The sequence below is a fragment of the Schistocerca piceifrons genome, chromosome X (genome assembly GCF_021461385.2).
Source record: "Schistocerca piceifrons isolate TAMUIC-IGC-003096 chromosome X, iqSchPice1.1, whole genome shotgun sequence".
NCBI classification, from domain to species: Eukaryota; Metazoa; Arthropoda; class Insecta; order Orthoptera; family Acrididae; genus Schistocerca; species Schistocerca piceifrons.
In genome coordinates this window covers 940729336-940801424 of record NC_060149.1, presented here as the reverse complement: position 1 = coordinate 940801424, position 72089 = coordinate 940729336, and positions in this window count along the sequence as shown.

Sequence of the window (72089 nt, the reverse complement as noted above, 5' to 3'; positions counted from 1 at the left end):
AGCTTGCACCATCTTATTGACGATGAAACACAGAAATTGAATCGGAATTTAATACAAATGGCACAATGCCGACTTCACTAAAAGAGGACTGAGACTCTAACTTTCTATAATTTGAAACTCTCCTGTGAGTCCAGTTTTAGATTCAGATGCATCACTTCCGGTTTACTGTATCCCTTAAACCTTCTTATTGTCGATGAAACACAGAATTTGCATCCGAATTTAATACAAAAGGCACAAAGCCGGCTTAAGTAAAAGAGGACTGACACTCTACCATTCTATGATTTGAACCGCTCCTGTGAGTCCAGTTTTAGATTCCGTTGCTTGACTTCAGGTTTACTGTTTACCTTGCACCATCTTATTGACGATGAAACACAGAAATTGCATGGGAATTTAATACAAATGGCACAATGCCGACTTAAGTAAAAGAGGACTGACACTCTAACATTCTATGATTGGAACTTCTCCTGTGAGTCCAGTTTTAGATTCTGATGCTTCACTTCAGGTTAACTGTACCCCTTGGACCTTCTTATTGACGATGAAACACAGAAATTGTATCCGAGTTTAATACAAATGGAACATTGCCGACTTAAGTACAAGAGGACTGACACTCTCTCTTTCTATGAGTTGAACCTCTCCTGTGAGTCCAGTTTTAGATTCCGATGCTTCACGTCAGGTTTACTGTATACCTTGAACCATCTTATTGACGATGAAACACAGAGATTGAATCGGAATTTAATACAAATGGCACAATGCCGACTTAACTAAAAGAGGACTGACACTCTAATTTTCTATGATTTGAACCTCTCCTGTGAGTCCAGTTTTAGATTCAGATGCTTCACTTCCGGTTTACTGTATCCCTTGGATCTTCTTATTGACGATGAAACACAGAAATTGCATCCGAATAATTCAAAAGGCACAATGCCGACTTAAGTAAAAGTGGACTGACACTCTAACATTCTATGATTTGAACCTCTCCTGTGAGTCCAGTTTTAGATTCGGATGCTTCATTCAGGTTTACTGTATCCCTTGGACCTTGTTATTGACGATGAAACACAGAAATTGCTTCCGAATCTAATACAAAAGGCACAGTACTGACTTAAGTACAAGAGGAGTGGCACTCTAACTTTCTATGATTTGAACCTCTCCTGTGAGTCCAGTTTTAGATTCCGATGCTTCACTTCAGGTTTACTGTATACCTTGGACCTTCTTATTGACGATCAAACACAGAAATTGCATCCGAATTTAATACAAAAGGCACAATGCCGACTTAAGTAAAAGAGGACTGACACTCTAACTTTCTATTATTTGAACCCCTCCTGTGATTCCAGTTTTAGAATCCGATGCTTCACTTCAGGTTTACTGTATACGTTGGATCCTCTTATTGACGATGAAGCACAGAAATTGCATCCTACTTTAATACAAATGGCACAATGCCGACTTAAGTACAAGAGGACTGACACTCTCACTTTCTATGTTTTGAACCTCTCCTGTGAGTCGAGTTTTAGATTTCGATGCTTGACTTCAGGTTTACTGTTTACCTTGCACCTTCTTATTGACGATGAAACACAGAAATTGCATGGGAATTTAATACAAATGGCACAATGCCGACTTAAGTAAAAGAGGACTGACACTCTAACATTCTATGATTGGAACCTCTCCTGTGAGTCCAGTTTTAGATTCCAATGCTTCACTTCAGGTTTACTGTATCCCTTGGACCTTCTTATTGACGATGAAACACAGAAATTGTATCCGAGTTTAATACAAATGGAACATTGCCGACTTAAGTACAAGAGGACTGACACTCTCTCTTTCTATGAGTTGAACCTCTCCTGTGAGTCCAGTTTTAGATTCCGATGCTTTACGTCAGGTTTACTGTATACCTTGAACCATCTTACTGACAATGAAACACAGAGATTGAATCGGAATTTAATACAAATGGCACAATGCCGACTTAACTAAAAGAGGACTGACACACTAATTTTCTATGATTTGAACCTCTCCTGTGAGTCCAGTTTTAGATTCAGATGCTTCACTTCCGGTTTACTGTATCCCTTAGATCTTCTTATTGACGATGAAATACAGAAATTGCATCCGAATTTAATACAAAAGGCACAATGCCGACTTAAGTAAAAGTGGACTGACACTCTAACGTTCTATGATTTGAACCTCTCCTGTGAGTCCAGTTTTAGATTCGGATGCTTCATTCAGGTTTACTGTATCCCTTGGACCTTCTTATTGACGATGAAACACAGAAATTGCTTCCGAATCTAATACAAAAGGCACAGTACTGACTTAAGTACAAGAGGAGTGGCACTCTAACTTTCTATGATTTGAACCTCTCCTGTGAGTCCAGTTTTAGATTCCGATGCTTCACTTCAGGTTTACTGTATACCTTGGACCTTCTTATTGACGATCAAACACAGAAATTGCATGGGAATTTAATACAAATGGCACAATGCCGACTTAAGTAAAAGAGGACTGACACTCTAACTTTCTATTATTTGAACCCCTCCTGTGATTCCAGTTTTAGAATCCGATGCTTCACTTCAGGTTTACTGTATACGTCTGATCCTCTTATTGACGATGAAGCACAGAAATTGCATCCTACTTTAATACAAATGGCACAATGCCGACTTAAGTACAAGAGGACTGACACTCTCACTTTCTATGTTTTGAACCTCTCCTGTGAGTCGAGTTTTAGATTTCGATGCTTGACTTCAGGTTTACTGTTTACCTAGCACCTTCTTATTGACGATGAAACACAGAAATTGCATGGGAATTTAATACAAATGGCACAATGCCGACTTAAGTAAAAGAGGACTGACACTCTAACATTCTATGATTGGAACCACTCCTGTGAGTCCAGTTTTAGATTCCAATGCTTCACTTCAGGTTTACTGTATCCCTTGGACCTTCTTATTGACGATGAAACACAGAAATTGTATCCGAGTTTAATACAAATGGAACATTGCCGACTTAAGTACAAGAGGACTGACACTCTCACTTTCTATGATTTGACCTCTCCTCTGAGTCCAGTTTTAGATTCCGTTGCGTCACTTCAGGTTTACTGTATCCCTTGGACCTTCTTATTGACGATGAAACACAGAAAATGCATATGAATTTAATACAATGGCACAATGCCGACTAAAGTACAAGAGGACCGACACTCTCACTTTCTATGATTTGAACCTTCCTGTGAGTCCAGTTTTAGATTCCGATGCTTCACTTCAGGTTTACTGTATACCTTGCACCTTCTTATTGACGATCAAACACAGAAATTGCATCCGAATTTAATACAAAAGGCACAATGCCGACATAAGTAGAAGAGGACTGACACTCTAACTTTCCATTATTTGAACCCCTCCCGTGTGTCCAGTTTTAGAATCCGATGCTTCACTTTAGGTTTGCTGTATCACTTGGACCTTCTTATAGACGATGAAACACAGAAAATCCATCCGAATTTTATACAAAAGGCACAATGCCGACTTAAGTAAAAGAGGACTGACACTCTAACTTACTATGATTTAAACCCCTCCTGTGAGTCCAGTTTTAGAATCCGATGCATCACTTCAGGTTTACTGTATACCGTGGACCCTCTTATTGACAATGAAACACAGAAATTGTATCGGAATTTAATACAAAGGGCACAATGCCGACTTAAGTAAAAGAGGACTGACACTCTAACTTTCTATGATTTGAACCCCTCCTGTGAGTCCAGTTTTACAATCCGATGCTTCACTTCAGGTTTACTGTATACCTTGGACCTTCTTATTGACGATGAAACACAGAAATTGCATCCGAATTTAATACAAATGGCACAATGCCGACTTAAATACAAGAGGACTGACACTCTCACTTTCAATGAGTTGAACCTCTCCTGAGAGTACAGTTTTAGATTCCGATGCTTCACTTCAGGTTTACTTTATACCTTGTACCATCTTATTGACGAAGAAACACAGAATTTGCATCCGAATTTAATACAAATGGCACAATGCCGCCTTAACTAAAAGAGGACTGACACTCTAACTTTCTATGATTTGAACCTCTCCTGTGAGTCCAGTTTTAGATTCAGATGCTTCACTTCCGGTTTACTGTATCCCTCGGACCTTCTTATTGACGAAGAATCACAGAAATTGCATCCGAATTTAATACAAAAGGCACAATGCCGACTTAAGTAAAAAGGACTGACACTCTACCATTCTATGATTTGAACCGCTCCTGTGATTCCTGTTTTAGATTCCGATGCTTCACTTCAGGTTTACTGTATTCCTTGGACCTTCTTATTGACGATGAAACACAGAAATTGCTTCCGAATCTAATACAAAAGGCAGAATACAGACTTAGGTACAAGAGGAGTGACACTATAACTTACTATGATTAGAACATCTCCTGTGAGTCCAGTTTTAGATTCCGATGCTTCACTTCAGGTTTACTGTATCCCTTGGACCTTCTTATAGACGATGAAACACTGAAATTGCATCCGAATGTAATACAAAAGGCACTATGCCGACTTAAGTACAAGAGGACTGACACTCTCACTTTCTATGATTTAAACCTCTACTGTGAGTCCAGTTTTACAATCCGATGCTTGACCCCTGGTTTACTGTACCCCTTGGACCTTCTTATTGACGATGAAACACAGAAATTGCATCCGAAATTAATACAAATGGCACAATGCCGACTTAAGTACAAGAGCACTGACACTCTCACTTTCTATGAATTGAACCTCTCCTGTGAGTCCAGTTTTAGATTCCGATGCTTCACTTTAGGTTTACTGTATCACTTGGACCGTCTTATAGACGATGAAACACAGAAATTGCATCCGAATTTAATACAAAATGCACAATGCCGACTTAAGTAAAAGAGGACTAACACACTAACTTACTATGATTTGAACCCCTCCTGTGAGTCCAGTTTTAGAATCCGATGCATCACTTCAGGTTTACTGTATACCGTGGACCTTCTTATTGACAATGAAACACAGCTATTGTATCGGAATTTAATACAAAGGGCACAAGGCCGACTTAAGTAAAAGAGGACTGACACTCAAACTTTCTATGATTTGAACCCCTCCTGTGAGTCCAGTTTTACAATCCGATGCTTCACTTCACGTTTACTGTATACCTAGGACCTTCTTATTGACGATGAAACACAGAAATTGCATCCGAATTTAATACAAATGGCATAATGCCGACTTTAGTAAACGTGGACTGACACTCTCACTTTCTATGATTTGAACCTCTCCTGTGAAACCAGTTTTAGATTCCGATGCTTCATTCAGGTTTACTGTATTCCTTGGACCTTCTTATTGACGATGAAACACAGAAATTGCTTCCGAATCTAATACAAAAGGCACAATACCGACTTAAGTACAAGAGGAGTGACACTCTAACTTTCTATGATTTGAACCTCTCCTGTGAGTCCAGTTTTAGATTCCGATGCTTCACTTCAGGTTTACTGTATCCCTTGGACCTTCTTATTGACGATGAAACACAGAAATTGTATCCGAGTTTAATACAAATGTAACATTGCCGACTTAAGTACAAGAGGACTAACACTCTCTCTTTCTATGAGGTGAACCTCTCCTGTGAGTCCAGTTTTAGATTCCGATGCTTCACTTCAGGGTTACTGTATACCTTGTACCATCTTATTGACGATGAAACACAGAAATTGAATCGGAATTTAATACAAATGGCACAATGCCGACTTAACTAAAAGAGGACTGACACTCTAACTTTCTATGATTTGAACCTCTCCTGTGAGTCCAGTTTTAGATTCAGATGCTTCTCTTCCGGTATACTGTATCCCTTGGACCTTCTTATTGACGATGAAACACAGAAATTGCATCCGAATTTAATACAAAAGGCACAATGCCGACTTAAGTAAAAAGGACTGACACTCTACCATTCTATGATTTGAACCGCTCCTGTGAGTCCAGTTTTAGGTTCCGATGCTTCACTTCAGGTTTACTGTATACCTTGGACATTCTTATTGACGATGAAACACAGAAATTGCATTGGAATTTAATACAAATGGCACAATTTCGACTTAAGTAAAAGAGGACTGACACTCTAACTCTCTATGATTTGAAGCTTCCTGTGAGTCCAGTTTTAGATTCCGATGCTTCACTTAAGGTTTACTGTACCCCTTGGACCTTCTTATTGACGATGAAACACAGAAATTGCATCCGAATTTAATACAAAAGGCACTATGCCGACATAAGTAATAGAGGACTGACGCTCTAACATTCTATGATTTGAACCTCTCCTGTGAGACCAGTTTTAGATTCCGATGCTTCACTTAAGGTTTACTGTATCCCTTGGACCTTCTTACTGACGATGAAACACAGAAATTGCATCCGAATTTAATACAATAGGCACAATACAGACTTAAGTACGAGAGGAGTGACACTCTAACTTTCTATGATTTGAATCTCTCCTGTGAGTGCAGTTTTAAATTCCGATGCTTCACTTCAGGTTTACTGTATTACTTGGACATTCTTATAGACGATGAAACACAGAAATTGCATCCGAATTTAAGACAAAAGGCACAATGCCGACTGAAGTACAAGAGGACTGACACTCTCACTTTCTATGATTTGAACCTCTAGTGTGAGTCCAGTTTTACATTCCGATGCTTGTCGCCTGGTTTACTGTATCCCTTGGACCTTCTTATTGACGATTAAACACAGAGTTTGCTTCCGAATTTAATACAAAAGGCACATACCTGACTTAAGTAAAAGAGGACTGACACTCTACCATTCTATGATTTGAACCGCTTCTGTGAGTCCAGTTTTAGATTCCGATGCTTCACTTCAGGTTTACTGTATCACTTGGACCTTGTTATTGACGATGAAACACAGAAATTGCATCCGAATTTAATACAAATGGCACAATGCCAACTTAAGTACAAGAGGACTGACACTCTCACTTTCTATAATTTGACCTCTCCTGGGAGTCCAGTTTTAGATTCTGTTGCTTCACTTCAGGTTTACAGTATCCCTTGGACCTTCCTATTGACGATGAAACACAGAAAATGCATATGAATTAATTACAATGTCACAATGCCGACTTAAGTACAAGAGGACCGACACTCTCACTTTCTATGATTTGAACCTTCCTGTGAGTCCAGTTTTAGATTCCGGTGCTTCACTTCAGGTTTACTGTATACCTTGCACGTTCTTATTGACGATCAAACACAGAAATTGCATCCGAATTTAATACAAAAGGCACAATGCCGACATAAGTAGAAGAGGACTGACACTCTAACTTTCCTTTATTTGAACCCCTCCTGTGAGTCCAGTTTTAGAATCCGATGCTTCACTTCAGGTTTACTGTATACCTTCGATCTTCATATTGACGATGAAACACAGAAATTGCATTCTACTTTAATACAAATGGCACATTGCCGACTTAAGTACAAGAGGACTGACACTCTCACTTTCTATGATTTGAACCTCTCCTGTGAGTCGAGTTTTAGATTCCGATACTTGACTTCAGGTTTACTGTTTACCTTGCACCGTCTCATTGACGATGAAACACAGAAATTGTATCCGAATTTAATACAAATGGCACAATGCCGACTTAAGTACAAGAGGACTGACACTCTCACTTTCTATGATTTGAACCTCTCCTGTGAGTCTAGTTTAAGATTCCGATGCTTCACTTTAGGTTTACTGTACCCCTTGGACCTTCTTATTGACGATGAGACACAGAAATTGCATCCGAATTTCATACAAATGGCACAATGCCGACTTAAGTACAAGAGGACTGACACTCTCACTTTCTATGATTTGAACCTCTCCTGTGAGTTCAGTTTTAGATTCCGATGCTTCACTTTAGGTTTACTGTATCACTTGGACCTTCTTATAGACGATGAAACACAGAAATTGCATCCGAATTTAATACAAAAGGCACAATGCCCACTTAAGTAAAATAGGACTGACACTCTAACCTTCTTTGATTTGAACCACTCCTGTGAGTCCAGTTTTAGATTCAGATGCTTCACTTCCGGTTTACTGCATCCGTTGGACCTTCTTATTGACGATGAAACACAGAAATTGCATCCGAATTTAATACAAAAGGCACAATGCCGACTTAAGTAAAAAGGACTGACACTCAACCATTCTATGATTTGACCGCTTCTGTGAGTCCAGTTTTAGATTCCGATGCTTCACTTCAGGTTTACTGTATCCCTTGGACCTTCTTATTGACGATGAAACACAGAAATTGTATCCGAGTTTAATACAAATGGAACATTGCCGACTTAAGTAAAAGAGGACTGACACTCTCACTTTCAATGAGTTGAGCCTCTCCTGTGAGTCCAGTTTTAGATTCCGATGCTTCACTTCAGGTTTACTGTATACCTTGCAACATCTTATTGACGATGAAACACAGAAATTGAATCGGAATTTAATACAAATGGCACAATGCCGACTTAACTAAAAGATAACTGACACTCTAACTTTCTATGATTTGAACCTCTCCTATGAGTCCAGTTTTAGATTCAGATGCTTCACTTCCGGTTTACTGTATCCCTTGGACCTTCTTATTGACGATGAAACACAGAAACTGCATCCGAATTTAATACAAAAGGCACAATGCCGACTTAAGTAAAAGAGGACTGAGACTCTACCATTCAATGATTTGAACCGCTCCTGTGAGTCCAGTTTTAGTATCCGATGCTTCACTTCAGATTTACTGTATACCTTGGACCTTCTTATTGACGATGAAACACAGAAATTGCATCCGAATTTAATACAAAGGGCACAATACCGACTTAAGTACAAGGGGAGTGGAACTCTAACTTTCTATGATTTGAACCTCTCCTGTGAGTCCAGTATTAGATTCCGATGCTTCACTTCAGGATTACTGTAAAACTTGGACCTTCTTATTAACGATGAAACACAGAAATTGCATCCGAATTTAATACAAATGGCACAATGCCGACTTAAGTACAAGAGGACTGACACTCTCACTTTCTATGATTTGAACCTCTCCTGTGAGTCGAGTTTTAGATTCCGATGCTTCACTTCAGGTTTACTGTATACCTTGCACCTTCTAATTGACGATGAAACACAGAAATTGCGTCGGAATTTAATACAAATGGCACAATGCCGACTTAAGTAAAAGAGGACTGACACTCTAACTTTCTATGATTTGAACCTTCCTGTGAGTCCAGTTTTGGATTCCGTAGCTTCACTTCAGGTTTACTGTATCCCTTGGACCATCTTATTGACGATGAAACACAGAAATTGCATCCGAATTTAATACAAATGGCACAATGCCAACTTAAGTACAAGAGTACTGACACTCTTACTTTCTATGATTTGACCTCTCCTGGGAGTCCAGTTTTAGATTCCGTTCTTTCACTTCAGGTTTACTGTATCCCTTGTACCTTCTTATTGACGATGAAACACAGAAATTGCATCCGAATTTATTACAAATGGCACAATGCCAACTTAAGTACAAGAGTACTGACACTCTCACTTTCTATGATTTGACCTCTCCTGGGAGTCCAGTTTTAGATTCCGATGCTTCACTTCAGGTTTACTGTATCCCTTGGACTTTCTTATTGACGATGAAACACAGAAATTGCATCGTACTATAATACAAATGGCACAATGCCGACTTAAGTACAAGAGGACTGACAGTCTAACTTTCTATGATTTGAACCTCTCCTGTGAGACCAGTTTTCGATTCCGATGCTTCACTTCAGGTTTACTGTATCCCTTGGACTTTCTTATTGACGATGAAACACAGAAACTGCATCCGAATTTAATACAAAAGGCACAATACCGACTTAAGTACAAGAGGAGTGAAACTCTAACTTTCTATGATTTCAAACCCTCCTGTGAGTGCAGTTTAAGATTCCGATGCTTCACTTCAGGTTTACTGTGTCCCTTGGACCTTCTTATTGACGTTGAAACACAGAGTTTGCATCCGAATTTAATACAAAAAGCACAATGCCGACTTAAGTACAAGAGGACTGACACTCTCACTTTCTATGATGTGAACATCTCCTGTGAGTCGAGCTTTAGATTCCGATGCTTCACTTCAGGTTTGACTGTATACCTTGCACCTTCTAATTGACGATGAAACACAGAAATTGCGTCGGAATTTAATACAAATGGCACAATGCCGACTTAAGTAAAAGAGGACTGACACTCTAACTTTCTATGATTTGAACCATCCTGTGAGTCCAGTTTTGGAATCCGAAGCTTCACTTCAGGTTTACTGTATCCCTTGGACCTTCTTATTGACGATGAAACACAGAAATTGCATCCGAATTTATTACAAATGGCACAATGCCAACTTAAGTACAAGAGTACTGACACTCTCACTTTCTATGATTTGACCTCTCCTGGGAGTCCAGTTTTAGATTCCGTTCTTTCACTTCAGGTTTACTGTATCCCTTGTACCTTCTTATTGTCGATGAAACACAGAAATTGCATCTGAATTTAATACAAATGGCACAATGCCGACTTAAGTACAAGAGGACTGACACTCATACTTTCTATGTTTTGAACCTCTCCTGTGAGTCCAGTTTTAGATTCCGATGCATCACTTCAGGTTTACTGTATACCTTAGACTTTCTTATTGACGATGAAACACAGAAACTGCATCCGAATTTAATACAAAAGGCACAATACCGACTTAAGTACAAGAGGAGTGACACTCTAACTTTCTATGATTTGAACCTCTCCTGTGAGTCTAGTTTAAGATTCCGATGCTTCACTTCAGGTTTACTGTATACCTTGCACCTTCTTATTGACGATCAAACACAGAAATTGCATCCGAATTTAATACAAAAGGCACAATGTCGACTTAAGTAAAAGTGGACTGACACTCTAACATTCTATGATTTGAACCTCTCCTGTGAGTCCAGTTTAAGATTCCGATGCTTCACTTCAGGTTTACTGTGTCCCTTGGACCTTCTTATTGACGATGAAACACAGAGTTTGCAACCGAATTTAATACAAAAAGCACAATGCCAAATTAAGTACAAGAGGACAGACACTCTAACTTTCTATGATTTGAACCTCTCCTGTGAGTCTAGTTTAAGATTCCGATGCTTCACTTCAGGTTTACTGTAACCCTTGGACCTTCTTATTGACGATGAAACAAAGAAATTGCATCCGAATTTAATACAAAAGGCACAATTCCGACTTAAGTACGAGAGGAGTGACACTCAAACTTTCAATGATTTGAAACTCTACTGTGACGGCAGTTTTAGGTTCCAATGCTTTACTTCAGGTTTACTGTATCACTTGGACCTTCTTATTGACGATGGAACACAGAAATAGCATCCGAAATTAATACAAAAGGCACAATACCGACTTAAGCACAAGACGACAGACACTCTAACTTTCTATGATTTGAACCTCTCATGTGGGTCCAGTTTTAGATTCCGATGTTTCACTTCCGGTTTACTGTATCCCTTGGACCTTCTTATTGACGATGAAACACGGAATTTGCATCGTAATTTAATACAAAAGGCAAAATGCCGACTTAAGTAAAAGAGGGCTGACACTCTAACATTCTATGATTTGAACCTCTCCTGTGAGTCCAGTTTAAGATTCCGATGCTTCACTTCAGGTTTACTGTGTCCCTTGGACCTTCTTATTGACGATGAAACACAGAGTTTGCAACCGAATTTAATACAAAAAGCACAATGCCAAATTAAGTACAAGAGGACAGACACTCTAACTTTCTATGATTTGAACCTCTCCTGTGAGTCTAGTTTAAGATTCCGATGCTTCACTTCAGGATTACTGTATACCTTGGGCCTTCTTATTGACGAAGAAACACACAAATTGCGTCCGAATTTAATACAAAAGGCACAATACCGGCTTAAGTACAAGAGGAGTGACACTCTAACTTTCTATGATTTGAACCTCTCCTGTGAGTCCAGTTTTAGATTCCCATGCTTCACTTCAGGTTTATTGTATCCCTTGGACCTTCTTATTGACGATGAAACACAGAAATTGCATCCGAATTTAATACAAATGGCACAATGCCGACTTAAGTACAAGAGGACTGACACTCTCTCTTTCTATGATTTGAACCTCTCCTGTGAGTCGAGTTTTAGATTCCGATGCTTCACTTCAGGTTTACTGTATACCTTGCACCTTCTAATTGACGATGAAACACAGAAATAGCGTCGGAATTTAATACAAATGGCACAATGCCGACTTAAGTAAAAGAGGACTGACACTCTAACTTTCTATGATTTGAACCATCCTGTGAGTCCAGTTTTGGATTCCGAAGCTTCACTTCAGGTTTACTGTATCCCTTGGACCTTCTTATTGACGATGAAACACAGAAATTGCATCCGAATTTAATACAAATGGCACAATGCCAACTTAAGTACAAGAGTACTGACACTCTCACTTTCTATGATTTGACCTCTCCTGGGAGTCCAGTTTTAGATTCCGTTCTTTCACTTCAGGTTTACTGTATCCCTTGTACCTTCTTATTGACGATGAAACACAGAAATTGCATCGGAATTTAATACAAATGGCACAATGCCGACTTAAGTAAAAGAGGACTGACTGTCTAACTTTCTATGATTTGAACCTCTCCTGTGAGAACAGTTTTAGATTCCGATGCTTCACTTCAGGTTTACTGTATCCCTTAGACTTTCTTATTGACGATGAAACACAGAAACTGCATCCGAATTTAATACAAAGGGCACAATACCGACTTAAGTACAAGAGGAGTGACACTCATAATTTCTATGTTTTGAACCGCTCCTGTGAGTCCAGTTTTAGATTCCGATGCTTCACTTCATCTTTACTGTATACCTTGCACTTTCTTATTGACGATCAAACACAGAAATTGCATCCGAATTTAATACAAAAGACACAATGCCGACTTAAGTAAAAAAGGACTGACACTCTATCTTTCTATTGTTTGAACCCCTCCTGTGAGTCCAGTTTTAGAATCCGATGCTTCACTTCAGGTTTACTGTATACCTTGGACCTTCTTATTGACGATGAAACACAGAAATTGCATCCTACTTTAATACAAATGGCACAATGCCGACTTAAGTACAAGAGGACTGACACTCTCAATTTTTATGATTTGAACCTCTCCTGTGAGTCGAGTTTTAGATTCCGATCCTTGACTTCAGATTTACTGTTTACCTTGCACCTTCTTATTGACGATGAAACACAGAAATTGCATCGGAATTTAATACAAATGGCACAATGCCGACTTAAGTAAAAGAGGACTGACTGTCTAACTTTCTATGATTTGAACCTCTCCTGTGAGAACAGTTTTAGATTCCGATGCTTCACTTCAGGTTTACTGTATCCCTTAGACTTTCTTATTGACGATGAAACACAGAAACTGCATCCGAATTTAATACAAAGGGCACAATACCGACTTAAGTACAAGAGGAGTGACACTCTAACTTTCTATGATTTCAAACCCTCCTGTGAGTGCAGTTTAAGATTCCGATGCTTCACTTCAGGTTTACTGTGTCCCTTGGACCTTCTTATTGACGATGAAACACAGAGTTTGCAACCGAATTTAATACAAAAAGCACAATGCCAAATTAAGTACAAGAGGACAGACACTCTAACTTTCTATGATTTGAACCACTCCTGTGAGTCTATTTTAAGATTCCGATGCTTCACTTCAGGTTTACTGTAACCCTTGGACCTTCTTATTGACGATGAAACAAAGAAATTGCATCCGAATTTAATACAAATGGCACAATGCCGACTTAAGTACAAGAGAACTGACACTCTCACTTTCTATGATTTGAACCTCTCCTGTGAACCCAGTTTTAGATTCCGATGCTTCACTTCAGGTTTACTGTATCACTTGGACCTTCTTATAGACGATGAAACACAGAAATTGCATCCGAATTTAATACAGAAGGCACAAAGGCGACTTAAGTACAAGAGGACTGACACTCTCACTTTCTATGATTTGAACCTCTACTGTGAGTCCAGTTTTACATTCCGATGCTTGACCCCTGGTTTACTGTATCCCTTGGACCTTCTTATTGACGATGAAACACAGTGTTTGCATCCGAATTTAATACAAATGGCACAATGCCGACTTAAGTAAAAGAAGACTGACACTCTAGCTAACTATGACTTGAACCTCTCCTGTGAGTCCAGTTTTAGATTCCGATGCTTCACTTCAGGTTTACTGTATCCCTTGGACCTTCTTATTGACGATGAAACACAGAAACTCCATCCGAATTTAATACCAAAAGGCACAATTCCGACTTAAGTACGAGAGGAGTGACACTCAAACTTTCTATGATTTGAAACTCTACTGTGACTGCAGTTTTAGGTTCCAATGCTTTACTTCAGGTTTAGTGTATCACTTGGACCTTCTTATTGACGATGGAACACAGAAATTGCATCCGAAATTAATACAAAAGGCACAATACCGACTTAAGCACAAGACGACAGACACTCTAACTTTCTATGATTTGAACCTCTCATGTGGGTCCAGTTTTAGATTCCGATGTTTCACTTCCGGTTTACTGTATCCCTTGGACCTTCTTATTGACGATGAAACACGGAATTTGCATCGTAATTTAATACAAAAGGCAAAATGCCGACTTAAGTAAAAGAGGGCTGACACACTAACTTTCTATGATTTGAACCTCTCCTGTGAGTCCAGTTTTAGAATCCGATGTTTCACTTCAGGTTTACTGTATACCTTGGGCCTTCTTATTGACGAAGAAACACACAAATTTGCGTCCGAATTTAATACAAAAGGCACAATACCGGCTTAAGTACAAGAGGAGTGACACTCTAACTTTCTATGATTTGAACCTCTCCTGTGAGTCCAGTTTTAGATTCCCATGCTTCACTTCAGGTTTATTGTATCCCTTGGACCTTCTTATTGACGATGAAACACAGAAATTGCATCCGAATTTAATACAAATGGCACAATGCCGACTTAAGTACAAGAGGACTGACACTCTCTCTTTCTATGATTTGAACCTCTCCTGTGAGTCGAGTTTTAGATTCCGATGCTTCACTTCAGGTTTACTGTATACCTTGCACCTTCTAATTGACGATGAAACACAGAAATAGCGTCGGAATTTAATACAAATGGCACAATGCCGACTTAAGTAAAAGAGGACTGACACTCTAACTTTCTATGATTTGAACCATCCTGTGAGTCCAGTTTTGGATTCCGAAGCTTCACTTCAGGTTTACTGTATCCCTTGGACCTTCTTATTGACGATGAAACACAGAAATTGCATCCGAATTTAATACAAATGGCACAATGCCAACTTAAGTACAAGAGTACTGACACTCTCACTTTCTATGATTTGACCTCTCCTGGGAGTCCAGTTTTAGATTCCGTTCTTTCACTTCAGGTTTACTGTATCCCTTGTACCTTCTTATTGACGATGAAACACAGAAATTGCATCTGAATTTAATACAAATGGCACAATGCCGACTTAAGTACAAGAGGACTGACACTCATAATTTCTATGTTTTGAACCGCTCCTGTGAGGCCAGTTTTAGATTCCGATGCTTCACTTCAGCTTTACTGTATACCTTGCACTTTCTTATTGACGATCAAACACAGAAATTGCATCCGAATTTAATACAAAAGACACAATGCCGACTTAAGTAAAAAAGGACTGACACTCTATCTTTCTATTGTTTGAACCCCTCCTGTGAGTCCAGTTTTAGAATCCGATGCTTCACTTCAGGTTTACTGTATACCTTGGACCTTCTTATTGACGATGAAACACAGAAATTGCATCCTACTTTAATACAAATGGCACAATGCCGACTTAAGTACAAGAGGACTGACACTCTCAATTTTTATGATTTGAACCTCTCCTGTGAGTCGAGTTTTAGATTCCGATCCTTGACTTCAGATTTACTGTTTACCTTGCACCTTCTTATTGACGATGAAACACAGAAATTGCATCGGAATTTAATACAAATGGCACAATGCCGACATAAGTAAAAGAGGACTGACTGTCTAACTTTCTATGATTTGAACCTCTCCTGTGAGAACAGTTTTAGATTCCGATGCTTCACTTCAGGTTTACTGTATCCCTTAGACTTTCTTATTGACGATGAAACACAGAAACTGAATCCGAATTTAATACAAAGGGCACAATACCGACTTAAGTACAAGAGGAGTGACACTCTAACTTTCTATGATTTCAAACCCTCCTGTGAGTGCAGTTTAAGATTCCGATGCTTCACTTCAGGTTTACTGTGTCCCTTGGACCTTCTTATTGACGATGAAACACAGAGTTTGCAACCGAATTTAATACAAAAAGCACAATGCCAAATTAAGTACAAGAGGACAGACACTCTAACTTTCTATGATTTGAACCTCTCCTGTGAGTCTATTTTAAGATTCCGATGCTTCACTTCAGGTTTACTGTAACCCTTGGACCTTCTTATTGACGATGAAACAAAGAAATTGCATCCGAATTTAATACAAATGGCACAATGCCGACTTAAGTACAAGAGAACTGACACTCTCACTTTCTATGATTTGAACCTCTCCTGTGAACCCAGTTTTAGATTCCGATGCTTCACTTCAGGTTTACTGTATCACTTGGACCTTCTTATAGACGATGAAACACAGAAATTGCATCCGAATTTAATACAGAAGGCACAAAGGCGACTTAAGTACAAGAGGACTGACACTCTCACTTTCTATGATTTGAACCTCTACTGTGAGTCCAGTTTTACATTCCGATGCTTGACCCCTGGTTTACTGTATCCCTTGGACCTTCTTATTGACGATGAAACACAGTGTTTGCATCCGAATTTAATACAAATGGCACAATGCCGACTTAAGTAAAAGAAGACTGACACTCTAGCTAACTATGACTTGAACCTCTCCTGTGAGTCCAGTTTTAGATTCCGATGCTTCACTTCAGGTTTACTGTATCCCTTGGACCTTCTTATTGACGATGAAACACAGAAACTCCATCCGAATTTAATACCAAAAGGCACAATTCCGACTTAAGTACGAGAGGAGTGACACTCAAACTTTCTATGATTTGAAACTCTACTGTGACTGCAGTTTTAGGTTCCAATGCTTTACTTCAGGTTTAGTGTATCACTTGGACCTTCTTATTGACGATGGAACACAGAAATTGCATCCGAAATTAATACAAAAGGCACAATACCGACTTAAGCACAAGACGACAGACACTCTAACTTTCTATGATTTGAACCTCTCATGTGGGTCCAGTTTTAGATTCCGATGTTTCACTTCCGGTTTACTGTATCCCTTGGACCTTCTTATTGACGATGAAACACGGAATTTGCATCGTAATTTAATACAAAAGGCAAAATGCCGACTTAAGTAAAAGAGGGCTGACACACTAACTTTCTATGATTTGAACCTCTCCTGTGAGTCCAGTTTTAGAATCCGATGTTTCACTTCAGGTTTACTGTATACCTTGGGCCTTCTTATTGACGAAGAAACACACAAATTTGCGTCCGAATTTAATACAAAAGGCACAATACCGGCTTAAGTACAAGAGGAGTGACACTCTAACTTTCTATGATTTGAACCTCTCCTGTGAGTCCAGTTTTAGATTCCCATGCTTCACTTCAGGTTTATTGTATCCCTTGGACCTTCTTATTGACGATGAAACACAGAAATTGCATCCGAATTTAATACAAATGGCACAATGATGACTTAAGTACAAGAGGACTGACACTCTCTCTTTCTATGATTTGAACCTCTCCTGTGAGTCGAGTTTTAGATTCCGATGCTTCACTTCAGGTTTACTGTATACCTTGCACCTTCTAATTGACGATGAAACACAGAAACTGCATCGGAATTTAATACAAATGGCACAATGCCGACTTAAGTAAAAGAGGACTGACACTCTAACTTTCTTGATTTGAACCTTCCTGTGAGTCCAGTTTTGGATTCCGAAGCTTCACTTCAGGTTTACTGTATCCCTTGGACCTTCTTATTGACGATGAAACACAGAAATTGCATCCGAATTTAATACAAATGGCACAATGCCAACTTAAGTACAAGAGTACTGACACTCTCACTTTCTATGATTTGACCTCTCCTGGGAGTCCAGTTTTAGATTCCGTTCTTTCACTTCAGGTTTACTGTATCCCTTGTACCTTCTTATTGACGATGAAACACAGAAATTGCATCTGAATTTAATACAAATGGCACAATGCCGATTTAAGTACAAGAGGACTGACACTCTCACTTTCTATGTTTTGAAGCTCTCCTGTGAGTCCAGTTTTAGATTCTGATGCTTCACTTCAGGTTTACTGTATACCTTGCACCTTCTTATTGACGATCAAACGCAGAAATTGCATCCGAATTTAATACAAAAAACACAATGCCGACTTAAGTAAAAAAGGACTGACACTCTATCTTTCTATTGTTTGAACCCCTCCTGTGAGTCCAGTTTTAGAATCCGATGCTTCACTTCAAGTTTACTGTATACCTTGGATCTTCTTATTGACGATGAAACAGAGTAATTGCATCCTACTTTAATACAAATGGCACAATGCCGACTTAAGTACAAGAGGACTGACACTCTCAATTTCTATGATTTGAACCTCTCCTGTGAGTCGAGTTTTAGATTCCGATCCCTGACTTCAGGTTTACTGTTTACCTTGCACCTTCTTATTGACGATGAAACACAGAAATTGCATCGGAATTTAATAAAAATGGCACAATGCCGACTTAAGTAAAAGAGGACTGACAGTCTAACTTTCTATGATTTGAACCTCTCCTGTGAGACCAGTTTTAGATTCCGATGCTTCACTTCAGGTTTACTGTATCCCTTGGACTTTCTTATTGACGATGAAACACAGAAACTGAATCCGAATTTAATACAAAAGGCACAATACCGACTTAAGTACAAGAGGAGTGCACTCTAACTTTCTATGATTTCAAACCCTCCTGTGAGTGCAGTCTAAGATTCCGATGCTTCACTTCAGGTTTACTGTGTCCCTTGGACCTTCTTATTGACGATGAAACACAGAGTTTGCATCCGAATTTAATACAAAAAGCACAATGCCGACTTAAGTACAAGAGGACAGACACTTTAACTTTCTATGATTTGAACCTCTCCTGTGAGTCTAGTTTAAGATTCCGATGCTTCACTTCAGGCTTACTGTAACCCTTGGACCTTCTTATTGACGATGAAACAAAGAAATTGCATCCGAATTTAATACAAATAGCACAATGCCGACTTAAGTACAAGAGGAGTGACACTCTCACTTTCTATGAATTGAACCTCTCCTGTGAGCCCAGTTTTAGATTCCGATGCTTCACTTCAGGTTTACTGTATACCTTGCACCTTCTTATTGACGATGAAACACAGAAATTGCATCGGAATTTAATACAAATGGCACAATGCCGACTTAAATAAAAGAGGACTGACTTTCTAGCTAACTATGATTTGAACCTCTCCTGTGAGTCCAGTTTTAGATTCCGATGCTTCACTTCAGGTTTATTGTATCCCTTGGACATTCTTATTGACGATGAAACACAGAAACTCCATCCGAATTTAATACAAAAGGCACAATACCGACTTAAGTACGAGAAGAGTGACACTCAAACTTTCTATGATTTGAAACTCTCCTGTCACTGCAGAATTTGATTCCAATGCTTTACTTCAGGTTTACTGTATCACTTGGACCTTCTTATTGACGATGGAACACAGAAATTGCATTGTAATTTAATACAAAAGGCAAAATGCCGACTTAAGTAAAAGAGGACTGACACTCTAACTTTCTATGATTTGAACCCCTCCTGTGAGTCCAGTTTTAGAATCCGATGCTTCACTTCAGGTTTACTGTATACCTTGGGCCTTCTTATTGACGAAGAAACACAGAAATTGCGTCCGAATTTAATACAAAAGGCACAATACCGGCTTACGTACAAGAGGAGTGACACTCTTACTTTCTATGATTTGAACCTCTCCTGTGAGTCCAGTTTTAGATTCCCATGCTTCACTTCAGGTTTATTGTATCCCTTGGACCTTCTTATTGACGATGAAACACAGAAATTGCATCCGGATTTAATACAAATGGCATAATGCCGACTTAACTACAAGAGGACTGACACTCTCACTTTCTATGATTTGATCCTCTCCTGTGAGTCCGGTTTTATATTCCGATGCTTCACTTCCGGTTTACTGTATCCCTTGGACATTCTTATTGACGATGAAACACAGAAATTGCGTACGAATTTAATACAAAAAGCACAATGCCGACGTAAGTAAAAGAGGACTGACACTCTACCATTCTATGATTTGAACCGCTCCTGTGAGTCCAGTTTTAGATTCCGATGCTTCTCCTCAGGTTTACTGTTTCGCTTGGACCTTCTTATTGACGATGAAACACAGAAATTGCATCGGAATTTAATACAAAATGCACAATGCCGACTTAAGTAAACGAGGACTGACACTTTAACTTTCTATGATTTGAACCCCTCCTGTGAGTCCAGTTTTAGAATCCGATGCTTCACTTCAGGTTTACTGTATACCTTGGACCTTCTTGTTGACGATGAAACACAGAAATTGCATCCGAATTTAATACAAAAGGCACAATGTCGTCTTAAGTAAAAGTGGACGGACACTCTAACATTCTATGATTAGAAGCTCTCCTGTGAGATTAGTTTTAGATTCCGATGCTCCACTTCAGGTTTACTGTGTCCCTTGGACCTTCTTATTGACGATGAAACACAGAAATTGCATCCGAATTTAATACAAAGGGCACAATACCGACTTAAGTACATGGGGAGTGACACTCTAACATCCTATGATTTGAAACACTCATGTGAGTCCAGTTTTAGATTCCGATGCTTCACTTCAGGATTACTGTATCACTTGGACCTTCTTATTAACGATGAAACACAGAAATTGCATCCGAATTTAATACAAATGGCACATTGCCGACTTAAGTACAAGAGGACTGACACTCTCACTTTCTATGATTTAAACCTCTCCTGTGAGTCGAGTTTTAATTTCCGATGCTTCACTACAGGTTTATTGTGTACCTTGCACCTTCTTATGAAGCGATGAAACACAGAAATTGCATCGGAATTTAATACAAATGGCACAATGCCGACTTAAGTAAAAGAGGACTGACACTCTAACTTTCCATGATTTGAACCTTCCTGTGAGTCAATTTTTGGATTCCGATGCTTCACTTCAGGTTTACTGTACCCCTTGGACCATGTTATTGACGATGAAACACAGAAATTGCATCCGAATTTAATACAAAAGGCACAATGCCGACTTAAGTAATAGAGGACTGACACTCTAACATTCTATGATTTGAACCTCTCCTGTGAGACCAGTTTTAGATTCCGATGCTTCACTTAAGGTTTACTGTATCCCTTGGACCTTCTTACTGACGATGAAACACAGAAATTGCATCCGAATATAATACAAAAGGCACTATACAGACTTAAGTACGAGAGGAGTGACACTATAACTTTCTATGATTTGAATCTCTCCTGTGAGTGCAGTTTTAGATTCCGATGCTTCACTGCAGGTTTACTGTATCACTTGGACCTTCTTATTGACGATGAAACACAGAAATTGCATCCGAATTTAATATAAAAGGCACAATGTCGACTTAAGTACAAGAGGACTGACACTCTCACTTTCTATTATTTGAACCTCTTCTGTGAGTCCAGTTTTCGATTCCGATGCTTCACCTCAGGTTTACTGTGTCCCTTGGACCTTCTTATTGACGATGAAACACAGAGTTTGCATCCGAATTTAATACAAAAGGCACAATGCAGACTTAGGTACGAGAGGAGTGACACTCTAACTTTCTATGATTTCAAACTCTCCTGTGAGTGCAGTTTTAATTTCCGATGCTTCACTTCAGGTTTACTGTATCACTTGGACCTTCTTATTGACGATGAAACACAGAAATTGCATCCGAATTTAATATAAAAGGCACAATGTCGACTTAAGTACAAGAGGACTGACACTCTCACTTTCTATGATTTGAACCTCTTCTGTGAGTCCAGTTTCCGATTCCGATGCTTCACTTCAGGTTTACTGTGTCCCTTGGACCTTTTTATTGACGATGAAACACAGAGTTTGCAACCGAATTTAATACAAAAAGCACAATGCCAAATTAAGTACAAGAGGACAGACACTCTAACTTTCTATGATTTGAACCTCTCCTGTGAGTCTAGTTTAAGATTCCGATGCTTCACTTCAGGTTTACTGTAACCCTTGGACCTTCTTATTGACGATGAAACAAAGAAATTGCATCCGAATTTAATACAAATGGCACAATGCCGACTTAAGTACAAGAGAACTGACACTCTCACTTTCTATGATTTGAACCTCTCCTGTGAGCCCAGTTTTAGATTCCGATGCTTCACTTCAGGTTTACTGTATCACTTGGACCTTCTTATAGACGATGAAACACAGAAATTGCATCCGAATTTAATACAGAAGGCACAAAGGCGACTTAAGTACAAGAGGACTGACACTCTCACTTTCTATGATTTGAACCTCTACTGTGAGTCCAGTTTTACATTCCGATGCTTGACCCCTGGTTTACTGTATCCCTTGGACCTTCTTATTGACGATGAAACACAGTGTTTGCATCCGAATTTAATACAAATGGCACAATGCCGACTTAAGTAAAAGAAGACTGACACTCTAGCTAACTATGACTTGAACCTCTCCTGTGAGTCCAGTTTTAGATTCCGATGCTTCACTTCAGGTTTACTGTATCCCTTGGACCTTCTTATTGACGATGAAACACAGAAACTCCATTCGATTTTAATACAAAAGGCACAATTCCGACTTAAGTACGAGAGGAGTGACACTCAAACTTTCTATGATTTGAATCTCTACTGTGACTGCAGTTTTAGGTTCCAATGCTTTACTTCAGGTTTAGTGTATCACTTGGACCTTCTTATTGACGATGGAACACAGAAATTGCATCCGAAATTAATACAAAAGGCACAATACCGACTTAAGCACAAGACGACAGACACTCTAACTTTCTATGATTTGAACCTCTCATGTGGGTCCAGTTTTAGATTCCGATGTTTCACTTCCGGTTTACTGTATCCCTTGGACCTTCTTATTGACGATGAAACACGGAATTTGCATCGTAATTTAATACAAAAGGCAAAATGCCAACTTAAGTAAAAGAGGGCTGACACACTAACTTTCTATGATTTGAACCTTTCCTGTGAGTCCAGTTTTAGAATCCGAAGCTTCACTTCAGGTTTACTGTATCCCTTGGACCTTCTTATTGACGATGAAACACAGAAATTGCATCCGAATTTAATACAAATGGCACAATGCCAACTTAAGTACAAGAGTACTGACACTCTCACTTTCTATGATTTGACCTCTCCTGGGAGTCCAGTTTTAGATTCCGTTCTTTCACTTCAGGTTTACTGTATCCCTTGTACCTTCTTATTGACGATGAAACACAGAAATTGCATCTGAATTTAATACAAATGGCACAATGCCGACTTAAGTACAAGAGGACTGACACTCTCACTTTCTATGTTTTGAAGCTCTCCTGTGAGTCCAGTTTTAGATTCCGATGCTTCACTTCAGGTTTACTGTATACCTTGCACCTTCTTATTGACGATCAAACGCAGAAATTGCATCCGAATTTAATACAAAAAACACAATGCCGACTTAAGTAAAAAAGGACTGACACTCTATCTTTCTATTGTTTGAACCCCTCCTGTGAGTCCAGTTTTAGAATCCGATGCTTCACTTCAAGTTTACTGTATACCTTGGATCTTCTTATTGACGATGAAACAGAGTAATTGCATCCTACTTTAATACAAATGGCACAATGCCGACTTAAGTACAAGAGGACTGACACTCTCAATTTCTATGATTTGAACCTCTCCTGTGAGTCGAGTTTTAGATTCCGATCCCTGACTTCAGGTTTACTGTTTACCTTGCACCTTCTTATTGACGAATAAACACAGAAATTGCATCGGAATTTAATACAAATGGCACAATGCCGACTTAAGTAAAAGAGGACTGACAGTCTAACTTTCTATGATTTGAACCTCTCCTGTGAGACCAGTTTTAGATTCCGATGCTTCACTTCAGGTTTACTGTATCCCTTGGACTTTCTTATTGACGATGAAACACAGAAACTGCATCCGAATTTAATACAAAAGGCACAATACCGATTTAAGTACAAGAGGAGTGCACTCTAACTTTCTATGATTTCAAACCCTCCTGTGAGTGCAGTCTAAGATTCCGATGCTTCACTTCAGGTTTACTGTGTCCCTTGGACCTTCTAATTGACGATGAAACACAGAGTTTGCATCCGAATTTAATACAAAAAGCACAATGCCGACTTAAGTACAAGAGGACAGACACTCTAACTTTCTATGATTTGAACCTCTCCTGTGAGTCTAGTTTAAGATTCCGATGCTTCACTTCAGGCTTACTGTAACCCTTGGACCTTCTTATTGACGATGAAACAAAGAAATTGCATCCGAATTTAATACAAATGGCACAATGCCGACTTAAGTACAAGAGGAGTGACACTCTCACTTTCTATGAATTGAACCTCTCCTGTGAGCCCAGTTTTAGATTCCGATGCTTCACTTCAGGTTTACTGTTACACTTGGACCTTCTTATAGACGATGAAACACAGAAATTGCTTCCGAATTTAATACAGAAGGCACAAAGCCGACTTAAGTACAAGAGGACTGACACTCTCACTTCCTATGATTTGAACCTCTACTGTGAGTCCAGTTTTACATTCCGATGCTTGACCCCTGGTTTACTGTATCCCTTGGACCTTCTTATTGACGATGAAACACAGAGTTTGCTTCCGAATTTAATACAAAAGGCACAATGCCGACATAAGTAAAAGAGGATTGACACTCTACCATTCTATGATTTGAACCCCTCCTGTGAGTCCAGTTTTAAATTCCGATGCTTCACTTCAGGTTTACTGTGTACCTTGCACCTTCGTATTGACGATGAAACACAGAAATTGCATCGGAATTTAATACAAATGGCACAATGCCGACTTAAGTAAAAGAGGACTGACACTCTAGCTAACTATGATTTGAACCTCTCCTGTGAGTCCAGTTTTAGATTCCGATGCTTCACTTCAGGTTTATTGTATCCCTTGGACATTCTTATTGACGATGAAACACAGAAACTCCATCCGAATTTAATACAAAAGGCACAATACCGACTTAAGTACGAGAAGAGTGACACTCAAACTTTCTATGATTTGAAACTCTCCTGTGACTGCAGAATTTGATTCCAATGCTTTACTTCAGGTTTACTGTATCACTTGGACCTTCTTATTGACGATGGAACACAGAAATTGCATCCGAAATTAATACAAAAGGCACAATACCGACTTAAGCACAAGACGACAGACACTCTAACTTTCTATGATTTGAACCTCTCCTGTGGGTCCAGTTTTGGATTCCGATGTTTCACTTCCGGTTTACTGTATCCCTTGGACCTTCTTATTGACGATGAAACACTGAATTTGCATTGTAATTTAATACAAAAGGCAAAATGCCGACTTAAGTAAAAGAGGACTGACACTCTAACTTTCTATGATTTGAACCACTCCTGTGAGTCCAGTTTTAGATTCAGATGCTTCACTTCCGGTTTACTGTATCCGTTGGACCTTCTTATTGACGATGAAACACAGAAATTGCATCCGGATTTAATACAAATGGCACAATGCCGACTTAAGTACAAGAGAACTGACACTCTCACTTTCTATGATTTGAACCTCTCCTGTGAGCCCAGTTTTAGATTCCGATGCTTCACTTCAGGTTTACTGTATCACTTGGACCTTCTTATAGACGATGAAACACAGAAATTGCATCCGAATTTAATACAAAAGGCACAATGCCGAATTAAGTAAAAGTGGACTGACACTCTAACATTCTATGATTTGAACCTCTCCTGTGAGTCCAGTTTTAGATTCGGATGCTTCATTCAGGTTTACTGTATCACTTGGACCTTCTTATAGACGATGAAACACAGAAATTGCATCCGAATTTAATACAGAAGGCACAAAGGCGACTTAAGTACAAGAGGACTGACACTCTCACTTTCTATGATTTGAACCTCTACTGTGAGTCCAGTTTTACATTCCGATGCTTGACCCCTGGTTTACTGTATCCCTTGGACCTTCTTATTGACGATGAAACACAGTGTTTGCATCCGAATTTAATACAAATGGCACAATGCCGACTTAAGTAAAAGAAGACTGACACTCTAGCTAACTATGACTTGAACCTCTCCTGTGAGTCCAGTTTTAGATTCCGATGCTTCACTTCAGGTTTACTGTATCCCTTGGACCTTCTTATTGACGATGAAACACAGAAACTCCATTCGATTTTAATACAAAAGGCACAATTCCGACTTAAGTACGAGAGGAGTGACACTCAAACTTTCTATGATTTGAATCTCTACTGTGACTGCAGTTTTAGGTTCCAATGCTTTACTTCAGGTTTAGTGTATCACTTGGACCTTCTTATTGACGATGGAACACAGAAATTGCATCCGAAATTAATACAAAAGGCACAATACCGACTTAAGCACAAGACGACAGACACTCTAACTTTCTATGATTTGAACCTCTCATGTGGGTCCAGTTTTAGATTCCGATGTTTCACTTCCGGTTTACTGTATCCCTTGGACCTTCTTATTGACGATGAAACACGGAATTTGCATCGTAATTTAATACAAAAGGCAAAATGCCAACTTAAGTAAAAGAGGGCTGACACACTAACTTACTATGATTTGAACCTTTCCTGTGAGTCCAGTTTTAGAATCCGAAGCTTCACTTCAGGTTTACTGTATCCCTTGGACCTTCTTATTGACGATGAAACACAGAAATTGCATCCGAATTTAATACAAATGGCACAATGCCAACTTAAGTACAAGAGTACTGACACTCTCACTTTCTATGATTTGACCTCTCCTGGGAGTCCAGTTTTAGATTCCGTTCTTTCACTTCAGGTTTACTGTATCCCTTGTACCTTCTTATTGACGATGAAACACAGAAATTGCATCTGAATTTAATACAAATGGCACAATGCCGACTTACGTACAAGAGGACTGACACTCTCACTTTCTATGTTTTGAAGCTCTCCTGTGAGTCCAGTTTTAGATTCCGATGCTTCACTTCAGGTTTACTGTATACCTTGCACCTTCTTATTGACGATCAAACGCAGAAATTGCATCCGAATTTAATACAAAAAACACAATGCCGACTTAAGTAAAAAAGGACTGACACTCTATCTTTCTATTGTTTGAACCCCTCCTGTGAGTCCAGTTTTAGAATCCGATGCTTCACTTCAAGTTTACTGTATACCTTGGATCTTCTTATTGACGATGAAACAGAGTAATTGCATCCTACTTTAATACAAATGGCACAATGCCGACTTAAGTACAAGAGGACTGACACTCTCAATTTCTATGATTTGAACCTCTCCTGTGAGTCGAGTTTTAGATTCCGATCCCTGACTTCAGGTTTACTGTTTACCTTGCACCTTCTTATTGACGAATAAACACAGAAATTGCATCGGAATTTAATACAAATGGCACAATGCCGACTTAAGTAAAAGAGGACTGACAGTCTAACTTTCTATGATTTGAACCTCTCCTGTGAGACCAGTTTTAGATTCCGATGCTTCACTTCAGGTTTACTGTATCCCTTGGACTTTCTTATTGACGATGAAACACAGAAACTGCATCCGAATTTAATACAAAAGGCACAATACCGATTTAAGTACAAGAGGAGTGCACTCTAACTTTCTATGATTTCAAACCCTCCTGTGAGTGCAGTCTAAGATTCCGATGCTTCACTTCAGGTTTACTGTGTCCCTTGGACCTTCTAATTGACGATGAAACACAGAGTTTGCATCCGAATTTAATACAAAAAGCACAATGCCGACTTAAGTACAAGAGGACAGACACTCTAACTTTCTATGATTTGAACCTCTCCTGTGAGTCTAGTTTAAGATTCCGATGCTTCACTTCAGGCTTACTGTAACCCTTGGACCTTCTTATTGACGATGAAACAAAGAAATTGCATCCGAATTTAATACAAATGGCACAATGCCGACTTAAGTACAAGAGGAGTGACACTCTCACTTTCTATGAATTGAACCTCTCCTGTGAGCCCAGTTTTAGATTCCGATGCTTCACTTCAGGTTTACTGTTACACTTGGACCTTCTTATAGACGATGAAACACAGAAATTGCTTCCGAATTTAATACAGAAGGCACAAAGCCGACTTAAGTACAAGAGGACTGACACTCTCACTTCCTATGATTTGAACCTCTACTGTGAGTCCAGTTTTACATTCCGATGCTTGACCCCTGGTTTACTGTATCCCTTGGACCTTCTTATTGACGATGAAACACAGAGTTTGCTTCCGAATTTAATACAAAAGGCACAATGCCGACATAAGTAAAAGAGGATTGACACTCTACCATTCTATGATTTGAACCCCTCCTGTGAGTCCAGTTTTAAATTCCGATGCTTCACTTCAGGTTTACTGTGTACCTTGCACCTTCGTATTGACGATGAAACACAGAAATTGCATCGGAATTTAATACAAATGGCACAATGCCGACTTAAGTAAAAGAGGACTGACACTCTAGCTAACTATGATTTGAACCTCTCCTGTGAGTCCAGTTTTAGATTCCGATGCTTCACTTCAGGTTTATTGTATCCCTTGGACATTCTTATTGACGATGAAACACAGAAACTCCATCCGAATTTAATACAAAAGGCACAATACCGACTTAAGTACGAGAAGAGTGACACTCAAACTTTCTATGATTTGAAACTCTCCTGTGACTGCAGAATTTGATTCCAATGCTTTACTTCAGGTTTACTGTATCACTTGGACCTTCTTATTGACGATGGAACACAGAAATTGCATCCGAAATTAATACAAAAGGCACAATACCGACTTAAGCACAAGACGACAGACACTCTAACTTTCTATGATTTGAACCTCTCCTGTGGGTCCAGTTTTGGATTCCGATGTTTCACTTCCGGTTTACTGTATCCCTTGGACCTTCTTATTGACGATGAAACACTGAATTTGCATTGTAATTTAATACAAAAGGCAAAATGCCGACTTAAGTAAAAGAGGACTGACACTCTAACTTTCTATGATTTGAACCACTCCTGTGAGTCCAGTTTTAGATTCAGATGCTTCACTTCCGGTTTACTGTATCCGTTGGACCTTCTTATTGACGATGAAACACAGAAATTGCATCCGGATTTAATACAAATGGCATAATGCCGACTTAACTACAAGAGGACTGACACTCTCACTTTCTATGATTTGAACCTCTCCTGTGAGTCCGGTTTTATATTCCGATGCTTCACTTCCGGTTTACTGTATCCCTTGGACATTCTTATTGACGATGTAACACAGAAATTGCGTACGAATTTAATACAAAAAGCACAATGCCGACGTAAGTAAAAGAGGACTGACACTCTACCATTCTATGATTTGAACCGCTCCTGTGAGTCCAGTTTTAGATTCCGATGCTTCTCCTCAGGTTTACTGTTTCGCTTGGACCTTCTTATTGACGATGAAACACAGAAATTGCATCGGAATTTAATACAAAATGCACAATGCCGACTTAAGTAAACGAGGACTGACACTTTAACGTTCTATGATTTGAACCCCTCCTGTGAGTCCAGTTTTAGAATCCGATGCTTCACTTCAGGTTTACTGTATACCTTGGACCTTCTTGTTGACGATGAAACACAGAAATTGCATCCGAATTTAATACAAAAGGCACAATGTCGTCTTAAGTAAAAGTGGACGGACACTCTAACATTCTATGATTAGAAGCTCTCCTGTGAGATTAGTTTTAGATTCCGATGCTCCACTTCAGGTTTACTGTGTCCCTTGGACCTTCTTATTGACGATGAAACACAGAAATTGCATCCGAATTTAATACAAAGGGCACAATACCGACTTAAGTACATGGGGAGTGACACTCTAACATTCTATGATTTGAAACACTCATGTGAGTCCAGTTTTAGATTCCGATGCTTCACTTCAGGATTACTGTATCACTTGGACCTTCTCATTAACGATGAAACACAGACATTGCATCCGAATTTAATACAAATGGCACATTGCCGACTTAAGTACAAGAGGACTGACACTCTCACTTTCTATGATTTAAACCTCTCCTGTGAGTCGAGTTTTAATTTCCGATGCTTCACTACAGGTTTATTGTGTACTTTGCACCTTCTTATGAAGCGATGAAACACAGAAATTGCATCGGAATTTAATACAAATGGCACAATGCCGACTTAAGTAAAAGAGGACTGACACTCTAACTTTCCATGATTTGAACCTTCCTGTGAGTCAAGTTTTAGATTCCGATGCTTCACTTCAGGTTTACTGTACCCCTTGGACCATGTTATTGACGATGAAACACAGAAATTGCATCCGAATTTAATACAAAAGGCACAATGCCGACTTAAGTAATAGAGGACTGACACTCTAACATTCGATGATTTGAACCTCTCCTGTGAGACCAGTTTTAGATTCCGATGCTTCACTTAAGGTTTACTGTATCCCTTGGACCTTCTTACTGACGATGAAACACAGAAATTGCATCCGAATATAATACAAAAGGCACTATACAGACTTAAGTACGAGAGGAGTGACACTATAACTTTCTATGATTTGAATCTCTCCTGTGAGTGCAGTTTTAGATTCCGATGCTTCACTGCAGGTTTACTGTATCACTTGGACCTTCTTACAGACGATCAAACACTAAAATTGCATCCGAATTTAATACAAAAAGGACAATGCCGACTTAAGTACAAGAGGACTGACACTCTCACTTTCTGTGATTTGAACCTCTACTGTGAGTCCAGTTTTACATTCCGATGCTTGGCCCCTGGTTTACTGTATACCTTGGACCTTCTTATTGGCGATGAAACACAGGGTTTGCATCCGAATTTAATACAAAAGGCACATACCTGACATAAGTAAAAGAGGACTGACACTCTACCATTCTATGATTTGAACCGCTTCTGGAGTCCAGTTTTTGATTCCGATGCTTCACTTCAGGTTTACTGTATCCCTTGGACCTTCTTATTGCCGATGAAACACAGAAATAGCATCCGAATTTAATACAAAAGGCACAATACCGGCTTAAGTAAAAGAGGAGTGACAATCTAACTTTCTATGAATGGAACCTCTCCTGTGAGTCCAGTTTTAGATTTCGAAGCTTCACTTCAGGTTTACTGAATCCCTTGGACCTTCTAATTGACGATGAAACAAAGAAATTGCATCCGAATTTAATACAAATGGCACAATGCCGACTTAAGTACAAGAGGACTGACACTCTCACTTTCTATGATTTGAACCTCTCCAGTGAGTCCAGTTTTAGATTCCGATGCTTCACTTCAGGTTTACTGTATAACTTGGACCTTCTTATTGACGATGAAACACAGAAATTGCATCCGAATTTAATACAAATGGCACAATGCCGACTTAAGTACAATAGGACTGACACTCTCACTTTCTATTATTTGAACCTCTACTGTGGGTCCAGTTTTACATTCCGATGTTTGACCCCTGGTTTACTGTATCCCTTGGACCTTCTTATTGACGATGAAACACAGAAATTGCATCTGAATTTAATACAAATGGCACAATGCCGATTTAAGTACAAGAGGACTGACACTCTCACTTTCTATGATTTGAACCTCTCCAGTGAGTCCAGTTTTAGATGCCGATGCTTCACTTCAGGTTTACTGTATCACTTGGACCTTCTTATTGACGATGAAACACAGAAATTGCATCCGAATTTAATATAAAAGGCACAATGTCGACTTAAGTACAGGAGGACTGACACTCTCACTTTCTATTATTTGAACCTCTTCTATGAGTCCAGTTTTCGATTCCGATGCTTCACCTCAGGTTTACTGTGTCCCTTGGACCTTCTTATTGACGATGAAACACAGAGTTTGCATCCGAATTTAATACAAATGGCACAATGCAGACTTAGGTACGAGAGGAGTGACACTCTAACTTTCTATGATTTCAAACCCTCCTGTGAGTGCAGTTTTAATTTCCGATGCTTCACTTCAGGTTTACTGTATCACTTGGACCTTCTTATTGACGATGAAACACAGAAATTGCATCCGAATTTAATATAAAAGGCACAATGTCGACTTAAGTACAAGAGGACTGACAGTCTCCCTTTCTATGATTTGAACCTCTTCTGTGAGTCCAGTTTCCGATTCCGATGCTTCACCTCAGGTTTACTGTGTCCCTTGGACCTTCTTATTGACGATGAAACACAGAGTTTGCATCCGAATTTAATTCAAAAGGCACAATGCCGACTTAAGTACAAGAGGACAGACACTCTAACTTTCTATGATTTGAACCTCTCCTGTGAGTCTAGTTTAAGATTCCGATGCTTCATTTCAGGTTTGCTGTAACACTTGGTCCTTCTTATTGACGATGAAACACAGAAATTGCATCCGAATTTAATACAAAATGGCACAATGCCGACTTAAGTACAAGAGGACTGACACTCTCACTTTCTATGATTTGAACCTCTCCAGTGAGTCCAGTTTTAGATTCCGATGCTTCACTTCAGGTTTACTGTATCACTTGGACCTTCTTATTGACGATGAAACACAGAAATTGCATCCGAATTTAATATAAAAGGCACAATGTCGACTTAAGTACAAGAGGACTGACACTCTCACTTTCTATGAGTTGAACCTCTCGTGCGAGTCCAGTTTTACATTCCGATGCTTCACTTCAGGTTTACTGTATACCTTGCACCATCTTGTTGACGATGAAACACAGAAATTGAATCGGAAATTAATACAAATGGCACAATGCCGACTTAACTAAAAGAGGACTGACATTCTAACTTTCTATGATTTAAACCTCTATTGTGAGTCCAGTTTTAGATTGAGATGCTTCACTTCCGCTTTACTGTATCCCTTGGACCTTCTTATTGACGATGAAACACAGAAATTGCATCCGAATTTAATACAAAGGGCACAATGCCGACTTAAGTAAAAGAGGACTGAGACTCTACCATTCTATGATTTGAACCGCTCCTGTGAGTCCAGTTTTAGATTCCGATGCTTCACTTCTGGTTTACTGTATCCCTTGGACCTTCTTATTGACGATGAAACACAGAAATAGCATCCGAATTTAATACAAATGGCACAATGCCGACTTATGTACAAGAGGACTGACACTCCCACTTTCTTTGATTTGAACCCCTCCTGTGAGTCCAGTTTTAGAATCCGATGCTTCACTTCAGGTTTACTGTATACCTTGGACCTTCTTATTGACGATGAAACACAGAAATTGCAACCGAATTTAATACAAAAGGCACAATACCGGCTTAAGTACAAGAGGAGTGACACTCTAACTTTCTATGATTTGAACCTCTCCTGTGAGTCCAGTTTTAGATTCCCATGCTTCACTTCTGGTTTATTGTATACCTTCGACCTTCTTATTGACGATGAAACACAGAAATTGCATCCGAATTTAATACAAATGGCACAATGCCGACTTAAGTACAAGAGGACTGACACTCTCACTTTCTATGATTTTAACCTCTCCTGTGAGTCGAGTTTTAGATTCCGATGGTTCACTTCAGGGTTACTGTATACCTTGCACCTTCTAATTGACGATGAAACACAGAAATTGCGTCGGAATTTAATACGAATGGCACAATGCCGACTTAAGTAAAAGAGGACTGACATTCTAACTTTCTATGATTTGAACCTCTCCTGTGAGTCCAGTTTTAGATTCAGATGCTTCACTTCCGCTTTACTGTATCCCTTGGACTTTCTTATTGACGATGAAACACAGAAATTGTATCCGAATTTAATAAAAAAGGCACAATGGCGACTTAAGTAAAAGAGGACTGAGACTCTACCATTCTATGATTTGAACCGCTCCTGTGAGTCCAGTTTTAGATTCCGATGCTTCACTTCAGGTTTACTGTATCAATTGGACCTTCTTATTGACGATGAAACACAGAAATTGCATCCGAATTTAATACAAATGGCACAATGCCGACTTAAGTACACGAGGACTGACACTCTCACTTTCTATGATTTTAACCTCTCCTGTGAGTCGAGTTTTAGATTCCGATGCTTCACTTCAGGGTTACTGTATACCTTGCACCTTCTAATTGACGATGAAACACAGAAATTGCGTCGGAATTTAAAACAAATGGCACAATGCCGACTTAACTAAAAGAGGACTGACATTCTAACTTTCTATGATTTGAACCTCTCCTGTGAGTCCAGTTTTAGATTCAGATGCTTCACTTCCGCCTTACTGTATACCTTGGACCTTCTTATTGACGATGAAACACAGAAATTGCAACCGAATTTAATACAAAAGGCACAATACCGGCTTAAGTACAAGAGGAGTGACACTCTAACTTTCTATGATTTGAACCTCTCCTGTGAGTCCAGTTTTAGATTCCCATGCTTCACTTCAGGTTTATTGTATCCCTTGGACCTTCTTATTGACGATGAAACACAGAAATTGCAACCGAATTTAATACAAAAGGCACAATACCGGCTTAAGTACAAGAGGAGTGACACTCTAACTTTCTATGATTTGAACCTCTCCTGTGAGTCGAGTTTTAATTTCCGATGCTTCACTTCAGGTTTATTGTGTACCTTGCACCTTCTTATGAAGCGATGAAACACAGAAATTGCATCGGAATTTAATACAAATGGCACAATGCCGACTTAAGTAATAGAGGACTGACACTCTAACATTCTATGATTTTAACCTCTCCTGTGAGACCAGTTTTAGATTCCGATGCTTCACTTAAGGTTTACTGTATCCCTTGGACCTTCTTACTGACGATAAAACACAGAAAATGCATCCGAATATAATACAAAAGGCACTATACAGACTTAAGTACGAGAGGAGTGACACTATAACTTTCTATGATTTGAATCTCTCCTGTGAGTGCAGTTTTAGATTCCGATGCTTCACTGCAGGTTTACTGTATCACTTGGACCTTCTTACAGACGATCAAACACTAAAATTGCATTCGAATTTAATACAAAAAGGACAATGCCGACTTAAGTACAAGAGGACTGACACTCTCACTTTCTATGATTTGAACCTCTACTGTGAGTCCAGTTTTACATTCCGATGCTTGGCCCCTGGTTTACTGTATACCTTGGACCTTCTTATTGGCGATGAAACACAGGGTTTGCATCCGAATTTAATACAAAAGGCACATGCCTGACATAAGTAAAAGAGGACTGACACTCTACCATTCTATGATTTGAACCGCTTCTGTGAGTCCAGTTTTAGATTCCGATGCTTCACTTCAGGTTTACTGTATCCCTTGGACCTTCTTATTGCCGATGAAACACAGAAATAGCATCCGAATTTAATACAAAAGGCACAATACCGGCTTAAGTACAAGAGGAGTGACAATCTAACTTTCTATGATTTGAACCTCTCCTGTGAGGCCAGTTTTAGATTTCGAAGCTTCACTTCAGGTTTACTGTATCCCTTGGACCTTCTTATTGGCGATGAAACAAAGAAATTGCATCCGAATTTAATACAAATGGCACAATGCCGACTTAAGTACAAGAGGACTGACACTCTCACTTTCTATGATTTGAACCTCTCCAGTGAGTCCAGTTTTAGATTCAGATGCTTCACTTCCGGTTTACTGTATCCGTTGGACCTTCTTATTGACGATGAAACACAGAAATTGCATCCGGATTTAATACAAAAGGCACAATACCGACTTAAGTACGAGAAGAGTGACACTCAAACTTTCTATGATTTGAAACTCTCCTGTGACTGCAGAATTTGATTCCAATGCTTTACTTCAGGTTTACTGTATCACTTGGACCTTCTTATTGACGATGGAACACAGAAATTGCATCCGAAATTAATACAAAAGGCACAATACCGACTTAAGCACAAGACGACAGACACTCTAACTTTCTATGATTTGAACCTCTCCTGTGGGTCCAGTTTTGGATTCCGATGTTTCACTTCCGGTTTACTGTATCCCTTGGACCTTCTTATTGACGATGAAACACTGAATTTGCATTGTAATTTAATACAAAAGGCAAAATGCCGACTTAAGTAAAAGAGGACTGACAATCTAACTTTCTATGATTTGAACCACTCCTGTGAGTCCAGTTTTAGATTCAGATGCTTCACTTCCGGTTTACTGTATCCGTTGGACCTTCTTATTGACGATGAAACACAGAAATTGCATCCGGATTTAATACAAATGGCATAATGCCGACTTAACTACAAGAGGACTGACACTCTCACTTTCTATGATTTGAACCTCTCCTGTGAGTCCGGTTTTATATTCCGATGCTTCACTTCCGGTTTACTGTATCCCTTGGACATTCTTATTGACGATGAAACACAGAAATTGCGTACGAATTTAATACAAAAAGCACAATGCCGACGTAAGTAAAAGAGGACTGACACTCTACCATTCTATGATTTGAACCGCTCCTGTGAGTCCAGTTTTAGATTCCGATGCTTCTCCTCAGGTTTACTGTTTCGCTTGGACCTTCTTATTGACGATGAAACACAGAAATTGCATCGGAATTTAATACAAAATGCACAATGCCGACTTAAGTAAACGAGGACTGACACTTTAACGTTCTATGATTTGAACCCCTCCTGTGAGTCCAGTTTTAGAATCCGATGCTTCACTTCAGGTTTACTGTATACCTTGGACCTTCTTGTTGACGATGAAACACAGAAATTGCATCCGAATTTAATACAAAAGGCACAATGTCGTCTTAAGTAAAAGTGGACGGACACTCTAACATTCTATGATTAGAAGCTCTCCTGTGAGATTAGTTTTAGATTCCGATGCTCCACTTCAGGTTTACTGTGTCCCTTGGACCTTCTTATTGACGATGAAACACAGAAATTGCATCCGAATTTAATACAAAGGGCACAATACCGACTTAAGTACATGGGGAGTGACACTCTAACATTCTATGATTTGAAACACTCATGTGAGTCCAGTTTTAGATTCCGATGCTTCACTTCAGGATTACTGTATCACTTGGACCTTCTCATTAACGATGAAACACAGACATTGCATCCGAATTTAATACAAATGGCACATTGCCGACTTAAGTACAAGAGGACTGACACTCTCACTTTCTATGATTTAAACCTCTCCTGTGAGTCGAGTTTTAATTTCCGATGCTTCACTACAGGTTTATTGTGTACCTTGCACCTTCTTATGAAGCGATGAAACACAGAAATTGCATCGGAATTTAATACAAATGGCACAATGCCGACTTAAGTAAAAGAGGACTGACACTCTAACTTTCCATGATTTGAACCTTCCTGTGAGTCAAGTTTAAGATTCCGATGCTTCACTTCAGGTTTACTGTACCCCTTGGACCATGTTATTGACGATGAAACACAGAAATTGCATCCGAATTTAATACAAAAGGCACAATGCCGACTTAAGTAATAGAGGACTGACACTCTAACATTCTATGATTTGAACCTCTCCTGTGAGACCAGTTTTAGATTCCGATGCTTCACTTAAGGTTTACTGTATCCCTTGGACCTTCTTACTGACGATGAAACACAGAAATTGCATCCGAATATAATACAAAAGGCACTATACAGACTTAAGTACGAGAGGAGTGACACTATAACTTTCTATGATTTGAATCTCTCCTGTGAGTGCAGTTTTAGATTCCGATGCTTCACTGCAGGTTTACTGTATCACTTGGACCTTCTTACAGACGATCAAACACTAAAATTGCATCCGAATTTAATACAAAAAGGACAATGCCGACTTAAGTACAAGAGGACTGACACTCTCACTTTCTGTGATTTGAACCTCTACTGTGAGTCCAGTTTTACATTCCGATGCTTGGCCCCTGGTTTACTGTATACCTTGGACCTTCTTATTGGCGATGAAACACAGGGTTTGCATCCGAATTTAATACAAAAGGCACATACCTGACAAAAGTAAAAGAGGACTGACACTCTACCATTCTATGATTTGAACCGCTTCTGGGGTCCAGTTTTTGATTCCGATGCTTCACTTCAGGTTTACTGTATCCCTTGGACCTTCTTATTGCCGATGAAACACAGAAATAGCATCCGAATTTAATACAAAAGGCACAATACCGGCTTAAGTAAAAGAGGAGTGACAATCTAACTTTCTATGAATGGAACCTCTCCTGTGAGTCCAGTTTTAGATTTCGAAGCTTCACTTCAGGTTTACTGTATCCCTTGGACCTTCTTATTGACGATGAAACAAAGAAAATGCATCCGAATTTAATACAAATGGCACAATGCCGACTTATGTACAAGAGGACTGACACTCCCACTTTCTTTGATTTGAACCCCTCCTGTGAGTCCAGTTTTAGAATCCGATGCTTCACTTCAGGTTTACTGTATACCTTGGACCTTCTTATTGACGATGAAACACAGAAATTGCAACCGAATTTAATACAAAAGGCACAATACCGGCTTAAGTACAAGAGGAGTGACACTCTAACTTTCTATGATTTGAACCTCTCCTGTGAGTCCAGTTTTAGATTCCCATGCTTCACTTCTGGTTTATTGTATACCTTCGACCTTCTTATTGACGATGAAACACAGAAATTGCATCCGAATTTAATACAAATGGCACAATGCCGACTTAAGTACAAGAGGACTGACACTCTCACTTTCTATGATTTTAACCTCTCCTGTGAGTCGAGTTTTAGATACCGATGGTTCACTTCAGGGTTACTGTATACCTTGCACCTTCTAATTGACGATGAAACACAGAAATTGCGTCGGAATTTAATACAAATGGCACAATGCCGACTTAAGTAAAAGAGGACTGACATTCTAACTTTCTATGATTTGAACCTCTCCTGTGAGTTCAGTTTTAGATTCAGATGCTTCACTTCCGCTTTACTGTATCCCTTGGACTTTCTTATTGACGATGAAACACAGAAATTGTATCCGAATTTAATAAAAAAGGCACAATGGCGACTTAAGTAAAAGAGGACTGAGACTCTACCATTCTATGATTTGAACCGCTCCTGTGAGTCCAGTTTTAGATTCCGATGCTTCACTTCAGGTTTACTGTATCAATTGGACCTTCTTATTGACGATGAAACACAGAAATTGCATCCGAATTTAATACAAATGGCACAATGCCGACTTAAGTACACGAGGACTGACACTCTCACTTTCTATGATTTTAACCTCTCCTGTGAGTCGAGTTTTAGATTCCGATGCTTCACTTCAGGGTTACTGTATACCTTGCACCTTCTAATTGACGATGAAACACAGAAATTGCGTCGGAATTTAAAACAAATGGCACAATGCCGACTTAACTAAAAGAGGACTGACATTCTAACTTTCTATGATTTGAACCTCTCCTGTGAGTCCAGTTTTAGATTCAGATGCTTCACTTCCGCCTTACTGTATACCTTGGACCTTCTTATTGACGATGAAACACAGAAATTGCAACCGAATTTAATACAAAAGGCACAATACCGGCTTAAGTACAAGAGGAGTGACACTCTAACTTTCTATGATTTGAACCTCTCCTGTGAGTCCAGTTTTAGATTCCCATGCTTCACTTCAGGTTTATTGTATCCCTTGGACCTTCTTATTGACGATGAAACACAGAAATTGCAACCGAATTTAATACAAAAGGCACAATACCGGCTTAAGTACAAGAGGAGTGACACTCTAACTTTCTATGATTTGAACCTCTCCTGTGAGTCGAGTTTTAATTTCCGATGCTTCACTTCAGGTTTATTGTGTACCTTGCACCTTCTTATGAAGCGATGAAACACAGAAATTGCATCGGAATTTAATACAAATGGCACAATGCCGACTTAAGTAATAGAGGACTGACACTCTAACATTCTATGATTTTAACCTCTCCTGTGAGACCAGTTTTAGATTCCGATGCTTCACTTAAGGTTTACTGTATCCCTTGGACCTTCTTACTGACGATAAAACACAGAAAATGCATCCGAATATAATACAAAAGGCACTATACAGACTTAAGTACGAGAGGAGTGACACTATAACTTTCTATGATTTGAATCTCTCCTGTGAGTGCAGTTTTAGATTCCGATGCTTCACTGCAGGTTTACTGTATCACTTGGACCTTCTTACAGACGATCAAACACTAAAATTGCATTCGAATTTAATACAAAAAGGACAATGCCGACTTAAGTACAAGAGGACTGACACTCTCACTTTCTATGATTTGAACCTCTACTGTGAGTCCAGTTTTACATTCCGATGCTTGGCCCCTGGTTTACTGTATACCTTGGACCTTCTTATTGGCGATGAAACACAGGGTTTGCATCCGAATTTAATACAAAAGGCACATACCTGACATAAGTAAAAGAGGACTGACACTCTACCATTCTATGATTTGAACCGCTTCTGTGAGTCCAGTTTTAGATTCCGATGCTTCACTTCAGGTTTACTGTATCCCTTGGACCTTCTTATTGCCGATGAAACACAGAAATAGCATCCGAATTTAATACAAAAGGCACAATACCGGCTTAAGTACAAGAGGAGTGACAATCTAACTTTCTATGATTTGAACCTCTCCTGTGAGGCCAGTTTTAGATTTCGAAGCTTCACTTCAGGTTTACTGTATCCCTTGGACCTTCTTATTGGCGATGAAACAAAGAAATTGCATCCGAATTTAATACAAATGGCACAATGCCGACTTAAGTACAAGAGGACTGACACTCTAACTTTCCATGATTTGAACCTTCCTGTGAGTCAAGTTTTAGATTCCGATGCTTCACTTCAGGTTTACTGTACCCCTTGGACCATGTTATTGACGATGAAACACAGAAATTGCATCCGAATTTAATACAAAAGGCACAATGCCGACTTAAGTAATAGAGGACTGACACTCTAACATTCGATGATTTGAACCTCTCCTGTGAGACCAGTTTTAGATTCCGATGCTTCACTTAAGGTTTACTGTATCCCTTGGACCTTCTTACTGACGATGAAACACAGAAATTGCATCCGAATATAATACAAAAGGCACTATACAGACTTAAGTACGAGAGGAGTGACACTATAACTTTCTATGATTTGAATCTCTCCTGTGAGTGCAGTTTTAGATTCCGATGCTTCACTGCAGGTTTACTGTATCACTTGGACCTTCTTACAGACGATCAAACACTAAAATTGCATCCGAATTTAATACAAAAAGGACAATGCCGACTTAAGTACAAGAGGACTGACACTCTCACTTTCTGTGATTTGAACCTCTACTGTGAGTCCAGTTTTACATTCCGATGCTTGGCCCCTGGTTTACTGTATACCTTGGACCTTCTTATTGGCGATGAAACACAGGGTTTGCATCCGAATTTAATACAAAAGGCACATACCTGACATAAGTAAAAGAGGACTGACACTCTACCATTCTATGATTTGAACCGCTTCTGGAGTCCAGTTTTTGATTCCGATGCTTCACTTCAGGTTTACTGTATCCCTTGGACCTTCTTATTGCCGATGAAACACAGAAATAGCATCCGAATTTAATACAAAAGGCACAATACCGGCTTAAGTAAAAGAGGAGTGACAATCTAACTTTCTATGAATGGAACCTCTCCTGTGAGTCCAGTTTTAGATTTCGAAGCTTCACTTCAGGTTTACTGTATCCCTTGGACCTTCTAATTGACGATGAAACAAAGAAATTGCATCCGAATTTAATACAAATGGCACAATGCCGACTTAAGTACAAGAGGACTGACACTCTCACTTTCTATGATTTGAACCTCTCCAGTGAGTCCAGTTTTAGATTCCGATGCTTCACTTCAGGTTTACTGTATAACTTGGACCTTCTTATTGACGATGAAACACAGAAATTGCATCCGAATTTAATACAAATGGCACAATGCCGACTTAAGTACAATAGGACTGACACTCTCACTTTCTATTATTTGAACCTCTACTGTGGGTCCAGTTTTACATTCCGATGTTTGACCCCTGGTTTACTGTATCCCTTGGACCTTCTTATTGACGATGAAACACAGAAATTGCATCTGAATTTAATACAAATGGCACAATGCCGATTTAAGTACAAGAGGACTGACACTCTCACTTTCTATGATTTGAACCTCTCCAGTGAGTCCAGTTTTAGATGCCGATGCTTCACTTCAGGTTTACTGTATCACTTGGACCTTCTTATTGACGATGAAACACAGAAATTGCATCCGAATTTAATATAAAAGGCACAATGTCGACTTAAGTACAGGAGGACTGACACTCTCACTTTCTATTATTTGAACCTCTTCTATGAGTCCAGTTTTCGATTCCGATGCTTCACCTCAGGTTTACTGTGTCCCTTGGACCTTCTTATTGACGATGAAACACAGAGTTTGCATCCGAATTTAATACAAATGGCACAATGCAGACTTAGGTACGAGAGGAGTGACACTCTAACTTTCTATGATTTCAAACCCTCCTGTGAGTGCAGTTTTAATTTCCGATGCTTCACTTCAGGTTTACTGTATCACTTGGACCTTCTTATTGACGATGAAACACAGAAATTGCATCCGAATTTAATATAAAAGGCACAATGTCGACTTAAGTACAAGAGGACTGACAGTCTCCCTTTCTATGATTTGAACCTCTTCTGTGAGTCCAGTTTCCGATTCCGATGCTTCACCTCAGGTTTACTGTGTCCCTTGGACCTTCTTATTGACGATGAAACACAGAGTTTGCATCCGAATTTAATTCAAAAGGCACAATGCCGACTTAAGTACAAGAGGACAGACACTCTAACTTTCTATGATTTGAACCTCTCCTGTGAGTCTAGTTTAAGATTCCGATGCTTCATTTCAGGTTTGCTGTAACACTTGGTCCTTCTTATTGACGATGAAACACAGAAATTGCATCCGAATTTAATACAAAATGGCACAATGCCGACTTAAGTACAAGAGGACTGACACTCTCACTTTCTATGATTTGAACCTCTCCAGTGAGTCCAGTTTTAGATTCCGATGCTTCACTTCAGGTTTACTGTATCACTTGGACCTTCTTATTGACGATGAAACACAGAAATTGCATCCGAATTTAATATAAAAGGCACAATGTCGACTTAAGTACAAGAGGACTGACACTCTCACTTTCTATGAGTTGAACCTCTCGTGCGAGTCCAGTTTTACATTCCGATGCTTCACTTCAGGTTTACTGTATACCTTGCACCATCTTGTTGACGATGAAACACAGAAATTGAATCGGAAATTAATACAAATGGCACAATGCCGACTTAACTAAAAGAGGACTGACATTCTAACTTTCTATGATTTAAACCTCTATTGTGAGTCCAGTTTTAGATTGAGATGCTTCACTTCCGCTTTACTGTATCCCTTGGACCTTCTTATTGACGATGAAACACAGAAATTGCATCCGAATTTAATACAAAAGGCACAATGCCGACTTAAGTAAAAGAGGACTGAGACTCTACCATTCTATGATTTGAACCGCTCCTGTGAGTCCAGTTTTAGATTCCGATGCTTCACTTCTGGTTTACTGTATCCCTTGGACCTTCTTATTGACGATGAAACACAGAAATAGCATCCGAATTTAATACAAATGGCACAATGCCGACTTATGTACAAGAGGACTGACACTCCCACTTTCTTTGATTTGAACCCCTCCTGTGAGTCCAGTTTTAGAATCCGATGCTTCACTTCAGGTTTACTGTATACCTTGGACCTTCTTATTGACGATGAAACACAGAAATTGCAACCGAATTTAATACAAAAGGCACAATACCGGCTTAAGTACAAGAGGAGTGACACTCTAACTTTCTATGATTTGAACCTCTCCTGTGAGTCCAGTTTTAGATTCCCATGCTTCACTTCTGGTTTATTGTATACCTTCGACCTTCTTATTGACGATGAAACACAGAAATTGCATCCGAATTTAATACAAATGGCACAATGCCGACTTAAGTACAAGAGGACTGACACTCTCACTTTCTATGATTTTAACCTCTCCTGTGAGTCGAGTTTTAGATTCCGATGGTTCACTTCAGGGTTACTGTATACCTTGCACCTTCTAATTGACGATGAAACACAGAAATTGCGTCGGAATTTAATACGAATGGCACAATGCCGACTTAAGTAAAAGAGGACTGACATTCTAACTTTCTATGATTTGAACCTCTCCTGTGAGTCCAGTTTTAGATTCAGATGCTTCACTTCCGCTTTACTGTATCCCTTGGACTTTCTTATTGACGATGAAACACAGAAATTGTATCCGAATTTAATAAAAAAGGCACAATGGCGACTTAAGTAAAAGAGGACTGAGACTCTACCATTCTATGATTTGAACCGCTCCTGTGAGTCCAGTTTTAGATTCCGATGCTTCACTTCAGGTTTACTGTATCAATTGGACCTTCTTATTGACGATGAAACACAGAAATTGCATCCGAATTTAATACAAATGGCACAATGCCGACTTAAGTACACGAGGACTGACACTCTCACTTTCTATGATTTTAACCTCTCCTGTGAGTCGAGTTTTAGATTCCGATGCTTCACTTCAGGGTTACTGTATACCTTGCACCTTCTAATTGACGATGAAACACAGAAATTGCGTCGGAATTTAAAACAAATGGCACAATGCCGACTTAACTAAAAGAGGACTGACATTCTAACTTTCTATGATTTGAACCTCTCCTGTGAGTCCAGTTTTAGATTCAGATGCTTCACTTCCGCCTTACTGTATACCTTGGACCTTCTTATTGACGATGAAACACAGAAATTGCAACCGAATTTAATACAAAAGGCACAATACCGGCTTAAGTACAAGAGGAGTGACACTCTAACTTTCTATGATTTGAACCTCTCCTGTGAGTCCAGTTTTAGATTCCCATGCTTCACTTCAGGTTTATTGTATCCCTTGGACCTTCTTATTGACGATGAAACACAGAAATTGCAACCGAATTTAATACAAAAGGCACAATACCGGCTTAAGTACAAGAGGAGTGACACTCTAACTTTCTATGATTTGAACCTCTCCTGTGAGTCGAGTTTTAATTTCCGATGCTTCACTTCAGGTTTATTGTGTACCTTGCACCTTCTTATGAAGCGATGAAACACAGAAATTGCATCGGAATTTAATACAAATGGCACAATGCCGACTTAAGTAATAGAGGACTGACACTCTAACATTCTATGATTTTAACCTCTCCTGTGAGACCAGTTTTAGATTCCGATGCTTCACTTAAGGTTTACTGTATCCCTTGGACCTTCTTACTGACGATAAAACACAGAAAATGCATCCGAATATAATACAAAAGGCACTATACAGACTTAAGTACGAGAGGAGTGACACTATAACTTTCTATGATTTGAATCTCTCCTGTGAGTGCAGTTTTAGATTCCGATGCTTCACTGCAGGTTTACTGTATCACTTGGACCTTCTTACAGACGATCAAACACTAAAATTGCATTCGAATTTAATACAAAAAGGACAATGCCGACTTAAGTACAAGAGGACTGACACTCTCACTTTCTATGATTTGAACCTCTACTGTGAGTCCAGTTTTACATTCCGATGCTTGGCCCCTGGTTTACTGTATACCTTGGACCTTCTTATTGGCGATGAAACACAGGGTTTGCATCCGAATTTAATACAAAAGGCACATACCTGACATAAGTAAAAGAGGACTGACACTCTACCATTCTATGATTTGAACCGCTTCTGTGAGTCCAGTTTTAGATTCCGATGCTTCACTTCAGGTTTACTGTATCCCTTGGACCTTCTTATTGCCGATGAAACACAGAAATAGCATCCGAATTTAATACAAAAGGCACAATACCGGCTTAAGTACAAGAGGAGTGACAATCTAACTTTCTATGATTTGAACCTCTCCTGTGAGGCCAGTTTTAGATTTCGAAGCTTCACTTCAGGTTTACTGTATCCCTTGGACCTTCTTATTGGCGATGAAACAAAGAAATTGCATCCGAATTTAATACAAATGGCACAATGCCGACTTAAGTACAAGAGGACTGACACTCTCACTTTCTATGATTTGAACCTCTCCAGTGAGTCCAGTTTTAGATTCAGATGCTTCACTTCCGGTTTACTGTATCCGTTGGACCTTCTTATTGACGATGAAACACAGAAATTGCATCCGGATTTAATACAAAAGGCACAATACCGACTTAAGTACGAGAAGAGTGACACTCAAACTTTCTATGATTTGAAACTCTCCTGTGACTGCAGAATTTGATTCCAATGCTTTACTTCAGGTTTACTGTATCACTTGGACCTTCTTATTGACGATGGAACACAGAAATTGCATCCGAAATTAATACAAAAGGCACAATACCGACTTAAGCACAAGACGACAGACACTCTAACTTTCTATGATTTGAACCTCTCCTGTGGGTCCAGTTTTGGATTCCGATGTTTCACTTCCGGTTTACTGTATCCCTTGGACCTTCTTATTGACGATGAAACACTGAATTTGCATTGTAATTTAATACAAAAGGCAAAATGCCGACTTAAGTAAAAGAGGACTGACAATCTAACTTTCTATGATTTGAACCACTCCTGTGAGTCCAGTTTTAGATTCAGATGCTTCACTTCCGGTTTACTGTATCCGTTGGACCTTCTTATTGACGATGAAACACAGAAATTGCATCCGGATTTAATACAAATGGCATAATGCCGACTTAACTACAAGAGGACTGACACTCTCACTTTCTATGATTTGAACCTCTCCTGTGAGTCCGGTTTTATATTCCGATGCTTCACTTCCGGTTTACTGTATCCCTTGGACATTCTTATTGACGATGAAACACAGAAATTGCGTACGAATTTAATACAAAAAGCACAATGCCGACGTAAGTAAAAGAGGACTGACACTCTACCATTCTATGATTTGAACCGCTCCTGTGAGTCCAGTTTTAGATTCCGATGCTTCTCCTCAGGTTTACTGTTTCGCTTGGACCTTCTTATTGACGATGAAACACAGAAATTGCATCGGAATTTAATACAAAATGCACAATGCCGACTTAAGTAAACGAGGACTGACACTTTAACGTTCTATGATTTGAACCCCTCCTGTGAGTCCAGTTTTAGAATCCGATGCTTCACTTCAGGTTTACTGTATACCTTGGACCTTCTTGTTGACGATGAAACACAGAAATTGCATCCGAATTTAATACAAAAGGCACAATGTCGTCTTAAGTAAAAGTGGACGGACACTCTAACATTCTATGATTAGAAGCTCTCCTGTGAGATTAGTTTTAGATTCCGATGCTCCACTTCAGGTTTACTGTGTCCCTTGGACCTTCTTATTGACGATGAAACACAGAAATTGCATCCGAATTTAATACAAAGGGCACAATACCGACTTAAGTACATGGGGAGTGACACTCTAACATTCTATGATTTGAAACACTCATGTGAGTCCAGTTTTAGATTCCGATGCTTCACTTCAGGATTACTGTATCACTTGGACCTTCTCATTAACGATGAAACACAGACATTGCATCCGAATTTAATACAAATGGCACATTGCCGACTTAAGTACAAGAGGACTGACACTCTCACTTTCTATGATTTAAACCTCTCCTGTGAGTCGAGTTTTAATTTCCGATGCTTCACTACAGGTTTATTGTGTACCTTGCACCTTCTTATGAAGCGATGAAACACAGAAATTGCATCGGAATTTAATACAAATGGCACAATGCCGACTTAAGTAAAAGAGGACTGACACTCTAACTTTCCATGATTTGAACCTTCCTGTGAGTCAAGTTTTAGATTCCGATGCTTCACTTCAGGTTTACTGTACCCCTTGGACCATGTTATTGACGATGAAACACAGAAATTGCATCCGAATTTAATACAAAAGGCACAATGCCGACTTAAGTAATAGAGGACTGACACTCTAACATTCTATGATTTGAACCTCTCCTGTGAGACCAGTTTTAGATTCCGATGCTTCACTTAAGGTTTACTGTATCCCTTGGACCTTCTTACTGACGATGAAACACAGAAATTGCATCCGAATATAATACAAAAGGCACTATACAGACTTAAGTACGAGAGGAGTGACACTATAACTTTCTATGATTTGAATCTCTCCTGTGAGTGCAGTTTTAGATTCCGATGCTTCACTGCAGGTTTACTGTATCACTTGGACCTTCTTACAGACGATCAAACACTAAAATTGCATCCGAATTTAATACAAAAAGGACAATGCCGACTTAAGTACAAGAGGACTGACACTCTCACTTTCTGTGATTTGAACCTCTACTGTGAGTCCAGTTTTACATTCCGATGCTTGGCCCCTGGTTTACTGTATACCTTGGACCTTCTTATTGGCGATGAAACACAGGGTTTGCATCCGAATTTAATACAAAAGGCACATACCTGACAAAAGTAAAAGAGGACTGACACTCTACCATTCTATGATTTGAACCGCTTCTGGGGTCCAGTTTTTGATTCCGATGCTTCACTTCAGGTTTACTGTATCCCTTGGACCTTCTTATTGCCGATGAAACACAGAAATAGCATCCGAATTTAATACAAAAGGCACAATACCGGCTTAAGTAAAAGAGGAGTGACAATCTAACTTTCTATGAATGGAACCTCTCCTGTGAGTCCAGTTTTAGATTTCGAAGCTTCACTTCAGGTTTACTGTATCCCTTGGACCTTCTTATTGACGATGAAACAAAGAAATTGCATCCGAATTTAATACAAATGGCACAATGCCGACTTATGTACAAGAGGACTGACACTCCCACTTTCTTTGATTTGAACCCCTCCTGTGAGTCCAGTTTTAGAATCCGATGCTTCACTTCAGGTTTACTGTATACCTTGGACCTTCTTATTGACGATGAAACACAGAAATTGCAACCGAATTTAATACAAAAGGCACAATACCGGCTTAAGTACAAGAGGAGTGACACTCTAACTTTCTATGATTTGAACCTCTCCTGTGAGTCCAGTTTTAGATTCCCATGCTTCACTTCTGGTTTATTGTATACCTTCGACCTTCTTATTGACGATGAAACACAGAAATTGCATCCGAATTTAATACAAATGGCACAATGCCGACTTAAGTACAAGAGGACTGACACTCTCACTTTCTATGATTTTAACCTCTCCTGTGAGTCGAGTTTTAGATTCCGATGGTTCACTTCAGGGTTACTGTATACCTTGCACCTTCTAATTGACGATGAAACACAGAAATTGCGTCGGAATTTAATACAAATGGCACAATGCCGACTTAAGTAAAAGAGGACTGACATTCTAACTTTCTATGATTTGAACCTCTCCTGTGAGTCCAGTTTTAGATTCAGATGCTTCACTTCCGCTTTACTGTATCCCTTGGACTTTCTTATTGACGATGAAACACAGAAATTGTATCCGAATTTAATAAAAAAGGCACAATGGCGACTTAAGTAAAAGAGGACTGAGACTCTACCATTCTATGATTTGAACCGCTCCTGTGAGTCCAGTTTTAGATTCCGATGCTTCACTTCAGGTTTACTGTATCAATTGGACCTTCTTATTGACGATGAAACACAGAAATTGCATCCGAATTTAATACAAATGGCACAATGCCGACTTAAGTACACGAGGACTGACACTCTCACTTTCTATGATTTTAACCTCTCCTGTGAGTCGAGTTTTAGATTCCGATGCTTCACTTCAGGGTTACTGTATACCTTGCACCTTCTAATTGACGATGAAACACAGAAATTGCGTCGGAATTTAAAACAAATGGCACAATGCCGACTTAACTAAAAGAGGACTGACATTCTAACTTTCTATGATTTGAACCTCTCCTGTGAGTCCAGTTTTAGATTCAGATGCTTCACTTCCGCCTTACTGTATACCTTGGACCTTCTTATTGACGATGAAACACAGAAATTGCAACCGAATTTAATACAAAAGGCACAATACCGGCTTAAGTACAAGAGGAGTGACACTCTAACTTTCTATGATTTGAACCTCTCCTGTGAGTCCAGTTTTAGATTCCCATGCTTCACTTCAGGTTTATTGTATCCCTTGGACCTTCTTATTGACGATGAAACACAGAAATTGCAACCGAATTTAATACAAAAGGCACAATACCGGCTTAAGTACAAGAGGAGTGACACTCTAACTTTCTATGATTTGAACCTCTCCTGTGAGTCGAGTTTTAATTTCCGATGCTTCACTTCAGGTTTATTGTGTACCTTGCACCTTCTTATGAAGCGATGAAACACAGAAATTGCATCGGAATTTAATACAAATGGCACAATGCCGACTTAAGTAATAGAGGACTGACACTCTAACATTCTATGATTTTAACCTCTCCTGTGAGACCAGTTTTAGATTCCGATGCTTCACTTAAGGTTTACTGTATCCCTTGGACCTTCTTACTGACGATAAAACACAGAAAATGCATCCGAATATAATACAAAAGGCACTATACAGACTTAAGTACGAGAGGAGTGACACTATAACTTTCTATGATTTGAATCTCTCCTGTGAGTGCAGTTTTAGATTCCGATGCTTCACTGCAGGTTTACTGTATCACTTGGACCTTCTTACAGACGATCAAACACTAAAATTGCATTCGAATTTAATACAAAAAGGACAATGCCGACTTAAGTACAAGAGGACTGACACTCTCACTTTCTATGATTTGAACCTCTACTGTGAGTCCAGTTTTACATTCCGATGCTTGGCCCCTGGTTTACTGTATACCTTGGACCTTCTTATTGGCGATGAAACACAGGGTTTGCATCCGAATTTAATACAAAAGGCACATACCTGACATAAGTAAAAGAGGACTGACACTCTACCATTCTATGATTTGAACCGCTTCTGTGAGTCCAGTTTTAGATTCCGATGCTTCACTTCAGGTTTACTGTATCCCTTGGACCTTCTTATTGCCGATGAAACACAGAAATAGCATCCGAATTTAATACAAAAGGCACAATACCGGCTTAAGTACAAGAGGAGTGACAATCTAACTTTCTATGATTTGAACCTCTCCTGTGAGGCCAGTTTTAGATTTCGAAGCTTCACTTCAGGTTTACTGTATCCCTTGGACCTTCTTATTGGCGATGAAACAAAGAAATTGCATCCGAATTTAATACAAATGGCACAATGCCGACTTAAGTACAAGAGGACTGACACTCTCACTTTCTATGATTTGAACCTCTCCAGTGAGTCCAGTTTTAGATTCAGATGCTTCACTTCCGGTTTACTGTATCCGTTGGACCTTCTTATTGACGATGAAACACAGAAATTGCATCCGGATTTAATACAAAAGGCACAATACCGACTTAAGTACGAGAAGAGTGACACTCAAACTTTCTATGATTTGAAACTCTCCTGTGACTGCAGAATTTGATTCCAATGCTTTACTTCAGGTTTACTGTATCACTTGGACCTTCTTATTGACGATGGAACACAGAAATTGCATCCGAAATTAATACAAAAGGCACAATACCGACTTAAGCACAAGACGACAGACACTCTAACTTTCTATGATTTGAACCTCTCCTGTGGGTCCAGTTTTGGATTCCGATGTTTCACTTCCGGTTTACTGTATCCCTTGGACCTTCTTATTGACGATGAAACACTGAATTTGCATTGTAATTTAATACAAAAGGCAAAATGCCGACTTAAGTAAAAGAGGACTGACAATCTAACTTTCTATGATTTGAACCACTCCTGTGAGTCCAGTTTTAGATTCAGATGCTTCACTTCCGGTTTACTGTATCCGTTGGACCTTCTTATTGACGATGAAACACAGAAATTGCATCCGGATTTAATACAAATGGCATAATGCCGACTTAACTACAAGAGGACTGACACTCTCACTTTCTATGATTTGAACCTCTCCTGTGAGTCCGGTTTTATATTCCGATGCTTCACTTCCGGTTTACTGTATCCCTTGGACATTCTTATTGACGATGAAACACAGAAATTGCGTACGAATTTAATACAAAAAGCACAATGCCGACGTAAGTAAAAGAGGACTGACACTCTACCATTCTATGATTTGAACCGCTCCAGTGAGTCCAGTTTTAGATTCCGATGCTTCTCCTCAGGTTTACTGTTTCGCTTGGACCTTCTTATTGACGATGAAACACAGAAATTGCATCGGAATTTAATACAAAATGCACAATGCCGACTTAAGTAAACGAGGACTGACACTTTAACGTTCTATGATTTGAACCCCTCCTGTGAGTCCAGTTTTAGAATCCGATGCTTCACTTCAGGTTTACTGTATACCTTGGACCTTCTTGTTGACGATGAAACACAGAAATTGCATCCGAATTTAATACAAAAGGCACAATGTCGTCTTAAGTAAAAGTATACGGACACTCTAACATTCTATGATTAGAAGCTCTCCTGTGAGATTAGTTTTAGATTCCGATGCTCCACTTCAGGTTTACTGTGTCCCTTGGACCTTCTTATTGACGATGAAACACAGAAATTGCATCCGAATTTAATACAAAGGGCACAATACCGACTTAAGTACATGGGGAGTGACACTCTAACATTCTATGATTTGAAACACTCATGTGAGTCCAGTTTTAGATTCCGATGCTTCACTTCAGGATTACTGTATCACTTGGACCTTCTCATTAACGATGAAACACAGACATTGCATCCGAATTTAATACAAATGGCACATTGCCGACTTAAGTACAAGAGGACTGACACTCTCACTTTCTATGATTTAAACCTCTCCTGTGAGTCGAGTTTTAATTTCCGATGCTTCACTACAGGTTTATTGTGTACCTTGCACCTTCTTATGAAGCGATGAAACACAGAAATTGCATCGGAATTTAATACAAATGGCACAATGCCGACTTAAGTAAAAGAGGACTGACACTCTAACTTTCCATGATTTGAACCTTCCTGTGAGTCAAGTTTTAGATTCCGATGCTTCACTTCAGGTTACTGTACCCCTTGGACCATGTTATTGACGATGAAACACAGAAATTGCATCCGAATTTAATACAAAAGGCACAATGCCGACTTAAGTAATAGAGGACTGACACTCTAACATTCTATGATTTGAACCTCTCCTGTGAGACCAGTTTTAGATTCCGATGCTTCACTTAAGGTTTACTGTATCCCTTGGACCTTCTTACTGACGATGAAACACAGAAATTGCATCCGAATATAATACAAAAGGCACTATACAGACTTAAGTACGAGAGGAGTGACACTATAACTTTCTATGATTTGAATCTCTCCTGTGAGTGCAGTTTTAGATTCCGATGCTTCACTGCAGGTTTACTGTATCACTTGGACCTTCTTACAGACGATCAAACACTAAAATTGCATCCGAATTTAATACAAAAAGGACAATGCCGACTTAAGTACAAGAGGACTGACACTCTCACTTTCTGTGATTTGAACCTCTACTGTGAGTCCAGTTTTACATTCCGATGCTTGGCCCCTGGTTTACTGTATACCTTGGACCTTCTTATTGGCGATGAAACACAGGGTTTGCATCCGAATTTAATACAAAAGGCACATACCTGACAAAAGTAAAAGAGGACTGACACTCTACCATTCTATGATTTGAACCGCTTCTGGGGTCCAGTTTTTGATTCCGATGCTTCACTTCAGGTTTACTGTATCCCTTGGACCTTCTTATTGCCGATGAAACACAGAAATAGCATCCGAATTTAATACAAAAGGCACAATACCGGCTTAAGTAAAAGAGGAGTGACAATCTAACTTTCTATGAATGGAACCTCTCTGTGAGTCCAGTTTTAGATTTCGAAGCTTCACTTCAGGTTTACTGTATCCCTTGGACCTTCTTATTGACGATGAAACAAAGAAATTGCATCCGAATTTAATACAAATGGCACAATGCCGACTAAAGTACAAGAGGACTGACACTCTCACTTTCTATGATTTGAACCTCTCCAGTGAGTCCAGTTTTAGATTCCGATGCTTCACTTCAGGTTTACTGTATAACTTGGACCTTCTTATTGACGATGAAACACAGAAATTGCATCCGAATTTAATACAAATGGCACAATGCCGACTTAAGTACAATAGGACTGACACTCTCACTTTCTATTATTTGAACCTCTACTGTGGGTCCAGTTTTACATTCCGATGTTTGACCCCTGGTTTACTGTATCCCTTGGACCTTCTTATTGACGATGAAACACAGAAATTGCATCTGAATTTAATACAAATGGCACAATGCCGATTTAAGTACAAGAGGACTGACACTCTCACTTTCTATGATTTGAACCTCTCCAGTGAGTCCAGTTTTAGATGCCGATGATTCACTTCAGGTTTACTGTATCACATGGACCTTCTTATTGACGATGAAACACAGAAATTGCATCCGAATTTAATATAAAAGGCACAATGTCGACTTAAGTACAGGAAGACTGACACTCTCACTTTCTATTATTTGAACCTCTTCTATGAGTCCAGTTTTCGATTCCGATGCTTCACCTCAGGTTTACTGTGTCCCTTGGACCTTCTTATTGACGATGAAACACAGAGTTTGCATCCGAATTTAATACAAAAGGCACAATGCAGACTTAGGTACGAGAGGAGTGACACTCTAACTTTCTATGATTTCAAACCCTCCTGTGAGTGCAGTTTTAATTTCCGATGCTTCACTTCAGGTTTACTGTATCACTTGGACCTTCTTATTGACGATGAAACACAGAAATTGCATCCGAATTTAATATAAAAGGCACAATGTCGACTTAAGTACAAGAGGACTGACACTCTCACTTTCTATAATTTGAACCTCTTCTGTGAGTCCAGTTTCCGATTCCGATGCTTCACCTCAGGTTTACTGTGTCCCTTGGACCTTCTTATTGACGATGAAACACAGAGTTTGCATCCGAATTTAATTCAAAAGGCACAATGCCGACTTAAGTACAAGAGGACAGACACTCTAACTTTCTATGATTTGAACCTCTCCTGTGAGTCTAGTTTAAGATTCCGATGCTTCATTTCAGGTTTGCTGTAACACTTGGTCCTTCTTATTGACGATGAAACACAGAAATTGCATCCGAATTTAATACAAAATGGCACAATGCCGACTTAAGTACAAGAGGACTGACACTCTCACTTTCTATGATTTGAACCTCTCCAGTGAGTCCAGTTTTAGATTCCGATGCTTCACTTCAGGTTTACTGTATCACTTGGACCTTCTTATTGACGATGAAACACAGAAATTGCATCCGAATTTAATATAAAAGGCACAATGTCGACTTAAGTACAAGAGGACTGACACTCTCACTTTCTATGAGTTGAACCTCTCGTGCGAGTCCAGTTTTACATTCCGATGCTTCACTTCAGGTTTACTGTATACCTTGCACCATCTTGTTGACGATGAATCACAGAAATTGAATCGGAAATTAATACAAATGGCACAATGCCGACTTAACTAAAAGAGGACTGACATTCTAACTTTCTATGATTTAAACCTCTATTGTGAGTGAGTCCAGTTTTAGATTGAGATGCTTCACTTCCGCTTTACTGTATCCCTTGGACCTTCTTATTGACGATGAAACACAGAAATTGCATCCGAATTTAATACAAAAGGCACAATGCCGACTTAAGTAAAAGAGGACTGAGACTCTACCATTCTATGATTTGAACCGCTCCTGTGAGTCCAGTTTTAGATTCCGATGCTTCACTTCTGGTTTACTGTATCCCTTGGACCTTCTTATTGACGATGAAACACAGAAATAGCATCCGAATTTAATACAAATGGCACAATGCCGACTTATGTACAAGAGGACTGACACTCCCACTTTCTTTGATTTGAACCCCTCCTGTGAGTCCAGTTTTAGAATCCGATGCTTCACTTCAGGTTTACTGTATACCTTGGACCTTCTTATTGACGATGAAACACAGAAATTGCAACCGAATTTAATACAAAAGGCACAATACCGGCTTAAGTACAAGAGGAGTGACACTCTAACTTTCTATGATTTGAACCTCTCCTGTGAGTCCAGTTTTAGATTCCCATGCTTCACTTCTGGTTTATTGTATACCTTCGACCTTCTTATTGACGATGAAACACAGAAATTGCATCCGAATTTAATACAAATGGCACAATGCCGACTTAAGTACAAGAGGACTGACACTCTCACTTTCTATGATTTTAACCTCTCCTGTGAGTCGAGTTTTAGATTCCGATGGTTCACTTCAGGGTTACTGTATACCTTGCACCTTCTAATTGACGATGAAACACAGAAATTGCGTCGGAATTTAATACAAATGGCACAATGCCGACTTAAGTAAAAGAGGACTGACATTCTAACTTTCTATGATTTGAACCTCTCCTGTGAGTCCAGTTTTAGATTCAGATGCTTCACTTCCGCTTTACTGTATCCCTTGGACTTTCTTATTGACGATGAAACACAGAAATTGTATCCGAATTTAATAAAAAAGGCACAATGGCGACTTAAGTAAAAGAGGGCTGAGACTCTACCATTCTATGATTTGAACCGCTCCTGTGAGTCCAGTTTTAGATTCCGATGCTTCACTTCAGGTTTACTGTATCCCTTGGACCTTCTTATTGACGATGAAACACAGAAATTGCATCCGACTTTAATACAAATGGCACAATGCCGACTTAAGTACAAGAGGACTGACACTCTCACTTTCTATGATTTTAACCTCTCCTGTGAGTCGAGTTTTAGATTCCGATGCTTCACTTCAGGGTTACTGTATACCTTGCACATTCTAATTGACGATGAAACACAGAAATTGCGTCGGAATTTAAAACAAATGGCACAATGCCGACTTAACTAAAAGAGGACTGACATTCTAACTTTCTATGATTTGAACCTCTCCTGTGAGTCCAGTTTTAGATTCAGATGCTTCACTTCCGCCTTACTGTATCCCTTGGACCTTCTTATTGACGATGAAACACAGAAATTGCATCCGAATTTAATACAAAAGGCACAATGCCGACTTAAGTAAAAGAGGACTGAGACTCTACCATTCTATTATATGAACCGGTCCTGTGAGTCCAGTTTTAGATTCCGATGCTTCACTTCAGGTTTACTGTATCCCTTGGACCATCTTATTGACGATGAAACACAGAAATAGCAACCGAATTTAATACAAATGGCACAATGCCGACTTATGTACAAGAGGACTGACACTCTCACTTTCTTTGATTTGAACCCCTCCTGTGAGTCCAGTTTTAGAATCCGATGCTTCACTTCAGGTTTACTGTATACCTTGGACCTTCTTATTGACGATGAAACACAGAAATTGCAACCGAATTTAATACAAAAGGCACAATACCGGCTTAAGTACAAGAGGAGTGACACTCTAACTTTCTATGATTTGAACCTCTCCTGTGAGTCCAGTTTTAGATTCCCATGCTTCACTTCAGGTTTATTGTATCCCTTGGACCTTCTTATTGACGAAGAAACACAGAAATTGCAACCGAATTTAATACAAAAGGCACAATACCGGCTTAAGTACAAGAGGAGTGACACTCTAACTTTCTATGATTTGAACCTCTCCTGTGAGTCGAGTTTTAATTTCCGATGCTTCACTTCAGGTTTATTGTGTACCTTGCACCTTCTTATGAAGCGATGAAACACAGAAATTGCATCGGAATTTAATACAAATGGCACAATGCCGACTTAAGTAATAGAGGACTGACACTCTAACATTCTATGATTTTAACCTCTCCTGTGAGACCAGTTTTAGATTCCGATGCTTCACTTAAGGTTTACTGTATCCCTTGGACCTTCTTACTGACGATGAAACACAGAAATTGCATCCGAATATAATACAAAAGGCACTATACAGACTTAAGTACGAGAGGAGTGACACTATAACTTTCTATGATTTGAATCTCTCCTGTGAGTGCAGTTTTAGATTCCGATGCTTCACTGCAGGTTTACTGTATCACTTGGACCTTCTTACAGACGATCAAACACTAAAATTGCATCCGAATTTAATACAAAAAGGACAATACCGACTTAAGTACAAGAGGACTGACACTCTCACTTTCTATGATTTGAACCTCTACTGTGAGTCCAGTTTTACATTCCGATGCTTGGCCCCTGGTTTACTGTATACCTTGGACCTTCTTATTGGCGATGAAACACAGGGTTTGCATCCGAATTTAGTACAAAAGGCACATACCTGACATAAGTAAAAGAGGACTGACACTCTACCATTCTATGATTTGAACCGCTTCTGTGAGTCCAGTTTTAGATTCCGATGCTTCACTTCAGGTTTACTGTATCCCTTGGACCTTCTTATTGCCGATGAAACACAGAAATAGCATCCGAATTTAATACAAAAGGCACAATACCGGCTTAAGTACAAGAGGACTGACACTCTCACTTTCTATGATTTGAACCTCTCCAGTGAGTCCAGTTTTAGATTCCGATGCTTCACTTCAGGTTTACTGTATCACTTGGACCTTCTTATTGACGATGAAACACAGAAATTGCATCCGAATTTAATATAAAAGGCACAATGTCGACTTAAGTACAAGAGGACTGACACTCTCACTTTCTATGAGTTGAACCTCTCGTGCGAGTCCAGTTTTACATTCCGATGCTTCACTTCAGGTTTACTGTATACCTTGCACCATCTTGTTGACGATGAATCACAGAAATTGAATCGGAAATTAATACAAATGGCACAATGCCGACTTAACTAAAAGAGGACTGACATTCTAACTTTCTATGATTTAAACCTCTATTGTGAGTCCAGTTTTAGATTGAGATGCTTCACTTCCGCTTTACTGTATCCCTTGGACCTTCTTATTGACGATGAAACACAGAAATTGCATCCGAATTTAATACAAAAGGCACAATGCCGACTTAAGTAAAAGAGGACTGAGACTCTACCATTCTATGATTTGAACCGCTCCTGTGAGTCCAGTTTTAGATTCCGATGCTTCACTTCTGGTTTACTGTATCCCTTGGACCTTCTTATTGACGATGAAACACAGAAATAGCATCCGAATTTAATACAAATGGCACAATGCCGACTTATGTACAAGAGGACTGACACTCCCACTTTCTTTGATTTGAACCCCTCCTGTGAGTCCAGTTTTAGAATCCGATGCTTCACTTCAGGTTTACTGTATACCTTGGACCTTCTTATTGACGATGAAACACAGAAATTGCAACCGAATTTAATACAAAAGGCACAATACCGGCTTAAGTACAAGAGGAGCGACACTCTAACTTTCTATGATTTGAACCTCTCCTGTGAGTCCAGTTTTAGATTCCCATGCTTCACTTCTGGTTTATTGTATACCTTCGACCTTCTTATTGACGATGAAACACAGAAATTGCATCCGAATTTAATACAAATGGCACAATGCCGACTTAAGTACAAGAGGACTGACACTCTCACTTTCTATGATTTTAACCTCTCCTGTGAGTCGAGGTTTAGATTCCGATGGTTCACTTCAGGGTTACTGTATACCTTGCACCTTCTAATTGACGATGAAACACAGAAATTGCGTCGGAATTTAATACAAATGGCACAATGCCGACTTAAGTAAAAGAGGACTGACATTCTAACTTTCTATGATTTGAACCTCTCCTGTGAGTCCAGTTTTAGATTCAGATGCTTCACTTCCGCTTTACTGTATCCCTTGGACTTTCTTATTGACGATGAAACACAGAAATTGTATCCGAATTTAATAAAAAAGGCACAATGGCGACTTAAGTAAAAGAGGACTGAGACTCTACCATTCTATGATTTGAACCGCTCCTGTGAGTCCAGTTTTAGATTCCGATGCTTCACTTCAGGTTTACTGTATCCCTTGGACCTTCTTATTGACGATGAAACACAGAAATTGCATCCGAATTTAATACAAATGGCACAATGCCGACTTAAGTACAAGAGGACTGACACTCTCACTTTCTATGATTTTAACCTCTCCTGTGAGTCGAGTTTTAGATTCCGATGCTTCACTTCAGGGTTACTGTATACCTTGCACCTTCTAATTGACGATGAAACACAGAAATTGCGTCGGAATTTAAAACAAATGGCACAATGCCGACTTAACTAAAAGAGGACCGACATTCTAACTTTCTATGATTTGAACCTCTCCTGTGAGTCCAGTTTTAGATTCAGATGCTTCACTTCCGCCTTACTGTATCCCTTGGACCTTCTTATTGACGATGAAACACAGAAATTGCATCCGAATTTAATACAAAAGGCACAATGCCGACTTAAGTAAAAGAGGACTGAGACTCTACCATTCTATTATATGAACCGCTCCTGTGAGTCCAGTTTTAGATTCCGATGCTTCACTTCAGGTTTACTGTATCCCTTGGACCATCTTATTGACGATGAAACACAGAAATAGCAACCGAATTTAATACAAATGGCACAATGCCGACTTATGTACAAGAGGACTGACACTCTCACTTTCTTTGATTTGAACCCCTCCTGTGAGTCCAGTTTTAGAATCCGATGCTTCACTTCAGGTTTACTGTATACCTTGGACCTTCTTATTGACGATGAAACACAGAAATTGCAACCGAATTTAATACAAAAGGCACAATACCGGCTTAAGTACAAGAGGAGTGACACTCTAACTTTCTATGATTTGAACCTCTCCTGTGAGTCCAGTTTTAGATTCCCATGCTTCACTTCAGGTTTATTGTATCCCTTGGACCTTCTTATTGACGATGAAACACAGAAATTGCAACCGAATTTAATACAAAAGGCACAATACCGGCTTAAGTACAAGAGGAGTGACACTCTAACTTTCTATGATTTGAACCTCTCCTGTGAGTCGAGTTTTAATTTCCGATGCTTCACTTCAGGTTTATTGTGTACCTTGCACCTTCTTATGAAGCGATGAAACACAGAAATTGCATCGGAATTTAATACAAATGGCACAATGCCGACTTAAGTAATAGAGGACTGACACTCTAACATTCTATGATTTTAACCTCTCCTGTGAGACCAGTTTTAGATTCCGATGCTTCACTTAAGGTTTACTGTATCCCTTGGACCTTCTTACTGACGATGAAACACAGAAATTGCATCCGAATATAATACAAAAGGCACTATACAGACTTAAGTACGAGAGGAGTGACACTATAACTTTCTATGATTTGAATCTCTCCTGTGAGTGCAGTTTTAGATTCCGATGCTTCACTGCAGGTTTACTGTATCACTTGGACCTTCTTACAGACGATCAAACACTAAAATTGCATCCGAATTTAATACAAAAAGGACAATACCGACTTAAGTACAAGAGGACTGACACTCTCACTTTCTATGATTTGAACCTCTACTGTGAGTCCAGTTTTACATTCCGATGCTTGGCCCCTGGTTTACTGTATACCTTGGACCTTCTTATTGGCGATGAAACACAGGGTTTGCATCCGAATTTAATACAAAAGGCACATACCTGACATAAGTAAAAGAGGACTGACACTCTACCATTCTATGATTTGAACCGCTTCTGTGAGTCCAGTTTTAGTTTCCGATGCTTCACTTCAGGTTTACTGTATCCCTTGGACCTTCTTATTGCCGATGAAACACAGAAATAGCATCCGAATTTAATACAAAAGGCACAATACCGGCTTAAGTACAAGAGGAGTGACAATCTAACTTTCTATGATTTGAACCTCTCCTGTGAGGCCAGTTTTAGATTTCGAAGCTTCACTTCAGGTTTACTGTATCCCTTGGACCTTCTTATTGGCGATGAAACAAAGAAATTGCATCCGAATTTAATACAAATGGCACAATGCCGACTTAAGTACAAGAGGACTGACACTCTCACTTTCTATGATTTGAACCTCTCCAGTGAGTCCACTTTTAGATTCCGATGCTTCACTTCAGGTTTACTGTATCACTTGGACCTTCTTATTGACGATGAAACACAGAAATTGCATCCGAATTTAATACAAAAGGCACAATGCCGACTTAAGTACAATAGGACTGACACTCTCACTTTCTATGATTTGAACCTCTACTGTGAGTCCAGTTTTACATTCCGATGTTTGACCCCTGGTTTGCTGTATCCCTTGGACCTTCTTATTGACGATGAAACACAGAAATTGCATCTGAATTTAATACAAATGGCACAATGCCTACTTAAGTACAAGAGGACTGACACTCTCACTTTCTATGATTTGAACCTCTTCTGTGAGTCCAGTTTTCGATTCCGATGCTTCACCTCAGGTTTACTGTGTCCCTTGGACATTCTTATTGACGATGAAACACAGAGTTTGCATCCGAATTTAATACAAAAGGCACAATGCAGACTTAGGTACGAGAGGAGTGACACTCTAACTTTCTATGATTTCAAACTCTCCTGTGAGTGCAGTTTTAATTTCCGATGCTTCACTTCAGGTTTACTGTATCACTTGGACCTTCTTATTGACGATGAAACACAGAAATTGCATCCGAATTTAATATAAAAGGCACAATGTCGACTTAAGTACAAGAGGACTGACACTCTCACTTTCTATGATTTGAACCTCTTCTGTGAGTCCAGTTTCCGATTCCGATGCTTCACCTCAGGTTTACTGTGTCCCTTGGACCTTCTTATTGACGATGCAACACAGAGTTTGCATCCGAATTTAATACAAAAGGCACAATGCCGACTTAAGTACAAGAGGACAGACACTCTAACTTTCTATGATTTGAACCTCTCCTGTGAGTCTAGTTTAAGATTCCGATGCTTCATTTCAGGTTTGCTGTAACACTTGGTCCTTCTTATTGACGATGAAACACAGAAATTGCATCCGAATTTAATACAAAATGGCACAATGCCGACTTAAGTACAAGAGGACTGACACTCTCACTTTCTATGAGTTGAACCTCTCGTGTGAGTCCAGTTTTACATTCCGATGCTTCACTTCAGGTTTACTGTATACCTTGCACCATCTTACTGACGATGAAACACAGAAATTGAATCGGAAATTAATACAAATGGCACAATGCCGACTTAACTAAAAGAGGACTGACATTCTAACTTTCTATGATTTGAACCTCTCCTGTGAGTCCAGTTTTAGATTGAGATGCTTCACTTCCGCTTTACTGTATCCCTTGGACCTTCTTATTGACGATGAAACACAGAAATTGCATCCGAATTTAATACAAAAGGCACAATGCCGACTTAAGGAAAAGAGGACTGAGACTCTACCATTCTATGATTTGAACCGCTCCTGTGAGTCCAGTTTTAGATTCCGATGCTTCACTTCTGGTTTACTGTATCCCTTGACCTTCTTATTGACGATGAAACACAGAAATAGCATCCGAATTTAATACAAATGGCACAATGCCGACTTATGTACAAGAGGACTGACACTCTCACTTTCTTTGATTGGAACCCCTCCTGTGAGTCCAGTTTTAGAATCCGATGCTTCACTTCAGGTTTACTGTATACCTTGGACCTTCTTATTGACGATGAAACACAGAAATTGCAACCGAATTTAATACAAAAGGCACAATACCGGCTTAAGTACAAGAGGAGTGACAATCTAACTTTCTATGATTTGAACCTCTCCTGTGAGTCCAGTTTTAGATTTCGAAGCTTCACTTCAGGTTTACTGTATCCCTTGGACCTTCTTATTGAAGATGAAACAAAGAAATTGCATCCGAATTTAATACAAATGGCACAATGCCGACTTAAGTACAAGAGGACTGACACTCTCACTTTCTATGATTTGAACCTCTCCAGTGAGTCCAGTTTTAGATTCCGATGCTTCACTTCAGGTTTACTGTATCACTTGGACCTTCTTATTGACGATGAAACACAGAAATTGCATCCGAATTTAATACAAAAGGCACAATGCCGATTTAAGTACAATAGGACTGACACTCTCACTTTCTATGATTTGAACCTCTACTGTGAGTCCAGTTTTACATTCCGATGTTTGACCCCTGGTTTACTGTATCCCTTGGACCTTCTTATTGACGATGAAACACAGAAATTGCATCTGAATTTAATACAAATGGCACAATGCCGACTTAAGTACAAGAGGACTGACACTCTCACTTTCTATGATTTGAACCTCTCCAGTGAGTCCAGTTTTAGATGCCGATGCTTCACTTCAGGTTTACTGTATCACTTGGACCTTCTTATTGACGATGAAACACAGAAATTGCATCCGAATTTAATATAAAAGGCACAATGTCGACTTAAGTACAAGAGGACTGACACTCTCACTTTCTATGATTTGAACCTCTTCTGTGAGTCCAGTTTTCGATTCCGATGCTTCACCTCAGGTTTACTGTGTCCCTTGGACCTTCTTATTGACGATGAAACACGGAGTTTGCATCCGAATTTAATACAAAAGGCACAATGCCGACTTAAGTAAAAGAGGACTGAGACTCTACCATTCTATTATATGAACCGCTCCTGTGAGTCCAGTTTTAGATTCCGATGCTTCACTTCAGGTTTACTGTATCCCTTGGACCATCTTATTGACGATGAAACACAGAAATAGCAACCGAATTTAATACAAATGGCACAATGCCGACTTATGTACAAGAGGACTGACACTCTCACTTTCTTTGATTTGAACCCCTCCTGTGAGTCCAGTTTTAGAATCCGATGCTTCACTTCAGGTTTACTGTATACCTTGGACCTTCTTATTGACGATGAAACACAGAAATTGCAACCGAATTTAATACAAAAGGCACAATACCGGCTTAAGTACAAGAGGAGTGACACTCTAACTTTCTATGATTTGAACCTCTCCTGTGAGTCCAGTTTTAGATTCCCATGCTTCACTTCAGGTTTATTGTATCCCTTGGACCTTCTTATTGACGATGAAACACAGAAATTGCAACCGAATTTAATACAAAAGGCACAATACCGGCTTAAGTACAAGAGGAGTGACACTCTAACTTTCTATGATTTGAACCTCTCCTGTGAGTCGAGTTTTAATTTCCGATGCTTCACTTCAGGTTTATTGTGTACCTTGCACCTTCTTATGAAGCGATGAAACACAGAAATTGCATCGGAATTTAATACAAATGGCACAATGCCGACTTAAGTAATAGAGGACTGACACTCTAACATTCTATGATTTTAACCTCTCCTGTGAGACCAGTTTTAGATTCCGATGCTTCACTTAAGGTTTACTGTATCCCTTGGACCTTCTTACTGACGATGAAACACAGAAATTGCATCCGAATATAATACAAAAGGCACTATACAGACTTAAGTACGAGAGGAGTGACACTATAACTTTCTATGATTTGAATCTCTCCTGTGAGTGCAGTTTTAGATTCCGATGCTTCACTGCAGGTTTACTGTATCACTTGGACCTTCTTACAGACGATCAAACACTAAAATTGCATCCGAATTTAATACAAAAAGGACAATACCGACTTAAGTACAAGAGGACTGACACTCTCACTTTCTATGATTTGAACCTCTACTGTGAGTCCAGTTTTACATTCCGATGCTTGGCCCCTGGTTTACTGTATACCTTGGACCTTCTTATAGGCGATGAAACACAGGGTTTGCATCCGAATTTAATACAAAAGGCACATACCTGACATAAGTAAAAGAGGACTGACACTCTACCATTCTATGATTTGAACCGCTTCTGTGAGTCCAGTTTTAGATTCCGATGCTTCACTTCAGGTTTACTGTATCCCTTGGACCTTCTTATTGCCGATGAAACACAGAAATAGCATCCGAATTTAATACAAAAGGCACAATACCGGCTTAAGTACAAGAGGAGTGACAATCTAACTTTCTATGATTTGAACCTCTCCTGTGAGGCCAGTTTTAGATTTCGAAGCTTCACTTCAGGTTTACTGTATCCCTTGGACCTTCTTATTGGCGATGAAACAAAGAAATTGCATCCGAATTTAATACAAATGGCACAATGCCGACTTAAGTACAAGAGGACTGACACTCTCACTTTCTATGATTTGAACCTCTCCAGTGAGTCCAGTTTTAGATTCCGATGCTTCACTTCAGGTTTACTGTATCACTTGGACCTTCTTATTGACGATGAAACACAGAAATTGCATCCGAATTTAATACAAAAGGCACAATGCCGACTTAAGTACAATAGGACTGACACTCTCACTTTCTATGATTTGAACCTCTACTGTGAGTCCAGTTTTACATTCCGATGTTTGACCCCTGGTTTGCTGTATCCCTTGGACCTTCTTATTGACGATGAAACACAGAAATTGCATCTGAATTTAATACAAATGGCACAATGCCTACTTAAGTACAAGAGGACTGACACTCTCACTTTCTATGATTTGAACCTCTTCTGTGAGTCCAGTTTTCGATTCCGATGCTTCACCTCAGGTTTACTGTGTCCCTTGGACCTTCTTATTGACGATGAAACACAGAGTTTGCATCCGAATTTAATACAAAAGGCACAATGCAGACTTAGGTACGAGAGGAGTGACACTCTAACTTTCTATGATTTCAAACTCTCCTGTGAGTGCAGTTTTAATTTCCGATGCTTCACTTCAGGTTTACTGTATCACTTGGACCTTCTTATTGACGATGAAACACAGAAATTGCATCCGAATTTAATATAAAAGGCACAATGTCGACTTAAGTACAAGAGGACTGACACTCTCACTTTCTATGATTTGAACCTCTTCTGTGAGTCCAGTTTCCGATTCCGATGCTTCACCTCAGGTTTACTGTGTCCCTTGGACCTTCTTATTGACGATGCAACACAGAGTTTGCATCCGAATTTAATACAAAAGGCACAATGCCGACTTAAGTACAAGAGGACAGACACTCTAACTTTCTATGATTTGAACCTCTCCTGTGAGTCTAGTTTAAGATTCCGATGCTTCATTTCAGGTTTGCTGTAACACTTGGTCCTTCTTATTGACGATGAAACACAGAAATTGCATCCGAATTTAATACAAAATGGCACAATGCCGACTTAAGTACAAGAGGACTGACACTCTCACTTTCTATGAGTTGAACCTCTCGTGTGAGTCCAGTTTTACATTCCGATGCTTCACTTCAGGTTTACTGTATACCTTGCACCATCTTATTGACGATGAAACACAGAAATTGAATCGGAAATTAATACAAATGGCACAATGCCGACTTAACTAAAAGAGGACTGACATTCTAACTTTCTATGATTTGAACCTCTCCTGTGAGTCCAGTTTTAGATTGAGATGCTTCACTTCCGCTTTACTGTATCCCTTGGACCTTCTTATTGACGATGAAACACAGAAATTGCATCCGAATTTAATACAAAAGGCACAATGCCGACTTAAGGAAAAGAGGACTGAGACTCTACCATTCTATGATTTGAACCGCTCCTGTGAGTCCAGTTTTAGATTCCGATGCTTCACTTCTGGTTTACTGTATCCCTTGACCTTCTTATTGACGATGAAACACAGAAATAGCATCCGAATTTAATACAAATGGCACAATGCCGACTTATGTACAAGAGGACTGACACTCTCACTTTCTTTGATTTGAACCCCTCCTGTGAGTCCAGTTTTAGAATCCGATGCTTCACTTCAGGTTTACTGTATACCTTGGACCTTCTTATTGACGATGAAACACAGAAATTGCAACCGAATTTAATACAAAAGGCACAATACCGGCTTAAGTACAAGAGGAGTGACAATCTAACTTTCTATGATTTGAACCTCTCCTGTGAGTCCAGTTTTAGATTTCGAAGCTTCACTTCAGGTCTACTGTATCCCTTGGACCTTCTTATTGAAGATGAAACAAAGAAATTGCATCCGAATTTTATACAAATGGCACAATGCCGACTTAAGTACAAGAGGACTGACACTCTCACTTTCTATGATTTGAACCTCTCCAGTGAGTCCAGTTTTAGATTCCGATGCTTCACTTCAGGTTTACTGTATCACTTGGACCTTCTTATTGACGATGAAACACAGAAATTGCATCCGAATTTAATACAAAAGGCACAATGCCGATTTAAGTACAATAGGACTGACACTCTCACTTTCTATGATTTGAACCTCTACTGTGAGTCCAGTTTTACATTCCGATGTTTGACCCCTGGTTTACTGTATCCCTTGGACCTTCTTATTGACGATGAAACACAGAAATTGCATCTGAATTTAATACAAATGGCACAATGCCGACTTAAGTACAAGAGGACTGACACTCTCACTTTCTATGATTTGAACCTCTCCAGTGAGTCCAGTTTTAGATGCCGATGCTTCACTTCAGGTTTACTGTATCACTTGGACCTTCTTATTGACGATGAAACACAGAAATTGCATCCGAATTTAATATAAAAGGCACAATGTCGACTTAAGTACAAGAGGACTGACACTCTCACTTTCTATGATTTGAACCTCTTCTGTGAGTCCAGTTTTCGATTCCGATGCTTCACCTCAGGTTTACTGTGTCCCTTGGACCTTCTTATTGACGATGAAACACGGAGTTTGCATCCGAATTTAATACAAAAGGCACAATGCAGACTTAGGTACGAGAGGAGTGACACTCTAACTTTCTATGATTTCAAACTCTCCTGTGAGTGCAGTTTTAATTTCCGATGCTTCACTTCAGGTTTACTGTATCACTTGGACCTTCTTATTGACGATGAAACACAGAAATTGCATCCGAATTTAATATAAAAGGCACAATGTCGACTTAAGTACAAGAGGACTGACACTCTCACTTTCTATGATTTGAACCTCTTCTGTGAGTCCAGTTTCCGATTCCGATGCTTCACCTCAGGTTTACTGTATCCCTTGGACCTTCTTATTGACGATGAAACACAGAGTTTGCATCCGAATTTAATACAAAATGCACAATGCCGACTTAAGTACAAGAGGACTGACACTCTCACTTTCTATGATTTTAACCTCTCCTGTGAGTCGAGATTTAGATTCCGATTCTTCACTTCAGGGTTACTGTATACCTTGCACCTTCTAATTGACGATGAAACACAGAAATTGCGTCGGAATTTAATACAAATGGCACAATGCCGTCTTAAGTAAAAGAGGACTGACATTCTAACTTTCTATGATTTGAACCTCTCCTGTGAGTCCAGTTTTAGATTCAGATGCTTCACTTCCGCTTTACTGTTCCCCTTGGACCTTCTTATTGACGATGAAACACAGAAATTGTATCCGAATTTAATAAAAAAGGCACAATGGCGACTTAAGTAAAAGAGGACTGAGACTCTACCATTCTATGATTTGAACCGCTCCTGTGAGTCCAGTTTTAGATTCCGATGCTTCACTTCAGGGTTACTGTATCCCTTGGCCCTTCTTATTGACGATGAAACACAGAAATTGCATCCGAATTTAATACAAATGGCACAATGCCGACTTATGTACAAGAGGACTGACACTCTCACTTTCTTTGATTTGAACCCCTCCTGTGAGTCCAGTTTTAGAATCCGACGCTTCACTTCAGGTTTACTGTATACCTTGGACCTTCTTATTGACGATGAAACACAGAAATTGCAACCGAATTTAATACAAAAGGCACAATACCGGCTTAAGTACAAGTGGAGTGACACTCTAACTTTCTATGATTTGAACCTCTCCTGTGAGTCCAGTTTTAGATTCCCATGCTTCACTTCAGGTTTATTGTATCCCTTGGACCTTCTTATTGACGATGAAACTCAGAAATTGCAACCGAATTTAATACAAAAGGCACAATACCGGCTTAAGTACAAGAGGAGTGACACTCTAACTTTCTATGATTTGAATCTCTCCTGTGAGCCGAGTTTTAGATTCCGATGCTTCACTTCAGGGTTACTGTATACCTTGCACCTTCTAATTGACGATGAAACACAGAAATTGCGTCGGAATTTAATACAAATGGCACAATGCCGACTTAAGTAAAAGAGAACTGACACTCTAACTTTCTATGATTTGAACCTTCCTGTGAGTCCAGTTTTGGATTCCGGAGCTTCACTTCAGGTTTACTGTTTCCCTTGGACCTTCTTATTGACGATGAAACACAGAAATTGCATCCGAATTTAATACAAAAAGCACAATGCCGACTTAAGTACAAGAGGACAGACACTCTAACTTTCTATGATTTGAACCTCTCCTGTGAGTCTAGTTTAAGATTCCGATGCTTCACTTCAGGTTTACTGTAACCCTTGGACCTTCTTATTGACGATGAAACAAAGAAATTGCATCCGAATTTAATACAAATGGCACAATGCCGACTGAAGTACAAGAGTACTGACACTCTCACTTTCTATGATTTGACCTCTACTGGGAGTCCAGTTTTAGATTCCGTTCTTTCACTTCAGGTTTACTGTATACCTTGTACCTTCTTATTGCCGATGAAACACAGATACTGCATCTGAAATTAATACAAATGGCACAATGCCGACTTAAGTACAAGAGGACTGACGCTCTCACTTTCTATGTTTTGAACCTCTCCTGTGAGTCCAGTTTTAGATTCCGATGCTTCACTTCAGGTTTACTGTATACCTTGGATCTTCTTATTGACGATGAAACTCAGAAATTGCATCCTACTCTAATACAAATGGCACAATGCCGACTTAAGTACAAGAGGACTGACACTCTTAATTTCTATGATTTAAATCTCTCCTGTGAGTCGAGTTTTAGATTCCGATCCTTGACTTCAGGTTTCCTGTTTACCCTGCACCTTCTTATTGACGATGAAACACAGAAATTGCATCGGAATTTAATACAAATGGCACAATGCCGACTTAAGTAAAAGAGGAGTGACAGTCTAACTTTCTATGATTTGAACCTCTCCTGTGAGACCAGTTTTAGATTCCGATGCTTCACTTCAGGTTTACTGTATCCCTTGGACTTTCTTATTGACGATGAAACACAGAAACTGCATCCGAATTTAATACAAAAGGCACAATACCGACTTAAGTACAAGAGGAGTGACACTCTAACTTTCTATGATTTCAAACCCTCCTGTGAGTGCAGTTTAAGATTCCGATGCTTCACTTCAGGTTTACTGTGTCCCTTGGACCTTCTTATTGACGATGAAACACAGAGTTTGCATCCGAATTTAATACAAAAAGCACAATGCCGACTTAAGTACAAGAGGACAGACACTCTAACTTTCTATGATTTGAACCTCTCCTGTGAGTCTAGTTTAAGATTCCGATGCTTCACTTCAGGTTTACTGTAACCCTTGGACCTTCTTATTGACGATGAAACAAAGAAATTGCATCGGAATTTAATACAAATGGCACAATGGCGACTTAAGTAAAAGAGGACTGACACTCTAGCTAACTATGATTTGAACCTCTCCTGTGAGTCCAGTTTTAGATTCCGATGCTTCACTTCAGGTTTACTGTATCCCTTGGACATTCTTATTGACGATGAAACACAGAAACTCCATCCAAATTTAATACAAAAGGAACAATACCGACTTAAGTACGAGAGGAGTGACACTCAAACTTTCTGTGATTTGAAACTCTCCTGTGACTGCAGTTTTAGATTCCAATGCTTCATTTCAGGTTTACTGTATCACTTGGACCTTCTTTTTGACGATGGAACACAGAAATTGCATCCGAAATTAATACAAAAGGCACAATACCGACTTAAGCACAAGACGACAGACACTCTAACTTTCTATGATTTGAACCTCTCCTGTGGGTCCAGTTTTAGATTCCGATGTTTCACTTCCGGTTTACTGTATCCCTTGGACCTTCTTATTGTCGATGAAACACTGAATTTGCATCGTAATTTAATACAAAAGGCAAAATGCCGACTTAAGTAAAAGAGGACTGACACTCTAACTTTCTATGATTTGAACCCCTCCTGTGAGTCCAGTTTTAGAATCCGATGCATCACTTCAGGTTTACTGTATACCTTGGGCCTTCTTATTGACGAAGAAACACAGAAATTGCGTCCGAATTTAATACAAAAGGAACAATACCGGCTTAAGTACAAGAGGAGTGACACTCTAACTTTCTATGATTTGAACCTCTCCTGTGAGTCCAGTTTTAGATTCCCATGCTTCACTTCAGGTTTATTGTATCCCTTGGACCTTCTTATTGACGATGAAACACAAAAATTGCATCCGGATTTAATACAAATGGCATAATGCCGACTTAACTACAAGAGGACTGACACTCTCACTTTCTATGATTTGAACCTCTCC